The 54,219-nt window shown below is 41.2% G+C and overlaps 7 protein-coding genes across 8 annotated transcripts; 4 read left to right on the forward strand and 3 right to left on the reverse strand.

The window, feature by feature from the left end:
• Window positions 1-719: 719 nt before the first annotated feature.
• LOC119719359 (G-protein coupled receptor moody-like) lies at window positions 720-3,075 on the forward strand. Its single transcript, XM_038188788.1, has one exon. The coding sequence runs from the start codon at window positions 814-816 to the stop codon at window positions 1,984-1,986; it is 1,173 nt and encodes a 390-aa protein (XP_038044716.1). The 5' UTR covers window positions 720-813; the 3' UTR covers window positions 1,987-3,075.
• Window positions 3,076-3,253: 178 nt separating this feature from the next.
• On the forward strand, window positions 3,254-5,425 carry LOC119719360 (melatonin receptor type 1B-A-like). Its single transcript, XM_038188789.1, has one exon. The coding sequence runs from the start codon at window positions 4,140-4,142 to the stop codon at window positions 5,271-5,273; it is 1,134 nt and encodes a 377-aa protein (XP_038044717.1). The 5' UTR covers window positions 3,254-4,139; the 3' UTR covers window positions 5,274-5,425.
• A 1,614-nt stretch (window positions 5,426-7,039) lies between these two features.
• Window positions 7,040-10,250, forward strand: LOC119719361 (melatonin receptor type 1B-A-like). Its single transcript, XM_038188790.1, has one exon. The coding sequence runs from the start codon at window positions 7,860-7,862 to the stop codon at window positions 8,964-8,966; it is 1,107 nt and encodes a 368-aa protein (XP_038044718.1). The 5' UTR covers window positions 7,040-7,859; the 3' UTR covers window positions 8,967-10,250.
• Window positions 10,251-11,166: 916 nt separating this feature from the next.
• On the reverse strand, window positions 11,167-22,634 carry LOC119719362 (tRNA wybutosine-synthesizing protein 4-like). Its single transcript, XM_038188791.1, has 13 exons — window positions 22,494-22,634; window positions 21,994-22,194; window positions 21,324-21,516; window positions 20,832-20,985; window positions 20,526-20,624; window positions 19,896-19,986; window positions 19,536-19,643; window positions 18,976-19,060; window positions 18,251-18,505; window positions 16,989-17,632; window positions 16,031-16,215; window positions 12,636-12,768; window positions 11,167-11,968 (listed from the first exon to the last, which is right to left on the reverse strand). The coding sequence occupies exons 1-13, from the start codon at window positions 22,527-22,529 to the stop codon at window positions 11,834-11,836; spliced, it is 2,319 nt and encodes a 772-aa protein (XP_038044719.1). The 5' UTR covers window positions 22,530-22,634; the 3' UTR covers window positions 11,167-11,833.
• LOC119719364 (transmembrane protein 203-like) lies at window positions 22,633-24,219 on the reverse strand. Its single transcript, XM_038188792.1, has 2 exons — window positions 24,047-24,219; window positions 22,633-23,076 (listed from the first exon to the last, which is right to left on the reverse strand). Exon 2 carries the CDS (start codon window positions 23,073-23,075, stop codon window positions 22,671-22,673), a length of 405 nt encoding a protein of 134 aa, XP_038044720.1. The 5' UTR covers window position 23,076; window positions 24,047-24,219; the 3' UTR covers window positions 22,633-22,670.
• A 761-nt stretch (window positions 24,220-24,980) lies between these two features.
• Window positions 24,981-33,205, reverse strand: LOC119719365 (transformer-2 protein homolog alpha-like). Of its 2 annotated transcripts, XR_005269908.1 has the most exons (9): window positions 32,874-33,205; window positions 31,724-32,022; window positions 30,952-31,006; window positions 30,464-30,592; window positions 30,032-30,091; window positions 29,823-29,938; window positions 29,057-29,126; window positions 27,343-27,510; window positions 24,981-26,995 (listed from the first exon to the last, which is right to left on the reverse strand). XR_005269908.1 is itself a non-coding variant. In XM_038188793.1 (8 exons), exons 1-7 carry the CDS (start codon window positions 32,901-32,903, stop codon window positions 27,372-27,374), a joined length of 828 nt encoding a protein of 275 aa, XP_038044721.1. In that variant the 5' UTR covers window positions 32,904-33,203; the 3' UTR covers window positions 24,981-26,995; window positions 27,343-27,371. The 2 variants fall into 2 exon arrangements, 1 of the variants encoding a protein (XP_038044721.1); XM_038188793.1 differs by lacking the exon at window positions 29,057-29,126 and having other exon boundaries at window positions 32,874-33,203.
• Window positions 33,206-33,292: 87 nt separating this feature from the next.
• On the forward strand, window positions 33,293-43,633 carry LOC119719366 (little elongation complex subunit 2-like). The gene is made up of 15 exons (XM_038188794.1): window positions 33,293-33,477; window positions 34,352-34,524; window positions 34,654-34,842; window positions 35,176-35,305; window positions 35,488-35,607; window positions 35,883-36,020; window positions 36,456-36,590; window positions 37,044-37,203; window positions 37,443-39,397; window positions 39,740-39,869; window positions 40,409-40,493; window positions 40,725-40,775; window positions 41,500-41,586; window positions 41,944-42,116; window positions 42,412-43,633. The coding sequence occupies exons 2-15, from the start codon at window positions 34,361-34,363 to the stop codon at window positions 42,474-42,476; spliced, it is 3,582 nt and encodes a 1,193-aa protein (XP_038044722.1). The 5' UTR covers window positions 33,293-33,477; window positions 34,352-34,360; the 3' UTR covers window positions 42,477-43,633.
• The last annotated feature ends 10,586 nt before the right edge of the window (window positions 43,634-54,219 follow it).

Consider the following 54,219-nt stretch of genomic DNA (forward strand, 5'->3'; position numbering starts at 1 on the left):
GTAAGGTGGAATGGTGCTGGTTGATTTGGCATGCCCGTATGGGCGTCGCTGGGATTGTTTCTAGAGGGGGGCAAAGCACTCACCAGAAGCGAAGGGAGAAAGCACCGGTTGTGAACAAATCAATGTCCATGTTACTTTTTCCTTTTTGTTTCTCTCTCTCTTTCTTTGCTTTTCAAAGGGGGGGGGGGGCAATTAAGTGCCCCCCCCCTCCCCCGGCCCCTGCTACGCCCAAGCCGAACACGTTGAACAATATTTCTGCCCCGGTATCAGAGACATTTAAGTATAATTAAAGGACAATTAAGAAGAAGAGAATATTGGATAAAAAGAAAATAATGATTCCGCACTCTCTATCAACCTTTCTTGAGGTCCACGTCAAAACTTTCAATTGTAGTTTTGTAAAAAGCCTGGGATCGTACTTGGAAGTCGGAAAAAAAAACATCCGACCGACATCTCCCTTTAACTGCATTGAATATAATCACGACTTAAAATAAATAAACTAAGTCTAAAAATCACGTCAGTTGAATCATGCCACTCGACATAATCAATCATTTTGGCGCACCGAAAACGTGAAACCCGGAGGTATAAACCGGAAAAAAATAACCACGATTATGCACTTTTTAATCCAAGGTCAAACCGTCATGCCTACGCGCCGAATTGTAAACCACAGTACGAAATTTAACCCAGTGTCACTCACCGGCGGTTTTACAAGTTTCAAGGTAATTAAGGCCTGTACAGGATTTTGCAGTTTCCCGGTAGTACACATTTCAATGAAGTCAGACTGAATCATCATTTCACAAAGCAGCAGGGTGAGCCATGGACGACGAATCGTACTACTCCGATGGATTTCTCCGGGAAAGTGTTGTCGTGCACAACACCACGGAGATCCCGCCGGAGTTCGAATTCAGCGACTACAACCAGCGAGTGGTGGTGGCCGTCCTGTACCTGATCGCTTCCGTTCTGGGAATCATTGGCAACTCGCTGGTCATTTTCGCCGTGATTTTGTCTAGGAAGCTCCGTACTACCACCAACGCGTTCGTAGTGAATCTGAGCGTAGCGGACTTGTTGACGTCACTGGTGATCCCATGGGATGCCGTAGAATTGCTGGGTAAGGACGGCCAACCGATCAATGCGTGGATTTGCAGCGTAGTCGCCGTCTTGCAGTACACGACGGTGGGCTGCAGCATGTACACCCTAGCATCCGTAGGACTGAACCGCTTGCTGCTGATCACGCGTCCGGCCACCGTCTATCGAATCATTGACACGCCGCGGAAGATTACCGTGTGGCTGGTAGTCACGTGGCTGGTCCCTCTCCTTATCGTACTCGTACCGCCACTTATGGACATTGGTGGTGTCGGGTACAACCGAAAATACCACAACTGTGGGTCTAAGTCTTATCATCCGCGCTCAGACACCTATGATGTCATCATAGCAGGAGTCTTGTACCCCATCCCTCTCATCACAATCATCGTCTGCTACGCTCTCATCTGGAGACATCTCAATCGCCACGCTAAGAAGATGCTCAGCGCCCCTGAGGACCCTGGCCAAACATTAAACAACTGTTCCTCATCAGCCCCTGCCACATTGTCAGTCTCCGTGATCCGTTCACCGTCTGCTCCCCGACAGCTGAACCGGGCGCCTACCCGCAGCCAGGGTACCGTCATCAGCCGCTCCCGGATGAACCGCCGTCAGTACGAGATCACCAGGAACATGCTGTACGTGGTCTGTGCCTTCTTGCTCTGCCTTACTCCGTTTGCCATCTGCCTGTTCTACGACAACAGCGACCCGTTCCTACCCTACGCCTCTGCGATCCTGGTCTTCAACATTTGCGTGAATCCGCTCATCTACGCCACCAAACACCGCGACTTCAAGACTGTCTTCCGTTGCATCCTGCGCCGCAAGTGGGAGGACATCCCAGAACCCTCGGATGTGCTTAAGACTCTGAGACAAATGAAATGTCGAAGCTGCTGGACCAATATGCGAAAATAATGACTTCACTTCCAACAGACGAGCTTTGATACAACACCAAGACGAGCTGTGATGCAACACCAATGACATTTCAATTATTATTTTTTTCGAAACTAAGGCCTACCTGAACACGAAATTACATTGCATTCACATTACGTTGGTGAGGGGCAAGACATTATGCCACATCATTATTGAGTTAGTGATTATGCTGTCGGTTTACATAACAAGTTAAGCACAAAGGGACGGAGTGTACTTAAAAAAACCCAGAATTGCAGAATCCGTTTTTTTGTCTTACGACTTTTATACCTCTTAGTCTTCTTCGTATTTGTTTCAGTTAGTGGATCTGAAACTTGTAAACGCGATCAACGAATATACTTGTATTGTTTAGATTGTGCAAACCTAGGCTGTTCGGAAGTAATTAGCAATTTCAGAACAATAAAACATATCAATTGTTATTAAATTAGTGTCATAAACGAAGTGGCGGACACCAAGGTTTAATTTCAGAAGTCTCTAGGACTAAAGATAGAAATAATATAGGAATTAGACCCGAAAGGCCTTGCACAAAACCACGCGTCCCGCGCTCACGTAATTTCATGTTGGCCAACAATATTGGAATATGCCGTTTTAAGAATAAGTTGGCTCAAGTTGCAAGATGTGAGTTTTGAGATTTTAAGATTATAAAGAAATTTAGCAACGGAGCTGACTTTTGTACGCATACCGTTTATACATTTAACGACAGAACTCATAGTGGGCAGATAGGGGAAATATTTGGGGGAATTGTGCCTTTGATGATACAAGCATGGCATTTGGCGCACAGTGAGAGAATGCCGTAAGAAAGATATTTGGCTAAAGGGCCATCGCAGGTTTGTCCTTTGAAAAAATATACAGGTAGAATAACAAGACATTTTCAATTTTTTTCAAAATGGATTGCTTGTTATTCTGCGATGGCTCTATAGCCAGATATCTTTCTCATGACATATTCTGACTGTGTGCCAAATTCCATGCTTGTATCGTCATTCGTCAAAGCACAATCCCATCACCTATCTGCCGTACTATCATCTGTGCTTCTTGAAAATAGAGTTATTAAAACAAAACTTTACATTGAATGTTGAACAGTGTTTCATTGAGAGTTCGATAAAGTTAACTTATAGCTATAGTTGCCTCTACATTCAGTGTCTGGAGTGTTCATGGTAATATATAATTTCCACAATTAACATGCGGTGTGAATGACAAATCTTCTTGCTCGTGTACTGGCCTATTTTAGTATTAACCCTTCACGACTGTACGTAAAGTCTGGCAAATCCCGAGTAACACCGGACACAAAAGTGCAGACAAAAGCTGTATCGATGAAGCCTTCGGGTGGTACGTGTCATAAAACACGGAACAGTTTCCTCGCTCGATCGAGTACCGTTTACTTTTCTCAAACCTTTTTTGTTAGCGTTTTGATACCCATCGAAAAAAATCTGCCAAATATGGAGATTACCTTTGAAATACGGGTGTCGAAGGTGAGTCACGACCTGGAAAATACAGCGAAGTGAAGTGAATTATGCAACTATTTAGTATATAAGAATTCCTCCTGATTCATGCCACAAAGCTTCAGGAATTACCATAACAAAAGTTGACCAACAACCGTGATAGTGTAAGCATTATATTCAGCAAGGATAATGCCGCTTAAGCCTATGCACCGTGCGGCGAATGCCAAACACCTTACATGACTGCGTATGACTTATCGCAGATCGATAACTATACAGCAAACATATTGGCCTACTTATCAAATGCTATGAACTAAAGTTTGCTGCAGACGTCACTGCGATATTGTATTGAGTTCGGTAAATGTCAGGCCGAAATGCTAAAGATCATTTTTGGTACGGTGCTGCTCGTGCGCCCATTGGCCTACACATTTGGCATTGCTGGCGTTAACCGTACGACAAAGTGAGAACTGTATAGGCTTAAAAAGCTTGTTTCAGACGGACTCAAGGACTTTGTTAAACCATGGAGCTAAGCCCTAGTTATATCTGTGGCAACAGAGTTTCCAGTTTACGTAACTGATGTTTGATGTTGGACACCAGACTACGTTGGCATAAACATGTGGAGATTGTGACTTTTGGAATAGTATTACTGTTTTATGCACACCATAGTCCATAGGCTTACCACGTGAGCAAGGTACTTCAGCCATGGATGGAACAAAATCCTTGTACCATGATGAATACAGCGATGATTTTCTGGAAGGCGGAAACTCCACCGATGGCTCCCTCCCGTTCGAATTCAGCGACTACAACCAGCGAGTGTTGGTGGCCGTCCTGTACCTGATCGCTTCCGTTCTGGGAATCAGCGGCAACTCGCTGGTCATCATGGCCGTGATTTTGTCCAGGAAGCTCCGCACGACCACCAACGCGTTCGTGGTGAACCTGAGCGTAGCTGACCTTTTGACATCGGTGGTAATTATCTGGGATGCCGTTGAGTTGCTGGGTAAGGACGGCCAACCGATTAGCGACTGGATTTGTAGGGTGGTATCTGGCACCCAGACAATCACGACCGGCTGTAGCATCTACACATTGGCCTTAATCGGCCTACAACGCCTGCTACTGATCACACGACCAATGACTACCTATCGTGCCATCTACACACCGAATTTTAAGATCGTTTTGTGGTTGGTAGCGGCTTGGTCTGTCTCGCTGCTTGTAACCGTCCTTCCACTGCTCTTTGGCGTGGGTGGCGTAGGCTACAACCCAAAGTACCACCATTGCGGGTTCATGTCATCTCACCCCCTTTCAACTTATTACAACATCATCATAGCTGGGGCTCTGTACCCCATCCCTCTGATTATCATTGTAGTTTGCTACGTGCTCATCTGGTTGCACCTCAACCGTCATGCCAAGAGGATGGTCAGTCCCCCGGACAAATCCTGCGATTCCATCCACATGGAGCCCAGATCGGTGACTTCCACAACGAGAAGCCTAAGCGAACTTCACCGTGCAGCCAGCCAACCCCGTTTGGATCGCCGACAAAACGAGATCACGAAGAACATGTTCTACGTCGTCTGTGCTTTTATTCTCTGCCTGACCCCTTTCGCGATTTGTCTTTTCTATGAGTACAGCGATCCGGTCCTGCCGTATGCTACGGTTACGTTGGTCTTCAACGGCTGTGTGAACCCTCTGATCTACGCCACCAAACACCGTGACTTCAAGACAGTCTTCGGCTGCATCTTGCGTCGTCGGTGGAACAGCATCCCAGAACCCTCGGACTTTCTGAAAGCCATGAGACGGACTAATTGTTGCGGGGACAGTGATGAAAACTCATGGGTGTAAACCGACAACACTGCAGCCATCTTGCGGTGAAAAGTACAGGCGGCAGGATCCGCTCTCAAAACGAACAGCTAGTCCATGGGAAGATCAGATGTCGGTATCTGAGGCCGGCAAAACTTTAATGGTGGCACATTACTTGTTTTATTACCATAAGTTAAAAAAACAAATATGATAGCATTTCCTAGTGGGTATACCTTAATACATGTATATATTTTTAGGCATATACCCTTTTATTCGTTGAAGGGACCATTTAATGTATTTTATTAATGAAGTCCTTGTAAATGCTCCATTGTGTCCAATTTAAACTTATTTTCAATTTTCATTTTGCCTTTTTTTAAGAGCAATTTTGGTGTTTTTTTTGTTTTTATGCTGATGCAAATGTGCACATTCATGGGCAACCGTGTGATGTCATTTCAGGCAGGAAAGTCAATGTTACAACTATTTCAGTACAAACCAGAATTCTTGATATTTTGCTGTCGTAAATGTTTTTTTTCTTTGTTGATTCGTTGTTTTGTCTCAGTACACGACAGTAGGCCAATGAACAAAGTTTTCTCACAAAAGTCTTAGATGAGCAAATGTTTGGGTTCACAATTTGAGCAGAAAGCAGTGTCTTCCTGAAATGACATCACAGCAACAGTACCCTCATTATTTTGTCTGGAAAAGCAAAGAAATTTTTATATGTCAAAAGAAGTGCACTTTTCAATAAGATTAACCAACCTCGGGCAAACTCTTGTGTTGTCCATTATGTTTGTATGGCGCACTCAAAAGAAAACAAGGGTCACGAGAAGACATCAATTAATTGGCCTGATTCTGTCCATTATGCAATAAAGACGACACCAATACAATTACGTCATAAAAAATGAACCTAAAATATGACGTCACATGGCTTGACTGGATAAAATAATTATCACGCTATTTCAATCTTCATCTATGACACATGCCAACTTCATTTCCGTTTTCATTCACAACACATCCCTGTCTGTAAACAACCAAGTTGCAACCAAGTTGGACACAAGACCTTTGATGTGACGTGATCACTATGTCCATCTTCGCGGCACATCTTTGCAATAACGGTTTTTATTATTAAAACTTGGTGTAGACTTTGATCAAGATCTGAGCATTCAAAATTCCGAAGTGGCTGTTAGAAATATCGTGTGCAAAGTCCATGGGATATGGGTTCGAACAAAAGGAAGGAGAGGGAAAAAGATCAGAAAAAAGGCTTTAATTCCGCAGATGGCGGAAAAGCCTATGTAAACCAAAAGGATGAATAACCTCGACGTCCGTTTATACGATCCAAGAATGAAACAAGACACAATACACAGTACAAGGCAACTGCTTTGTTCCCCGTCTTCAGGGGCGGCGGACCGGAGGGGGGGGGGGGGACTTGCCCCCCAGATTTACCTAAGTGCCCCTCTTGCGGATATAAATGTGCCCCCTCGAGCATATACATGTATGTGGGACCCTCGAGATGAAAACAAAACTTGCCCTAGAATTTCGGATAATTTGTTTTCTGCAGTATTTCCCAAAATGGTATGGAGTTAGCCCCAAAACCCTTACAGTGGTACATGTAGTTTGCATGAAGGCCGGTTTGAAGAGCGCCCCTATTTTGGAAGGTGGTACCATCCCCCACCCCCACCCCAACTATTTGATTTGACGAAGGCCAAGTGTCCGGTGAACAAAAACGTGTCGACTTTTCAGCACGTATGTGCCAAAAAAACTCCCTTTTACCGTGCAAGTGCCCCTTTTTTTGGCGATGCCCCCCCCCCAGTTTGAAAACTGTGCCGCCGCCGCTGCTTGTCTTAATCCAATATTATTCATAGACAAACAAGTGAATTTGTTTTGCCGAAATAGCAACTATAATTGATCAAAACGCTGTCTTCGGTCCAAACTGGACACAAGTGCAAACAGTGCCCAACAAAACCCTCAAGAATGATAACAATATTAAACTGTTCGGTATACAGATGGCATCATGGCAGACAGGCTATTTTTAAACTGGAAACTAAAATCCAGACAAAGTTTCAAGGTTACAATGTCTACCTTGACTATGGCGAGGAATGTGTGATACAAGCCTCCGGCACAGTAGGCCTACATCATGCAGGCGGCAAGGGTCATGACGTCAGCCCGTAGCCTCACAAAAGGTTTACATAAATACAGTAGGCCTACACTTTCATTGTGGCAGCTACCGGCGCATTGTAGAAACACAAACACAGCAGCCAGCAAAAATAACCTGTATTTTTCCGGTTGTGTCAATTTCTAAACTTGCCAGAGGGGTAACTGAAGAAAACTTGATTACCTTCAGTGCTATTTGACGACTCACCGTATGAAACTTTCACAATAGACAATCGAAACCAGGAAATAAATGGAAATGTGTAAGTCTGCTGCTAGAAGTGCTTCTGTAATCAGAAGAAGCCAACGCAATGAATACTGTCCAGAATAGCTAGGAGATCACAGTTTCTGATTCAAGCTTGCATTCGGTTGCAAGAAAAGGTTTGCAGAGACTGCACATCCACAGAAGACGCACATTAAACTTAAAGGCGTATATAGGCCGAATTGTTTTGCCGCTCTTGTTGCACTCGGGCAACCGTATCCATGGATGACGAGTACGATGAAATCGAGTATAACTCGACAGATGACAGTGAAGAGGCGTTTGAATTCAGTGACTACACCCAGCGAGTCATAGTGGCTGTCTTGTACCTAATCATAGCCTTGCTAGGAATTGTTGGCAACACCCTGGTTATCCAGGCCGTCCTCTTGTCAAGGAAGCTCCGTACAGCCACCAATGCCTTCGTGGTGAGTCTTAGCGTCGCAGACCTGCTGACATGTCTGGTCGTCCCGTGGGATGCGGCAGCTATGCTCGGCATGGACGGACCACCTTTCGGCGAGTGGGTGTGTAGCGTGGTGGCCGTGGTCCAATCCACAACTATCGGCTGCAGCACCTACACGCTAGCTGCCATCGGTCTACAGCGCCTGTTGCTGATCACTCGTCCGGTTACAACCTACCAGGCCATCTACTCCCAGAGGAAGATAGCTGCTTGTATGGTAGTTACCTGGCTCATCCCGTTCCTACTTACCCTCCTGCCTCCCCTGTTCGGTGTGGGTGAGGTAGGCTACAACAGAAAGTATCACCACTGTGGCTTCAGCTCTTCGCATGAACGCTCAAACGACTACGATCTCATCATAGCTGGGGGTCTTTATCCACTCCCGCTCATCACCATTATCGTCTGCTACGCACTCATCTGGAGGCATCTCCGGCGCCATGCGGAGCGAGTCACCTCCAAAGCAGAGGAGCCAGCCGACTCCGCTACCATGAATCTATCCACGGTCTCTGAATCGGTAGCCACCCTGCGCCGGTCACCGACACGCCAGGGCTCCCTGGACCCAGCCCGGGTCAAACGAAGTCAGAACGAGATCACCAAGAACATGTTCTACATCGTCTGTGCCTTCTTGCTCTGCCTGACTCCGTTTGCCATCTGCCTGTTCTACGACGACAGCGACCCGTTCCTACCCTACGCCGCTGCGTTCCTGGTCTTCAACAGTTGCGTCAATCCGATCATCTATGCCACCAAACACCGCGACTTCAAGACTGTCTTCCGTTGCATCCTGCGCCGCAAGTGGGACAGCATCCCGGAGCCCTCGGATTTCCTCAAGGCCATGAGACGAAAAAAATGCTGTAACAGAGGCGGTTTGTACGCTTAATTAAAAAAAAATGCCAAAAGATACAAAGGAACTTTCTCTGTGGCGAGCCTGAACGTGCCCTTGATTTAAAGCAAATGTTACAGGGTTAGTTTGCTTGGGAAAAACCGTTTCACCATAGGCTCCATAACACGAACAGGCATTTTCAATGATCTTCGGTTTGTTTTAATACATCACTTAGTCACGAAAAACGGAGTTTTTTTTATAGCTTGGACTGACGTCCTTTTATACCTTAAAATAAAAAAAATACGGTCTCTCAATTTCGTTTGTGGCTGTCATTTTCAACAGACCAAATTTCGGTTTATTTCATTTGAAACCTTTGTCAGTCCTTCATCCACACAAAAGTGCTTGATTTAAAAACAAGAAGTGTACAATCACGTCACCGGCTTGACAAGCGATAACTTCGTAAGGGAATGTATAAATTGATTGCTTTTTTTTTTAAAGACTATACTTTTCATGATAACATTTAAAATACGAATGTACTCGCAGTTGGTGAAGGAAACATTTTAAACAGTATAGCATTTCTTTACATTATAATTTAACACCACTGATAACTACAGTCCATGTACATATCTTTCTAATGTAAACGGAATACATGTACAGTGGAATCCTAGCAAATATTTCAACCAAGTATGCAAAAGTATGCAAAAGCACTTTGATGTTACCTGACGAGATTTGCCAAATGTTCGAAACTAAAATGTAAATATATTTTAGGGTGGTGTATACTCTATATAGTAGGATAAGGACAGTACACATGTGATGGAAATTTTACCGAGTTGGGATCTTAACCGAACGGACGAGGTTTTCAAATTGCAGAAACTGCATTTAACAATTACAATTATCTTGACATTTCAACTCTAATCCAAGTATGTTGCCCAGTTTATATATACTGCATCAGTTATATGTTATCAGTGACGGTTGCGTACATCTGTGTCGACGTACGTATGAGACCAAATCCTGAATCGTCACATGACTTAAAATCCGTGTGTGCGTGATCTTGTCATCCTTTACAACTGAGGACTTGGGACAATGGGGGATTTGCGATAACAATAAACCGGGGACCTGAGAAAAGTCCTCGGGAGGTTTTCTTGTACAAACCTTATGTGGAGATGTTGAGAAAAAGTTGGAGTACAAACAATAGGAACAAAAGAAGGGAACAGTAGGGGGTCCTCATAAGTATAGGATAACATGATATGGGCCTTATTCACGAGTCGGCCATATTGAATTGAAAGTGAGGTAAAAATGTAATTTTTGTAACTTGCGAAGAGAAATGAAAGCAAGTTAATTCCTAATTCCAGTCTGCTTCAATGAATAGTTTTAAATTTGTAATTAAATATTCCGTAATGTTTAAAGCCAGATTAAAAAAAAAACCCAGTAAATTAAGGCTGCATTGTGCCAGCATAAATAGTCTGGCGCCATCCCCTTGAACAGTCAGCACTTAATGAAATACGTTCAGGGAACGCGACAAAAATGGCCAACTCGTGAATAAGGCCCATGACTGGGTGGGGGGGGGGGGGGGGTCAAAACACCGTTTGAAACTAGGTGGTGCTGTCCAGGAAATAATCTTGTATGGACACTTACTGTACATACTTGTACTAGTGCAGACATCTTACCACTCGACCACTGAGCTTGCCGGGGTCGACTGGCTGGTTCAAATCGGATATAGCAGCGGGCACTGCAAGGGTAAAAACCCAACATTTGCATCACTCGGACACAAATTCCATCTTATGAGTAGACTTTGGAGTGGCTTCGATGATCTCTTTTTATTACTCACATTTATTATTAAGCATAAAAATATGGGCTTCCCATCCACCATTCCCTCGGGATTTACGCCCGTGGGTATAATGCATGTACATGTAGCGGTTATAACTACCTTTAAAAATAATGGGTTCATTGTCACAATAAACACATTTTTATTTGCTGTATAGAACATGTATGTCTGGGGATAAGTAACTTCACATAATTTACTTAATTTGATTGAAGACAGCCATTTTGATGGGTCAACTGGTCTTATTTCTACAAATATATATATTTTTTTTACCCAAACAACACATACATGTAATAAAACTGGTGTAAGTAAAGAAATGGTTTTTGTTGTATTATACAAAAAAAGGGAATAAAAAACATTTAAATATCCACCACATCATGTGAAGAAACTCTTTAAGCCTGGCGCACAGAGAGCAATCTGCTTCGCCAAAAGCCATTCGTGGCCGGTGGCGTAAGCAGATAGCTCCCGTGTGCGGTCAGTTTTACCAAAGCTTTCGGTCATTCGTGACGTTGCGCCAAATATCTAACGTGTTTGATAATTCTAGGCACTTGTGCCCAAAGTTTTACCGTGTGCGGTGAACGAAAGCTATCTGCTCTCTATCTGTAGTACCTTTAAATTAAAGGGGCCCTCTGATCATAACAGTCATATCATTAAGGTGTGTACCAAATGAGAAGCAGATTCCGCCTCCTAAGGATTGCCGGAGACTGGTGCCTGTTATTAGCTTGCAGGATTGGTCAAGTTGAGGTAGCTCCTTTAAATTAAAGGGGCACTCCGGTCATAACAGGGCTGTCATTAAGGTGTGTACCAAATGAGAAGCAGTTGCCTCCTTCGCCAAGGATTGCCAGAGACTGGTGTCTGTTATTGACTATCAGGATTGGTCACGAAGAGAAAGGTCCTTTAAATTAAAGGGGGGCTCCGGTCATAACAGGGCTGTCATTAAGGTGTGTACCAAATGAGAAGCAGTTACCTCCTCCGCCAAGGATTGCCAGAGACTGGTGTCTGTTATTGACTATCAGGATTGGTCACGAAGAGAAAGCTTCTTTAAATTAAAGGGCACTCCGATCACTCTGATCATAACCTTTAAACTAAAGGGGACCTCCGATCATAAAAGGGCTGTCATTAAGGTGTGTACCAAATGAGAAGCAGTTGCCTCCTCCCCGAGAATTGCCAGGCTGGTTTCCGTTAGCAACTCGCTGGTGTGACCATGAACCATTAAGGGGCGATCAACAACACATGCCTACAAAAAAAGGTTCAGAGTTGAAACTCGATGTTATAGGGCCCTGGTGTAGAGCAAAGTTGATCAGTTGTGGAAAGCAACAAGCTCAGGCTAATCGTAAGCTGTTAAAAGCGCGAAAACACAATAAGCTTTGGCCCGGTTCCGGAATGTCTCACTTCATATGCAAAATAGATGCGCATCGATTGAGACAAAGAGGCGTGTTCCGAAAACTTTCAGCAAAGGTGCATTTACTGACGACAGCATTAAAAATGCCAGAGCTTGAAAGTTGTGTCTTGTTATTAAAGACATCAGGGAGATAATCTTGAATCTCTTTTCAGTTGAGATAAAAATTGCTCCTATACGGTGGTCTTGTAAGGATGTGGTCTCAATCAGGAAAAAAGGACTGCAAAATGATAGCTTTAGACGGAAGTAAACGTTGAGGAACTTTTTTATAAGGCGGGGGAGTTATAAAGGTGAATCTATATTTACTACATCCTGTGCAGTTCGCATTGCTTCATTTTTAGTGTGGCACATATTATTCAAGCAACATGCCTACTTTCATTTCAGCTCGGGGAAATTCTCAAATTTTCCACGCTGAGGAATATCTCTTGGAAAGAGAAAATGCCTAATTCTAAGGCAGGATGCGAATGTAGAAACCTCACAATTTTAACAATTACAATGTACTCACTGGTATGGAATGCAGACGGCATGTTAAAGCTTCCAGATCCACCACAGCTACGGTATAACCCCCTCCACCGAGGGGGTTGACTCCGCCCACAAGAAGGAGCCTGCTGTCAACTACATGGGCTGTATGTGAGTACCTGCAACAAACAAAACTCAACATTAACAAAAGTCAACATTAACAAAAGTCAACATTAACAAAAGTCAACATTAACAAAAGTCAACATTAACAAAAGTCAACATTAACAAAAGTCAACATTAACAAAAGTCAACATTAACAAAAGTCAACATTAACAAAAGTCAACATTAACAAAAGTCAACATTAACAAAAGTCAACATTAACAAAAGTCAACATTAGGGAATCAGGTTGGTGCAGTAGTACTTTCCTTATTTTTAATCCCAGCAACTCGGATTCAAATAATGAGGTATTTCTAGTCCCTACTTGATTCTGTAGCTTTCCCTGGAATATAATCCTGGGGTTTTCCTGTAACGTCTAAAAACGAACAATTTTAAAGGGTCCATAACATGAATTTTTCTTAGTCACATATTCTTTGCAACTTTCTACTCCTTGTAAATGTATGAAACTATCTGACATCCCTTTCTGGTTATATGATTTAAAAGTGCAATTCTTTACAAATTAAAAAATTTCCATGTTTTTCCGGACAACTGACGTCGATGTGATGTCATGTGAGGACACTGTTCAGTTTTGGGGTTTTCTGTTCAAATTGTGAACCAAAACTTTGCTCATTTAAAACATCTGTAAGAATTATTTGCTCACTGCATTACTGCCATGTACTGACACAACGACAAATCACCAAAGAACATTTACGACGGCAAAATATCCAAAATTCTGGCAACTTTTGGTGCTGAAATAAAGTAACATTGAGGTTTCTGCCTGAAATGACATCACACCAAAATACCCTTGAAAATGGCAGAAAAAAAAATGAAAGTCAGGTTCAATGGGATACAAAGGTGCATTTTGAATGACTGCATGAACAACCCTAAGGCCCTAGCATGATGTACTAGGAACCATACCCATCCTGGCAAATTCCAACACCATATGGGTAACTGCACACACGTATTTCTGACTTTGTTTCTGGAGGTGTGCCAACCCAATGTAAAAGACTGTCAGTTTAGGGGTACTGTACCCATCCTGACAGATTCCAACAAAACATGCTGTTGGGGTTTGATGGGTTGAGTTCTGTAAGGGTTAAAAAAATATTACACTACATGGGCCCTCTAAAAGTCTTTTGTCTAGGATTCTTCACAATTGTACTTTCAGGTGACAGTATACAAATTATTGTTCAAGAAACTGGAAGAAAAGAAGGAAAAAAGGTCAGTATGCCAGGTGTTCCATAGCAAGGACCAATGTACTTTTTTAGGTATGTACAAAGTTCACAGAAGTTACCCTTTTATAGAAACTTCTGACATTTAAATGCTTCACTAGTTAGCAATGTTCCCACCAATTGAAAGTGAAGCGAAATTGCAGACTTCCGGCATGGTTTGTTGACTTGTAATGAGACCCAGATATCCTGACTGATGCAGGGGCAGAGTCAAATAGCACATTATCAGTTTCATTTTCTGGCTTCCATTTCTCACGGCTCATTTTACAGCCAAGAAAATTATTCAAGTTCAAGCATCGAGGATTGAATGCATCATACACATGACATACTTCACAAGATTTACATGTAACAGGGAAACAGGTCATCATGATGGAACTTTCAGTATCAACCTTAAAAAGGAGTCTTACAATATCACGTCCCACAAAAAAAAATCCATACCTTGATCCTTAAGGATATAATGTCAATACTTTTGGGGAATAATACCCTAAAACTAATTTATCAACTTGAAATGCTCGTTTTCTAACATTGGTTAACAATTTTATAGCGAGCCATACCATTAAACCTCTTATGCAAACGTACATTCTGTGCCAAGTTGTCCTTGCAATTAAAATCAATCAAGTGACTATTTTCAACATTTAAGAGTTCACAGCCTATAAGAGCAGGATTGACTGTCTGTGACTGTTTTAAGTAACTTGATACACCAGTGCTTTGACTGGAGGTGATTGATAAGACCGCTGTGCCAAACAGACTCTGAGGCAGTTTGGCCTTGAGACTTTTGACCTGATGGATCTTGCTACACTGGGCAGGCTTGTCATTTTGTCAAGTACATGTACATGTACTTCCTTTTAGCTGCGTTCAGCTGGGTTTCTAGCCGAAATAACTTTCAAATTTGAAATCAGAGCACTCCAAAAGTATTTGCAATACAACTCCCCCCATAAGACATAATGAAATCAACAATTTTGAAAGACCAAACAGAAAGAAGTACATGTACATGTACTTCATTTTATTCAAAACTACATGTATGTTGTTTGTACTTAATATGTGAATGTATGTGGTAATCTCATTTATACACTAACATCAAATGCCACTACTTTATCATATCAGAATTACTAAACACCTACTCAACCAGAGTTGAGAGTAGACTATTTATTTGTTTAGAAATAAAATAAGGATACGAAACTAACACTTGCTGTTTGTTTTGACAGCTAGCAAGTAGACGATAGAGTTGAACCAATCCTGGCAATAGTTTATGACAGGTAGTTCATGCTGAAAATGCCTCTTACTTTGTGTATGTCTTTAACTATACATTCCTTGACATCAGCTACACATGTTGTAGCCTAGAAAAGCTTGATGTACTTGCGAGGTGGCAGTTTTGATGATGAAACAAAAGAACGCAAACTGAAATATCTTTTATTTCCAGTGATTCCCCCATTATTTTTACTTTCATATTATTTACTTCTAAACTGCAAGTTGAGATTGTGTTGATAATTGAAAATCATTTGTGATCAAATAAGTTGGCCAGACAAAAGGCAAAATTATTGAAACCCAACATAACCAGACCCAGGCCAACCCGACCCACCCTAACTAAAACAAATCCAACCCAACCCGAGCACCCAGTCCCAACCCATTACAACCCAGTCCAAACCCCAACACTCACCCCACCCAGCATCCAGCCCCAACACAACCCCACCAAACCCAACTCAACCCCACCCAATCAAACTAAACCAGCCCCAACCCAGCACCCAGTCCCAACCCAATACAACCCAACCCATCCCATCCAAACACAACCCCAACCAACCCCAACACCCAGCCCAACCCAACCCATCCCATCCCAACACAACCCCAACCAACCCCAACACCCAGCCCAACCCAACCCAATCAACACCAACTCAACCACACCACACCCAACACAACCCCACCCAGCCAAACTGACCCAGCCCCAACCCAAACAAACCCAACACAACCCATTCCGACCCCAACCAACCAAACCAAACCCAACACCCAGCCCACCGAACCCAACCAAACCCAACCTAATGCAAAATTTCCCATGAGTGCATACCTTGGTGGTAATGAAGGTGTAAGCTTGATTTCTTGACACCTCAGGGTTTCCAGATCAATGACATGAACAGAGGTCAAAGGTCGCATGTCAGTGCCCAGACCACCAGCAATGACCATCCTGGTATCCTGCCACACACATGTAGAGTGAGAGTGGGAAGCAGGTGGCTGGTCACCAGTTATCTCTAGCTGAAACAAAAGAATAAGCCAAAGCACTTATCGGGAAATGCAAAAACCTAAAATCAAAAGAAAAGAAGTTCACGAGCCAGGCATATCCAAGAGATATGAAGTTGAGCAACATACATGTATTCCCTTCTATTCTTGTTGACCAGTGGTTTAATGACGTACAGCGCACCTGCAATTATATTAACCCAAACGATCCCCAACCAGCCAAACTCCAACATCAGGGTTTGTTGGAATCTGTTAGGATGAGTATTGCACTAGTAAACTGACTGTGTTTTACATGGGATTAGGCATACCAGAAATAAACAGAGTCCAACTGTTTATGTGCACCGTTTACCATACGGTGGTGGGATTTGCAAGAGTGAGGAAGGTTCCTAGTGAATCACCCTAGGGAGTTCGGATTAAAGACACATCAGATCATTTGCTTTCTGTGGTTTTTTTTTTTTTTTTCGTTTGAAGCAACAAAATTACTCACAATCTGAATGAAATTTCCAAAAAAAAAAAAAAAATTCCAAAAAAAAAAGAAAAAAAACCTTTCCCAAAAAACCCCCAAACTTTCCACACAAAATAAAATTAAAAAAAACCCCCAAAACCCCCCCAAAAAACAACAAACTTTCCCCCCCAAAAAACCCTTTTTCAAAAAACTAAAATGTTGGCACTAACGGGCTTTCGTAGGCTCTAAATCTGATATGAGTGTGCTGTTTTACATGCCCATGTTAGTAAGGCCCAACCATGGACATCCTCATACTGACTCCACACTTCCTACTGAGCCAACTCACCCTTTGCCAGTCCAGTCCACCGACATCAAACGCCCAGCAGTCACTAAACACAGCGTCCTCTGCTCCCCTGCCTCCATATATCACAACACACTCCTTGCCCCTGACATTAGCACGTATCGCCGAGTGACGCCATCTTGGAACTGGACCATCAGAGTTTGGTGTTTCACTACACTGATAGCTAAATCCAGTTATATCACACACTCTATTTTCCCTCGACGAAGGATTTTTCTCTGAATATCTCAATTTTTCTGGATTGGAGGAGGGGTTGTCGTTCTCAGCCTGTGCAGTCCTTCCACGGCGCGCAACAAAATGCTGACAATTTTTCGCTGTCCTGTTTTGCAGCCTGACTAGACCCAAGCCACTCCCATCAGTTTCATTTGCATTAGTCTGTGCCCTCGAGTTGTTCCCACTAGGTAAGCAATTTGGTGACACACCTGTGGAGTCAGGGAGCAAAACTTGATTTCCATCCTCAGAAGTTGCTGACATTTGATCATCAGTTTTTCTTACAGCCGTGTCATGCTGTTTTGTGTCAAAGGTCAAGATCAGAGTGGAATTGTAGGGTCTTGTAGGAGAGCTCCGCCCACCAAAAAGAAGCCACCTGTTGCCCCCGGAGATGGCTGTCAAAGAGTGATGCATTCTGGGTCCTTTGAAATTCAAAAACGAATAATCATTAGAATATCAAGAAAAAATGAAAAGCAAAGAAACAAGTAGGTGGATGTACAGTTGTTGACTCGAACTTCCTTGGCATTTTGCCAAGAACCATTCTGATTCCTCAACAATCCACGACATTTGTAGTTCAAGCTAATGGTACATTCTTTGTCCTTGAAAGACATATGCAGGAAGTGAGCTGTCCAGTTGAAAAGTGGTCTCTTTGAGACAAACACAATGTTGTGACCGTTCTTGTCCAAATTATAAAATGTTTTGCAAGAAATCAGCCACTGATCTCATGAACCCAGACAAAGTTGCAAAATGTGGACCTCCTTTTGTACACTCAGGTACACTGATGTGATGAGACTTAACGTCAAAAATTCCACTGGCTTTTTGAGGTCAGTGAGTTTTTGTAACTCATCGCTTCACCGGTTATTGTCATATTGGCCAGCTGTTAGCTGGGTCACTGTAATTCGGCCTTTTAGATCATCATCCCTCAAGCCAGAAAGAGCCGAGCAGGAAAAATGGCATCCCTGGCTACTTCAAAGGCAAAGGGGATTGTATACTTAAGTAAAATGAAAAAAATATAATTAATATTAACAGTTTTAACTTGCCAAGTTCTTGGGTGCCATGACTTGCTGGAACCATGCCCCAACTTCCAGTTTTGAGATCTACGACGACCACGTCCCCCAGCCTGGTGTGCTTGCCCCCGTCTTCACCAAACCCTCCCACCACGATGGCCGTGTCTGCAGACAGTAGGCTGCTTGCATGACCGAAGCGTCTCAATGGTTTCTGCTGGGCCTCCGAGAGGGGAAAGGTTACAATCGACGAAAGCTCTGGGATGCACTGGGCGGTCAAAGGTTGATGACCTGTAAACCAAAATTACCAGCTATATGTGAAATGTTCTGTCAAAACCAGAGCCTTTTTCGCAGAGCTTGCTAAACCCAAAAATGATGTTGGGTGATTTTTTATTCTTCAATTTTCAGGGATTGTTTCACAACTCTGTGATTCTAAACAAGTCTAAACTCTATACTGTGAAAGTTGCCGACCATAATTTTGCCTTTAAATGTGATTTTTTTTTTATGACTTGGGAAGGTATATCGGTTCAAGAAATGCATAACCTAAAATTTTACCAGGCATTTTCTCTTTTTGTTTTGTTTTGCACCTACTAGAACTGGTATGAGGAAAAATATTTTAAACTTGCAAAATTCATGATTTTTTTGCATATTTTTCAAATGGAACAGTTTTGAAAATGCACCAGGACATTATAAGAGCTGGCACTCAGGAATGGTATAGCACTTATCATATTGTTATTTTCTCGACAGGCTGAATTTCTCACCTTCAGAGAGGAATTCTGCCATGTTACTGCATGTCCCGTTGCACCCAGCTATGACAGCATAGTGACTGCACTTCAAATGCCATTCCTGTAAAGCCAGGGCAAAACAGTACAAACTTATGATCACATGTGACCTGCAAACAATTGTCATGAAAGCTCTACACAATGGCATGGGTGGCTAGTGCATAAAGTGCTCTCCTCTCACCACTGTGGCCTGGGTTCGATTCCCAGCTCGGGCCATATGTGAGTACAGTTTTTCGTTGATTCTCTCTTCTGCCACGAGGGTTTTTCTCCAGGCTCTCCGGTTTTCCTCCATAGGCAAAAATCAACACTTTTGATCTCTGGCTGTGCTCCGTGGTCAGACATTGGCTTCTGAGGTCAGTGAGTTTTGTAACTCATCGCTTCACCGGTTATTGTCATCGTGGCCAGCTGTCAGCTGGGTCACTGTAATTCGGCCTTTTAGATCATCATCCCACAAGCCACTAGAACAAACACAAAACAACTGTAGTCACTATTGTCATTTTAACGACAGCTGATTTGGGGTAAAAATGTAGCACGAATACCTCAAACTCGTCAAAAGGTTCCAGCGACTCCACTCGCAGTTTCTCCTTCACTGGTAACCTGGTGTTGTAGTATGTATTCATGTCTATTGCACTGGCTCCCTGCCATCCCTGTGTTAATAATTATCAAAATGCAGTCAACGTTTGATGGTAGGTGACCTTGGTTAAGACTAGAAGCACATCTCTGTCAAGGTAAACATCTTATGAAGTGAATGAAAATATAACCACAATAATTGGTGACCGATGGGAATTTGACCGATTTTGACCGATGGGAATTTTGTCAGGAATATGGACAAGGCGGAAGAATGAACTGAACCTATGTTATGTGCCACGTTAAGGCAGTCAGTGTGTACATGTACATACCAGTGAGAGGAATCTTTGCTGTTGTGCTTCCGTGGTTGGGTACGTCTTAATGGCCTTCAAGGGAGAATTCAGCTTCTCAAAATGTTTCCTCCTGAAAAGAAGGAGAAAAGTCAAGATAAAGATATGCAAAGCTGAAATAAGAGCAAATGAAATAGTTTGTACAAAGTAACAAGTAACTATAAACCAACATCAGCTGACATTTGATGGAAAAAAAGTAAGGAAAAAAAGACAGAAAAAAAACCGCGTCACCGTGGGGCAAGCTCCGTACCAGAAACCGGAGACTTTTTTGGGGGGGGGGGGGGGGGGGGCATTAAACAAGTACGCTTGAAACAGGCTAGGGGCCGGGATGCAGATAGCTCTCGCCTTCAAAAGGCCATGAATGTGGGTCAGCAGCCAGACCACTAGCCGGTTTTAATCATACTTGTTTAAAACCGGACAAGCCCACATTTAGTTCCTTAATACAAACTGGTTAACAAGCAAGGGCAGATGTTTTGTATGTGAATGTTATTTTTTTGCCAGTTTTCAGTCCACATGCAAATTTCGTCATTATTAAGAAAATTAATGAGAAATGTTTGTTTCGAGAAGGGGCTTCACGCTGAGTAAGTATTTTGAAACAGTTATTGGACTTACATAACCAAACCAAAGGCATCACTAGGATGTATCTGTTCGTACGTCAGAAAGACGGCGTTGGGGAATGACGACGAGGCCCACTGGATCAGAGCATCAGAGCTGGAAATACAAAACAAGACTCGTTACCTAACCTTTGTCAGTAGGTATTGCGGTTCACCTACACGTTAAATTAAAAAAGACTATCCTTCACACTTTGATCTTATCCCACTGCACTGCACAAAATGACGATATTCTGATCTTTCAGCTCATTTTGTGGTGAGAGATAAACATTTGCGACATTTACTACGTCTTGGAAATGGTGCTTACCTACGAACTTCCATGTAGGTCAGCACACATTCAGACAGCAGTAAGGTCGGTAGGTGACAGTTGATGCCGGTTTGTTGCAAACACCTCTGTAGACCAGGAAGATTAGTAAGATCCAGGCCCAGTAAACGGTAGTCATGGGATATCAGGAAGATTCCTTGGAGAACAAAAACAAAAACAAAATGAGAAATTAAATTCATCAATCACAAGATTCAGAATTAAACATTCATCACCGAGTCAATAAAAAGTGTTCTTAGAAACTTTACGTTTTACTAGACATTATTGTATTTTATAATTCTGAAAATCTGCATCTACTTGCAAGCAAACCAGTATTGTTTGACACCTGGACTATTGTACAGTTAAAGACACAGACCTCCCTTAACATAAGTAAATCAATAGAATTTCGGAAATGTTCAAAAATCACCAAAACAGAGAACTTTTATCAACTTTTATCATTTAATCGACTTCACTATTGTATGTGCCTTTTCCACTCACCCTTTGCATATTCTTGAGCATCGTTGATGTCTTCACCGAGTTGTTGTCTCAACTGCGCTGTGGTCTTGATAATAGTCGCCTTCCGTCGGACGACATCAGGAAAGTCAACTTCATAAAATGTTGTATTTACAAGATGTCCACTGGCACGCAGCCTGAAGAACGCAGAGTCAAACCCTGCACCAAGGGATATGATCTACAAAGTGCACAAAATGAAAAGGATAAATAAAATAACTCATTATAAACCCTAACCACACCCAATCCTTCGAAATCCAACTGCATGTTTTGTTGGAATCTGTTGGAGTGAGTACTGCAAGAGTAAACTGATTCTGCTTTACATGGGGTAAGGCATACCCCTGCAATCAGAGTCCAACAGTTTGGGTGTTGCGTTACCATGGTGTTGGATTTTGCAAGAGTGAGGAAGGTTCTTAGTAAATCACTCAAGGGGTTAGGGTTAACACCCTGAAACATTTTTTTTCTTTCCATAAATCGGTTTTTCTTTCTGAAGAAAACATTCAAGGATAACAATAATCTTAAAACGAAAATATATTCTCAAGTCAATTTATCATGCGTCATGTTCAGATGGTGCATTTCAGCTATTTCAGACTAGTTTTCAGACCGCAAACGTTTCTCCCATGATTTTGAGACTTCTACATATAGGCTAGGGCCTTACCTGCTTCTTTCCCTGATGAACGGACAAGAACTGTTTCAAGACGTCATCAATCACCTGTGCCCTGATGTAGTAGCCTCTGTTGATGAGTGGAGCGCGGCGAGACGTCTTGGAGACAAACAATCTCAGGAAGTCATCGTTGAAGTAACCCTGCGATGCTGTGGAGCATTTACTGACGATACTGCTGTCATTGGTGCCTTGTACCTAGTAGGACAATGTAGCATCATTTTACTATCACTTCCACAGAATTTATCATGGGTTAACCCTAAATTCTTAGGCCCTTTTGGCTAGGAACAAGCCTCAATCCTCCAAAATCAAAGCGAAGCTGCATACCCCTTGAAGCCTGGTGTATATTTTATGAAAAGGTGGCATCAAGAGACTGCATTGCCAAATTTGCAATTAAAAAACGGGAGTCATCAAACTTTTAATTACAGACTTTTGTTCTGCAGTACTTGGGTCATCAGTAAACTATTAAAATAAAATAAACACAAATAGGTACTCACAGCAACGTCATTTCCTTGTTTGGATGATCTTGGCATGGTCAGGCACAAAAGTACCAATTGTCTCCCAGTTTATTACACCTGTGTTTATCCAAAAGTTAATCCCCAAATGGGGAATATTTGCAATGCTTCCTTCTCAATTCTTTCAAAGTTAAAATGTTTGAATTAAATAAATGCTGACTAGGACACCTGGCAGGCCCTGATCATGAGAACCTGAAACAGGACAAAGAGCGGCGACATGATGATCGAGCACGGGATGTCGGCTTCACCCTCCAGCCGCTTGCACAGAAGCATCTTGAAGACGAAGATCAGGGCCAGAAGCAGACCGCTCCAGAACAGCCGCAGGGCAGCCACCCGGAATCCCTGGTACAGGTACAGCCGGATGACCACGATGGAGACGAAGTAGCCGTTTAGGCTGTCACAGGTGAAGAGCGGGGCAAAGATCGTCCACCAGGTGACGGGCCAAACGTCTTGAAGCTTGAGGGTCAGGAAGACGGTGAAGAGCAGGAGGGAGACGGTGTGGACCCAGAGTTCAAAGACGGTCATCCCCAGCCATTGCACCGTCTCACTTAGTGTGAACAACATCCTGGGAAGAAAACAGCAGGCCAAGATGTTTGTCATGAAGCAAAGGTACATGTAGGGGAAAACGTAGTATTTTGATGACGTTACGTTTTACACCATATATGATACATGAATGATGGTCAGTGTTTTATGATGCACTCTTAGCAATCCACTCAAAATGTGTGTAGACCACTTCGAGTGAGTCATTAGTCAGCCCACATAGTGCGAGTGCGTTAAGCCGCTGGTAACTGCACAATTGACAAAACAGTCTCGATTTCAATTTCCTCATAGCTCAGAAGGAGCAAGTACGGTATTTGAGGAACATTTTATATGGGAGCTAATTTTGCGCATGGGGCGCATTTTAGTAGGACTGAATATACGCAGTGGCTATTGTTACGGCAGCCGTAACGCATTTCCCATTTTCTATCGTTACAGTACTAGTAGGCCTACTGCAACTTTTATAAAAACATGAGAAGAAAATATAAATTAGAAGGAAAAAAAGTGAATTTGAACGTTATGAAATTCGGACTTCATTTCCCTTTTAAAAAAAATCCTCCAAAGCCTCAGGTTAGAAAAGGAAAAAACTTCGAGTGCAAAACTGAGAAGTGAGATGCGAACCCGCAACCTCGCGGTGCAAAATCCTACCCACTATCGACTGAGCTGTCGCACTGCTCACCAAAACGTGGGGAAACAAATAATTCTATACCTGCGCGCGTATCAAAAAAGTATCGTAGAGGGCGCTAAACAACGAATGCCGTAACGGTAGCCACTTCGCTGAATATATGATTTGATTTTAAACAATTACGGAAAAAACAGTGAACGTGGCTATATAATGATATGCTTACGGGTCTGACAACAACTACACAACTGCTCAATATTTTTTTGTAAGCTAAGCCTACAAATAGTACAATATTAACTTGAAGTCAAGTAGTGAAGTACAAATTAACAAAATTTAATTCCCATTTCACCAGTTTCGTGAAAAGATTTTACTGCACCTGAAAACATGATTCAAGCCACAAACATGCGATGTGGAGTCCGCACCTGACAAAAGACATTAACTGCTACACAACGAAGCTCTTAACGACCAACTATTAATTATAAAAAACTAAAAAAACTCGCCGCGGAATGCCGACCCAGAAACTTGTTAGTGAATGTTACAACATTTCTGCCTGACCATTCCCGAGTTAAAATGCGCCCTCTATCATATCAGGCGATCTTTTTGTTGGAATCTTAAAATTAGACAAGAACTAGTCCCACACGCTCTAACCATTGATCTCCATATATGGAGATCAATGGCTCTAACTCACACAGGCGTACCTAGTAAAACATACGAACTTGTGGACATTCCTGTTTTCGTGAAGTTAAGAAAAACCGGAGAAAAAAATCGTATTATTCGCACTGTGAACACTCTTTCAACCCGACTGTTTTATCATTTCCTTTAGTGTTCCTTTTTATTTTGCAACAAATAACCCTTACCCCAAAATGCCTCTAAAACCCGTTTTTCAGAGAGGGGCAAACTTTGTGTGGACCTGCTGGCTTTAGTTTAGTTCACCTATGGTCCGCAGAAGGTTCACCAACCTGCATTGTGTGGACCTGTTTTATTGAAGTTCGGAATCACCGATAACTACGATGTGTATTTCCATGTTCAACAAACAAAGACAACCAAAGTCTTAGGTCTATATTATAAGCAGGCATGCAACTGGGAATTTAGGGGTTAAAAATCGAGGAAATTCCTAACCACACAAGGCTTTGTACAGTGTTTTTCAATTTGTAATGGCATTCATGAGAAGTAAAAAATGAGGAAATCAGCGGACCCGAGGAAAAGTTGCTACTGCAAGGGTACAATGACGCCAATTCATTGGGAATAAAGTGCCGCAATTAGCAGGATTGTCAGGGAGCATCATGGTATACATCAAAAAGTAAACACAGTAAATTTCTGTTTCCTTTATTGTCACATCATGAACAATCCAAACACATATCAGTGCAGCACAACAGGCATAATAACTACATCAATATTCGGTAAATACAGGTCAGCTAGTAGATTAATTTTTAAAAAACCAGCATTTTTTTTCTTCACATTTAACGACCATGCTCGAATACAATACTCTTATAGCGTGATCATCTGTAATAATAGCATTGAGGTATACATGTTCTTCAAACTCAATCAATTGGATGAAATATCAACTACAAAACTGTGATGTACATACAAATACTACCATACAGATACAATTCTACTTGCTAAAGTCATGCATATTACTGAACACAAAAGCAGAGAGGAACTATTTCTAAACAATGTAACAAGTTTGAACAAGCAATTATTTCTTATCTAACCAACTTGTACATTCTAATATTTCTCAAAGAGCATTTTTTTTCTGTGTACATATCGTTAGTATGGTGCATTTCAATCAATTAAAAACCACTTTAATTTAGAAAAACCTTCAGGTTACTTTCTCCAAAGAAATTAATAATACCTGTATATAAAATAGATGACGAAATAGAGTAAAATATTGTTTTAAACTAATCCAAACTAAGAAAAAAAAAATGGATATAAGAAGCAAACTAGAACACATTTTTTTTACGGCAACATTTTAACATACCCAGAAAGATTTGCAAAGGTTTACGTAGTGGAAGTACATGTTATAGGTTTTGATTTTTTTTACGGTTGACAAAAGAAAGATAAACCACATGTAGGCCAAAAAGAGATACTTTCCCAACAGTGCTAAAGCAAACCTTCCTACATGTATACTTCTTTGTTGTCTGAAAAGATGATTGAATAGTTTTAGTAAATGGTTCAAATGTATGTGGCTCATTCTATGGGCTTCTACATGCAAAACAATGAAAATAATGAACAGCCATCAAACAAAAGTAGGTGTGTTCTGATGTGCCTTTTAAATCACCAGTAAGAGGCTTCAAAAGTTCTTCAAACAAACACACAATTCAGACTAGTTTTGCTTCACAAAGGCAGGTATGAGCCAAAACATGTTTAACACGTAACTCAATGAACATTTTTCGCTATGCAACTTCATGGCTTAAAAAGAGTTTGTCTATATATGGGAAATTTTTTTAAATGTTTGAACAAAAAACATCATTTCAGTCATATTGACGCTGAACATTATTAAGAGGCTTTAATACATTAAAAAAAATTTAACTCTCTACAACTAAACTTTCAAAGTAGCCCTGTGCAAAACCCTTGCCAAAAAAAACTTGCCACACGCAAAATAAAAAAAGAGGTGCAGAATACAGACAAGAAAGTTGACGGAGAATATGTGACAAAGAGCATTTTCTGTCAATAAGCAGCAGTAAGTGAGCTTTACATGAATGCCAAATAACTACTTTATTTTCTGTTCAGATATCACTCACCAAATTTTCACTAAAAGTGATCACGAACAGGGCACTTGCTCAAAGTCATTTTTGTGGGATAACTACATGTATAGCCAGGCATGCAACTTATATTTAAGAAAAAAAGAGAACAATTTCAATTTTTACAAGACTTTATACAGTGTTTTTCCATTTTTAATGGCATAAGTGTGAAGTGAAAAACGAGGAAATCAGCAGATCCGAGGAAAAGTTGCTTGCCTGTATAGCACGGTTCTACGTTTTTTTTCTTTTGCGAGTGAATGTTTCTCTAAAAAAACACAGTTACAAATGAATGAATCTTCCTTTGAATTTTCTAAACTTTGATTTTTTTTTTTTTTTAAATCAGGTCCTCAACAACTGGTTATTACATTCCAAAATGTCTATTCCCCCAAACTGCGTTCCTCTGTGATTAGTTTAATGTATGATTCTTCAACTAAATCGCTATATACAAGGGTGTTACACGTGCACAAACAATAAAGTTAGTTTTACTGGTTGTATGCAGGGGAAAAAAAGACTGCTCTGAAGAACGAAGTGGCTAAGCAGTCATCCCGGCCACGCTGCAAACTCCTTATGACATGGAACTCCACCTGTAGTAGGAAATGGTAAAAGTTGAATGGTGAACCACATGATCTGAGTGCAAAGCTCCGCGAATAAAAACCCAGCTATGCTTGTGATTCTGGATGGTACCCTTCTGCATTTAGTTTGGTATCATTGGCCCAATTTTGACAAGAACAAGTTGCAAGGGAAATGTCCGTGCGCAACAAGAGGGGGCTTTTTTTCAATCTCTTCTGAGTGCCCTGTAGACAAGACACACCTCATGTGCGCAGTTGTATTTTACAATTATGTCCGAGGACAAGCTATTGTCTTTTCCTTTGTTCCTATAGTATAACACTCTTCGATAGATAGTATAGCACTCTTCAAAAACAAACATTACCTTCCTCTACACTCTGGTCCTTGATGACCTTATGACCTGGATCGTGACCTGGATCTGGTCCATGACTTCTTGCGTGACCTGTGCGCTGACCGTGAGCGGGAGCGTGAGAAGGACCGTCCCCTGGAGCGGTAGGGCGATAAATCACGGAAGTCCCTGCGCTTTTCCGGGCTGTCAAAATAAAGGAAAAAGTATCACATGTACCAGGTCCACCAATGACAACATGATTCATATTAGAGTCTGTACCGGCAAGCATTGACGCTTCTACTGGGAAATGTAACAGTCAGTGCAATATTAAATAATCTACAAAAACCACTGAGATTTTCTAATTTGAAGATCTATGAAGTGTTTATTTACCGTGCAATACAGAGTTTCACTGCACCATACCGGAGCATGTGCGGCTTTGAGTTGAGTGTGACAGAATGCAACTGCTTGCCCGGAGCTTACCACACAAAGGACTTGTAAAGGGTTTGAAGTTTATTCATACTCCACGGAAGATTACTTCAAATGGTTTTAAAATACTTGTGCCAACTGATATGGGCAAAAGTGGGAAAGAATGTTGCAACCTGAAGCTGCTAGAATTGATAGGATTGTCATCCGCATCTATCAGAGTCATGCAAAAACCAGGAATATTGCCCGATGCGAAAAACGATCTTTTGACCTCAATTATGTATTCTACACAGGAAATGAAACAACCTAATTCTGATTGTGACTATACTCATCCAAGTTCAAGACCAAGTGAACACTGAATTTAGTCATGAAAACCCTCATCTCCCTACTTGGCAGGAATCTTCCTGAACCCTCTGAAATCCACCACTTGACTTGACTGTAAGGGAACCAAAGGCATATACTTGAAACTTTCAAGAGACATCGAACAGTATGTTCAGTTACTATACCTAATCCTGCAATACCCTCACAAACCCCCTTGTGGATTGTGGAGGACATTGAAGAGCTACATGTAGGATTATTACAAGTATACTAAATGTGTGACTAAACAGAAATTCCAAGAAGAAGTAGGACAGATTCACAGAGAAAAGTAATTCCAAATTTCACGTTCTCGGAGGGGTAAAAAGAAAGTTGGAGAGGGATAAGGGCTTCTGCTCTGTCTTATAATACTTCAAGAAGTTTACAGAGCTATCAAAACACCAAGGAAAAGCCTGCATAAAGAAACTAAAAACAGTGCTGAACCTACACTGAAAACTGAATGAAGACAAGTTCATTGAATCCAGAGGAAGATGTTAAGAAATAAGAAATTTCAGGACAAACAACTTAAAAGTCTTACAAGAGAGTACAGGTGAGGTAAATGTAGATTCCGGATTTTATTGGGAAAAAAAAAATCGTGCCTAATTTAAAACTGCCAAAACCTAAGGGCGCAATCCACACTCTACTTTGGCTTACCAAACACAGTGCAAGCCACTTACCTGCCATGAATATTCATAATGTTCACATTAGTCACACAATCACAAAATATGAATATTCATCAACAGTGACTCTCAGAACTAGATCACCTGATACAGGTCTATTTATGGATGTATATTTGTATCGGTATTTGACAAATTTTGCTAGCTGCAGGGGCTCTGACACTTGATCAATGAGGAACTCTTGAGTGTTCATTACTCACGAGTAGTCAGTGAGTTTTTTTTTATTCTGGAATGATTGCATTCCAACTACCTGCATGGGTGGGCTTGGCCTCCTGATACAACCACCACAAACTTACTGTACACATTCTTCTCTTCTTTTCTTCAACTCTTCTGCGTCTTCTTCACAGAAATCAAATTTTCTTCATTCTATCAAAAGAAGTTTCCAAGTTCTGTTAGATTGTCTTCGGTTGTTCGCCTAGCTACAAGATGTGCTCCCTGTGGTTTCCCGTGAATTTATTGGAATTTTCCAGAAAAATAAAAAGCAACTACTACAAATGTAGTTTAGCTAAGCCTCGCTTTGCGTTTGTAACTTTTGAAATACATTTTGCCTACTAAATGCATTTTGCCTAAACACGCGCTCATTGCAAACTTTTCAAAAGGTCTTTTGAACTGGAACAGATCCAGCAAACCGCAATTATTTATTGCGCCTGATGGATTATATACAACACTCAGCCACATTTGAACTCAAGAATGTCATCACTGTACACTCAAGGGACAAGGCCGTTTTTGCCATAGCACTGCGGAAACTACAGTTCAATAACTGCAACATTGTTCCAGGATATGCTTGGATTTGACTTCCCACTTCTCATGTACTGAGTGAAACCCCAATTTCAACAATTCAGATTGGCAATACAAAGTAGAGGAAAACCAACTAACCACGGCCACAATATTTTTTTGTGATGGTTTTCTCTTCAAAATTCTGAACAGTCTCGTGCCGGGGGAGACTCATGGTTGCCTAGGCAATAAACTCACAGAGAGCACATCTTGTCCACGTTATCCAGATTACGATGCAGTTTCGACATGCTGGAGCATACACTTCTTGTGAATAAGTAAGAAACTTACAATGTTGGCTGGCCCATGTAGATGCCTGGTGTTGGGGTGTGAGCTCGCTTGGTGATGGAGAAATCCACACGGATACGCCGGCCGTCGATCTCCATCCCGTCCGTACGAACCTTAGCCTGAGGTCACACATTCACAAACGATTTATCGTTAAAGATTTGAAAAGAGCGGACATAATTTTATATTTTATAATTTTTAATTAATAAACTTACGTCTCTGGCATCCTCGACATTATGGAAGGTAACAAATGCAAAACCTCGGGATCTGCCAGTCTGCAAGAAAAACAAAAAGTACTCAATTATAAAAAAACAATTAAAAACAGCTTGAAATCTTGCGCTACAGAGTTCGGTTCAAACGTTTTCGTGAAGGAGTAGTTTGGAAAAGAGAAATACATCTTTCACCAATTTTGTATTGAAATAAAAGTTCAAATATATCAAATGACAAGGATCTATATGTCAGTTACATAAAACAAATATTGAGTGGCTTTAAATTGTGAAATGGGAGGAATATTAATGCTCGGTAAAATCTGGACTTTTCCAGTTCACGAGGCGAAGGAAAAGTCCAGATTTGACCTTGCGATAATATTCCTCCTAATTCACTCTGAGCCACTCAATATTCGTATATTATGCTACTAGTGGTGCTACCTTGTGGTCGTACACAACCTCACATCGGTCCAGCGGCCCATACACTGTGTACACCTCTCTCAAGTCAGTTTCTGTGGTATACAAACTCAGGCCAAACACTCCAATGCAATCGTTCTCAGTCGGGTTCTCCTAGAGAGAGAATGAAAATAAATTATTGAAGAAATCAAGTTGATGCACGTAATTCTCAACATTTGAGCCAAGCCAAGGAATTCCATTCCATCAACACGGCATAAAAAATTCAAATGGGACAATAAGTGGTGCTTTTAATGGCGGCACAATTGCCGACTTTTGCGCTTTGTAAAAAAAGGGTGCTGGTGAAAAAAGGGCACTCGTTACAAAATATTGGGTGGGAGGGGGTAGGTTAATATTCCCCCCCCCCCCCAGCTGGCTACGCCTCTGATCAAAGGGTTAGAAATTAAGGTTTTGGAAGACAAAAGGGAGGGACGTTCAAACTCATTCTGACTGTCACATGACATATGTTCCCTTACCCTGCTCCCAACATGGCGTCGCCTGTCAGACAACGGAGAAGTGCTGCGTTCACGTCTGTAAAAATACCACATAAAAGCACTCGTGAATGTGAATTGAAATATTGGGTTTTGTACTTCAACGATGTACCTTCATAAGCACTATTATGAGCTTGTGAGGAAAAGTTTTACTTGTGTGGAGCACAGACCCAAGAACACATCTGCGCTGCTCAAGTCTGCAGAAGGATGGAGGTCACGGGTTTGAGTCCCATCTACATCAAATCATCCATTGAAAGTACGGGACAGAGATTCGAGGTTTCATACAGAAACAAGGAGCTCCTTGGATCGCACGTGCCGCCTTACTCTGAGCAACTGTTAACATGCCTTTATGATGACCCACTCAAATTTTGTGCACTTTTAAACGATCTCAAATCACCCCTCGATGGCCTTTGACCTCCAACTTTTGAAGAGGCATCATGACCCCACACATAAGGATCAATCCATCCAAGTGATATCAAAATCCATATTATGCAGACCAAGAAACAATTGAAGCATATTAATAACCCAACATGACCTTTGCCCTCAACGTTCCAAAGACTAATTGTGTATTCCCACCCAAGGATCTAAGTTTCATCCAAATCCATCAAATCATGCACAACTAGTACGACTGAATATTCCAGTATAACTTTTACACCTATTGTGATTTGTTGTGCCTGGCAGGGTTATTGCTAATGAGGCTTTTGCATACATTTGTAAGCATGTTGATGAGGAATATCAAATGATGCCTCAAACCTACCGGTAGGATCGTCGTGGACTCCTATCCCGATATGACCTGCCCCTATAGCGATCCCTGGAGCGCGAGCGGTAGCCTCGAATGGGTGACCTGGAGTAGGATCGCCTGTTGTACCGGTCTCGGGAGCGCGATCGCGAGCGGTTACTGCGACGCGGTGACCTGGAGTATGAACTGCTGCGAGAGCGTGACCGGTAGTGGCCACGGGAGCGCGACCGGGACCGGGTGTGGTCAGACAAGGCAGGGGACCGCGACCGGGAACGTGACCTGGAACGTGTATGCCGGGACCGTTTGTGTTTGCTTCTCTGTGGGGAGGGAGGAAATGAACAGGAAAAAAACAAAAACAAAAACAACCTTAGATGTCACATACGAGGTTTGTTTTAGTGGGTTACATGTAGATGGTTATTCCTGCAAAATGATATAGAAACTAAAACACTTTTAATAATTTTAAGATTTTTTTTTTTGTCGAAGATTGCGCAAGGATCCAGTTGCGCAATCTTCGACAAAAAAATCTTCCAGATTGAGCGTACATTCTTAAGAATGCGCAACAAGAGAAGCGATCTTTTCGATGCCAAGAACCGGCTACACTTAGCGAGTCTAGCTGCATCTTCGTTCACTGATGAACTCTTGGGCCGTACTTAAATAATTATACTGTGGCAATGCAAATTCACTAGGGAAAAGATATAACAATGTAAGTGGAGATAATAAGAGACATACATGTAGTAATAGTTTGGTGGAAAGAATTCTGATAACAAAAACGTATAACGTGTTCCTGTGAGGGACTTGTAGCTTGTCTAGACTAAACAAAACACTTCCCAGACTAGTTCCCAGTCCTCCATTATTACAAAACTTCCCATGGGGGGACAGAAAAAAGCAATAATAACAGCTTTAATTGAATTTGAATATGATTATTTCCTCTTTACCAGTAATATGTTTAATTTAACAATGCCGTGCAGTGTTTGTTAAGATTGCGCAAATTCATAAATTGCGCAGGTAATATTCCCACGCAATCTTAAGAATGAGGGCATATTCCTCAGATTGCGTGCTCATTCTGAAGAATGCGCGCTCATTCTTGAGATTGCGCAAATTGCAAGAAAGCGCACATCCAGACTTGATCATGGAGGTCATGGAGGTAGGAATAGGAATGTTAAATTACCCGTTTCTTCTCCTCGACTTTGTCACTCATTTTTCTTTGCTGCCGCTGAATTTTGTTCCCGAAGTACGTGCAGTTACAAAAAAGTAGTTGATTTCTTGTGGTAAACTCCTGTAGGCTGTCAAAACACTCTTCAGAAACACAGAAAACAAGCGATCAAGAAAGCGTCCGCAGTTGCTTCGGCATAGCCTACATATATGGATGACGAAAGCGCAAAACCGATTGCAACCTCGTACACAGGGTCAGGAGAAAACAAAATGGTAACAACCAACGCTCAAGCGCCAAATCTATTTTTATAAAATCTACGTGACGTGCGCATTTGCTACGAGGTTGAAATCATGTTTCTGTTTTATTCCCAGACGTCAAACCTATACATAGACCCCATTTACGGCGGTTAAGTTTGGAGCCTGACTATTACTAATGATACACGTGCTGAAGCTAAAAATGCCGTCGACCGCGCGCGATTTAACATGCATGCATCATAACAGTTACGATCGATACTGCTCTCTCTATATGCTCTAGATCCGGCACCCGTACCTAGTATCGTGTATACCCGTACCTAGTTCACACTCACCTTGCACGTATACAAAAGTGCAACTTTTTTTTGGTAGCATTTGTCATAACGAAGTGGCTATCGTTACGGCAGCCGTTGTTTAGCGCCCTCTACGATACTTTTTTGATATACGCACGCAGGTATATAATTATTTGTTTCCCCACATTTTAGCGAGCAGTGCGACAGCTCAGTCGATAGAGGGTAGGATTTTGCACCACGAGGTTGAGGGTTCGCATCTCAGTTTTGCACTCGAATTTTTTTTCTTTTCTAACCTGAGGCTTTGGAGGATTTTTTTTAAAAGGGAAATAAAGTCCGAATTTCATAAAGTTCAAATTCACTTTTTTCCTTCTAATTTTATATTTTCTTATCATGTTATTATAAAAGTTGCTTATACTACCGTAACGATAGAAAATGGGAAAACGGCTGCCGTACCGATAGCCACTGCGTTGTCATAAATTGCATAAAGTTGTACACATTATCACTGTTTTTGTACTGTACTGATTAGTCGTAATTTGAGCAAGATGTGCGCAGTAAAAAAAGTATTAGAGGGGGACTTCCCTTTTTTGGTTGGGTGTATTATCCAGGCACAGTTATGTCGCTATCTCTCCCAAGGGAACCAGGCCCTACTTGAAATTGAATTGAGATGTTGAATTTTCAAAATTGGATGGTGTAGCTTACTAGCTTTCCAATAAAGGAAGGTATGATCAAGTGATCATGTAGATAAGTGCTCAATTTACATGTTCTTAAATGTCAAAATTTTGCAGAAATTTTAACTGGTTTAACTTCATTATCAGTGGTGAATTTACTTTCCAAGACAAACCCTCAGTTTTTGGATTTGATTCAATTTTAAATCCTAAGGTCCTGCCTGTGTGGACTTATCTGTTCAATTACTGAAAGTATTGAGCAAAGATTTAAAATTGTTTTGCAGATATGAGTGATGGCTGGCGATGCAAGTGAAGGATCTGTCTTGGAGGCAGATGAAGCCTTCTTCACCGAGGAGGCTTATGAGAATTTTACAATCCAACCCAAGTTTGATGCCAACCTGTTCATAGCCTACAATCCATCCATCAAAGGGTGCACCATCTCCCCGGTTAAGAAAAGGTCATTATAGAAAATCAACACTTTTTATCTCCGTGTGCAGCCTGATTAGCGAATTCCTTAACCTGTTAATTCCTCAGCGTCCATTGCAGGCCGTCAAATTTTATTTTGTGTATGTATTATCTACTGTAGAAAGTTATCGCAGGTCCCAAACACATCACAGGTCCCCAACAATGAGAACAATCAAGAGATTGAGGTTTTATCAGTGCAGCCTGCCAAGGAAGTGTCATCATGCAATGCTCCAAAGCAGGATGTCAATCAGAAGACGCCAAAAATTGTCTGGAATTTGAAGAGTCCCAAGGCAGGGTTTCCTTATCCAAGGTGAATGTACATGTATGACCATAGATGTGCATGAATGCCCAACATATACACCTGGCACAAAAAAGAAACTACAAGCAGTTTTTATAATCATCCTTGTTTGGACATTTCTTGGTGGAAAAACAATCTGAAATGTTTGGTCTCGGAAACTTTCAATTGATACCCAGAGATGCCACTTTTCGGGTTTTAACCGGAATTCCGTTTTTTTTGGGTTAAATCTCACATAATTCCGGTTTTTCCAGCTGTCATGTGCTTGGCTGGTTTTACTATTTATGAATTAGAAATAAACATGAGGGTGATAAAATTCATCATTTAGAAACCATTTCCCCACTATAGGCATTCCTGCATGACCCATGGCCAGCAACAGCGATACATTGAGCTCTCACAGAAGCATGGACACTGGCGTCCCAACCAGACCAGATACTCCATGACCCCTGAGGATATCACCGACAAACAACAGCTTAGGGTAAGGAACTCATCCCCAAACTCTACAAACTCAAAAAACAAATTTCAAGGACTATGCATTGCTCCAGATACTGGGATGGTAATATGCCAGTTCAGTATTTCAACTCTGCATGTGCACAAGGATATGGGTCGTGGTTCAAGTTTTGTTTTTATATTAATACCTCATTTTTTTTGTAATTTCAGAAATTGCAGATGTTGGTGCAGCAAGAGCAGCAGGATTTCATGAAGTTTGCGGAACACGTTGCCAGGTGCAGTCCCAAAGATTATGAACATCTGCCCCCAGCAGCACTGCAGTATGCCATGGTAAGTAGAGCAGAGCAAATTGTGGTACAATTGTTGAACTACTCAGTTTAATGCCAAACATCATACCTGTTTTAATGGCAAAATGAAATTCAGTGTGCAAAATGGAATTCAGAGGGTTGCAGACACCCCAAAATCTTTCATCAAACAAAATATAGGCCTACCAATTGAAAAGTTGCTAGAACTTAGGAGAAAAAAAAATGTTTTAAGAGCGCGGGGCATGTGTCTTTAAGACCATTCGTATGTACGTTGTGTTTTTTTTTTTATATATTTTTCAGAATCAGTGGCATTTACAGGAACAATATGTCAAGCAACTGCCTCAGTATTTCAGTGTATGCCAGACTATTGGCATCGTGCCAGCTGCCGTCTTTCCCACAGACCCTGTGCTGACATTCTCGACTCGTCTGCTGCAATTGGTAAGATACATTTGAGAATGGATATGCCATGCTGGTTAATTTTTATAATGAAGACAATGTTTTCTTTGGGTAGAGCATTTTACAAGGACTTCTTTCACCAACATTTTGTGAAAAAAGGTCATTGCCAGATTGTTTTTTATTTTTGGAAAAACCTCCATTCTTTGAAGTAGCCACCGTTCAACTAAACTGCTGAGTGTACATGTACTTTGTATTCAATTATCTGTCCATTGTTGTTTCCTGACTTTCCCCACACACCAATGAGTTCAGATGCCTCATTCTCAATCCTTTTTCACAAAAAAAATCTATTATAAGGGTTGCTTGGGAAAAATGCCAAAACTGAATGATTTTCAAGAACTTGAGACATTCCTTGCTTTTTCCAAGTTACGCAGTCCCTGCAATCAACAATGTTGCCTTGTATTTGTGCTCTGGTATCAGGGACAGCCACAGGTCGTGGAGCCGTCAACCCTTGATGGCAAGCTCAATCACAATCTGGTACCAGCGTTCAACAGATGCAGTCAGCACAAGCAAGCAACAGGCAGGGGAAGCAGCATCGGAATGGACACAGGCAAGGTAGAATTGTTTAACTTTCCATTTAGTAGTGATGTGGACAAGGTACCGTAGAACTACTGTGGAGCTTTCATATCATGCTGAAAATCCCTCTTTTAAGACTAAATCCAAAAAAGAGCTCATATTCTGAATGTTGTCCGAGCCCATGCCAGGATTTTATCTCTCTCTTAAACTTAGATTTAATCCCCTTGTCAAACTTTAATCCCCTGAGTTTATTACCGAATGAACACCAACCACCAGCAGAAAACAGTCACTGGCAAACATTTGTACTGGACTTTCATTTCAATGCTTTCTACTCGCAAGTTCTTCCAAAATGAGGAGTTTACCTCGCTTTCAGTTTCATTCAGCCAATTCGTGAATAAAGTCTATTGTGTTACAGTGCGCATTAAAGCCACCTAGGCAAAAGTATTGGTACAAAGTGTTGAAGAAATACTCGTGTATATTTTATTTTTCCAGGACCTTAGCACTGATGAGAATGCTGTGAGGTTAGCTGCCAGGTACCAGGCAAACATTGTCATAGCAATGGCTGCCTTGCCAACACTCGCCGATAACCATGCCCCTGACTATGACAAAAGCTGGCGCATTCCTGTGCAGATTCGTTCATCCAACATGTCAGGTAATGCTTCACAAACGCAATAATAATAATAATAATAATTTCATGATTAAGTGGCTTAATACCAAAGTCCAAAAGTGCTTCAGAATAATCACCTCTGTTCATCATGCCATAAGACCAGTTCACCCTTACAAAGCCTTGTGGTTGCGAAGGCTTTGCATCTAGCGTTGTTAAGCTGGGAGACACCGGTACCTTTTAAAATTTGTGTCCATCACAATTGGCCAACTTTGTTTGTATTTCAGACACTGACTCAACATTGAAGACTGTTTTCATCAGTGATCCACTGACAAATCCATGCTTTCCTCACGATGTCAGCCGGGCGTTCCACCAAGTGGCACTGCATGACCTGGTTACGGAAGGTTCACAGGTTCAGAAGTCACCAGACAATGCGGTCTTGACTGACCAGGATTTTGGGACATCCTCGCAAGATGATAACCAATATGATGACTATTTGGAGCATGATTTGACAAGTCTGGAGACTTTTGGGTCGCCTCCTATGAAGTCGCATCACAGGAAGTTGAAGGACGCTCAAATGAAGAACAAAACTGAAACAAAGGGTAGCCGTCCAAATCATTCTCAACAGTGGGACATAAATACTGCAAGTACTGGCTCAGCAAAGCCAACTGAAGGAAACTTGGTTTGCCTACCAAAACATGATCCTGATCAAAGCTTGCCAGAAGTAACAAATGAGTCTATTACCTTATCAGAGCTGACTCCAGAAATGAAACACAGCTTGGCACCACTAACTGAACAACTGTTTACTGAGGGGATGGAAGAATGTTTCAGAAGAGAAAGTGACGAAGAGGAAGTGAATGCTGCAAAAGAGCAGTTAACTGATCAAGCAAAGCAAAGTGGCTCACATGTTGTAACTCAGGGTAACCAGAGAGAAACATGCCAGAGATCTCGGTGTGAAAGTCGGGAGCTGGGATTGGCGAGTGACAGCAGTGAAGCAGAAGGGGAATTAGTCATTGCACTGTCCTCAGGCCCAGATTCCCCACTGAAAACTTCTAGCAACCAATCAGCTGTGACAAAAGGGATCACTGAAATGCAAGATGTTGGTAAACACAATACGGATAGTGAAGAAGAAGATCCAAGCATGACTGGTTTAGAAGATGATCAGCTTGACACTTCCGTCAAAAACACACCCAGAGCCAAAAGGCAAGAAGTACCTCAGGGTGTAGAACCCAAGGAAGCTCCCACCCCAAGGAGGAGCCGTAGACTCCAGAGGAATCAGCCCTCAGACATCAGCTGCAATGCTGCTCTGCCCCACTCATCGGAAAAGACACTTGAACTACCTCTACCTGACATGCAAGTACTTGAATCAGTCGCTGAAGACACAGTGGGTGGGGGAAAAAGCAAACCTGCCATCGCTCTTCAAGAGGTCATGGGAGAGGCTATACTAGACTCGCCCCTCTCCCCTCCCCCTCATGAGAAAGGCCTTGCTCCACCCAACCCTTCAACAGAAAAGAGAACACCGACACAAGAGCCTGAATCACTGCAGCTTAAAAAGCAGAAAATGACCAGCAGAAGTGTAGTAGATTCCTCATCTCCTGAGAGTAAGCAGGCACCTTGCTTGAGATACAATCTCAGATCAAAGTCTGCTGGATCTGGAAATCAAGACCACCATATGGCTGTTGGAGCAGAAACTCTTAGCAAAGAGCAAAAAGCTAGCGGGAGGTTGTGCTTTGATCACTATCTTCCTTCAACCAGGAAAATGTCACTAACTAATGAGGTTTGCTCCTCAGAATTCTCAACTGGTCAAGCAGTGCTTGATCTTCCTGTCTCGGAAGGGAATCAAACTGTACTCAGAAAACCAGCAAAAGACACAACCAAATCCAGCGAACAGGACAGCAGAAACCCCAAGAGAAGTCCTGCACTCAGAAGACCTACCCAGCCTGTGAAGCAAAGCCTGGCTACGTCTGGAGTGGAGTCTACAATTGATTCCATTCTCAAACTCCAGGAGCGGTTACACAGTGGCAAGGTGGTCAACCAGTCTCCTGCCCAGCCGCCAATCAGTGCTGCCGTTGGAACCATGAATGTGCAAGGGGATGGATATATGGAGAAGGCATCAGATTACAGCACACCATCGGAAGGAAATGCTGACTACAGCTTGTGGAGGTTTGGCCGACATTCACTGGTTGTCAGGAGTAATGTTGATGCAATCACTTTGAACCATGCAGATGGTTATCCAAACAAGGTCAGTAAAGGCTTTGTTTACTGCAAATTATGAATATTATAAGTCAGTAATCCAATCTCATGGTCAAAATTGGATTGTGTCATAGAGACATCGCAATAGAGGTGTCAAACTCCATGTCACACATTTCAAAGTACATGTAGTTACTTCTCATCCAGACATATTTTGCAGCACAAAAACTCTCTTGCTTGTTTTGTTCCAAGACAACCATTAACCTTGATTATGCAACAGTTTAATGGATAGATCACAAGTGATGATACATGGTTTTGAGGCATATGTCATTGCTACTTTGGTTGTTTTCAGCTGGGCCACTCCACTAGTTTGTCTGATGTTCACATTCCTCAGACTCAAGTTGTGACCATTGTACCCAAGATGGAGCACCAAGCCCACTTTGGCCATGAGCAGATCAGTGTTAGTGAACTCACTAAGTTGTGGATGAGTCTGTTGCTACAGCCAGGGTCAAAGGTCATACAAGGTAAATATTCAGAATAGGCATCAGTCATAGTTTTCTGACCAGATCAAAACCACTATCACTGGATGTAGTGATAATTAAAACCCAAACTTTCCTTGCTACAGGGAGAGTCAAAAAAGGGAACCCAAACCCCCAAAAATATATTTCATAATTAAAATGATGTGTAGCACCAAAAACAATGACTGGAAAGCCAATTTCATAAGCTACTTTTAGATGAAAACATTACTGAAACTGCTCAATTTGTTCAAAGAATGTCACCATCTAAAAGTAGCTTATGAAATTGGCTTTCCAGTCATTTTTATTTTTGGTGCTACATATTTTTTAAAGATGAAATATAATTTTGGGGGTTTGGGTTCCGCTTTTTTTGACTCACCCTGTAGGTTGTTTTTTCTGAATTTCATAAACAATAGGTTTTTTTCAGTGTTACTAATTGTTAGTGTTAGTGTTTTTCTAAATTTCATAAACAATAGTTTTTCCAGTGTTATTAATGTTTTTACAAATTATGCAGTTTGGATCTGAATTTTTCTTGTGACAATTTCCAGGTCGTGTCAATGCCATGACCTCTGACCTTATGAAGCTTGAACAGTTTGACATGAACAGCGCACTGTGGGAACAGCCATCCTTTCAGTAAGTGGACATGGCCAATGAATCGATAGCTACTAAGAACTCTCTTACTGGGAAATAAAAAGACTTTCTCTTTCTCTAATTTTTATTTGAAAATGTTTGGATATTTCTATATGTGCTTTGCTGTGAGAAGTAAAAAGAGCATCAAAATTTGATTTTTACATAAAACCCCCATTTTGGTTTCGCAAAACGTAAATATAGTTTCAGAAGTGTCTGGATTTTATTTCCCCACAGACCGTCTTGCTGTATGAAGATGATGTTTCAAATTCTTGACAAACTTACCACGTAAGAAAGCTTTTTACATTAAGAGGTTTCATTTAATACATTGTCTATATTTTGTGAATGGGATGATTAAGACATTGTTTTAACATGCAACCCAGTGTTGTAGTACTCGTACTTGGTACTCGCTGCTCGAGTACCATTTTAGAGTACTCATACTTGTACTCGAATGTCAAAGTTGTACTCGAACTGACAGCCAGTACTCGTACTAGGGCAGCAAAATACTTGAACTCGACATGTCGAACTTGTACTCGATCTCATACTGGAAGGGCGGGGGGTACAAGCAAAACAGCTTGCCAAGAGTGGGCCTGACAGGGCCTAGGCCAGTCTTGTAGTACTTGTACTCGTACTTGGAAGTACAAGTACTCGGACTTGTACTCGTACTCGGAAATACAAGTACTCGTACTCGGAAGTACAAGTACTTGGACTCGTACTCGTACTCGTACTCGTACTCGTACTCGGAAGTGCAAGTACTTGTACTCTGAAACGTGTACTTGCAGTACTCGGTTGGCAAAGTACTCGGACTTGAATTGTACTCGGCAGTCTAAGTACTCGGCAGTACTTAATACTCGGCAGTATTTGGTACTCGGCAGTATTTGGTACTCGGCAAAAGTACTCTACTACAACACTGCTGCAACCTCCATATTACAGGAGCAGCAGCAGCTTTAACAGAACTTGACCAATGTATGTTACTTCACTTACATGTATTCCTCATTGTATTGTCATGTAGTCTCCCTGAAGGACACTACTTGCTATGCCACTCTGCTGGTGACATGCACGCCTGTATCTTGCAGACAGCGACCTCTGGTAAAAAAAGGTAAAAGGAGCATTCCTGCTATAATTCTATGGCACCAGCTAAACAGTTAAAGACAAATAAATGTGAAATATTCAGACCACCCTGTTCATTATTAATATGTGTACAAAAACTCAGAGCCAAATTTAATTTTCAATTTAGTATGGACTTTGTGCATTGAGTAGTAGATGATGCTGGGATGCCCTCAGGTCTTGCACCTGTTGTCAGATTGTATGCCTTAACATGCTTTAGTTTTAGGAATAAAAACATCTTTTGCTGATGACAGCTCCCCAGGATGTGCTGGTACGTGTTTGCTTTACAGAATTGTAATTTGGAACCCTGCAATGTGTGTTTGTGATTAACTCGTTTTCATTTCTGTAGGTCACTCTTTGATTTGCATCAGAGCTACTCCCAAGGACCCATGATACAGTCTTGCCCACCTCAGCTGTTACCATGGTTACCCTTAGACACCAATATGATGCTGCCTGAGCAAATTGCTACCGGTCGTATTCCTGCCACTTTCCCGCCCAAAAACACCGGCACAAATGCTAGAGGTACCAAACACCTTTGTTTGAAATTGTTCAATAACTTGATTAGACTGGAGACTTGAACTCTTACATGAGAACAGGTAACAAAGTGGAGCAGATAATCGAGATCCTAGATTATTGTTTTCTCAGAATATACAGCATTCACTGAGCAGAAATTTTATCAGGTTAGTTGTTCAGCACCCTTCTTTAGATTTTGAGCACTTTTGTGCTTCAAACGAACATAATGCACTAATTACAAATGATGGACGCTACCTTTAAAGCCATGTTATAGCTTGATAACTTAAGTGATATTTTTTAACAGGTGGTGTTACCAAAGGAGCATCAAAGAAGAACAAGAAGAAAAAGAAGAAAGCTGGCAAGAAGTAAACTGGGCGTGTCTTTCCCTTCCAAAAGAGAGAGCCTGCTTCTGAAAGTTTGAGAAGTCCCTGTCTCCGAAAAGTCTACATATTTTGCTGTCACAATGCACAATGGGGACTTGTGTTGCATCCCGCCGGTGTTCCAATGAACGTTCCATACGGAACAAGAACGTTCCGACTTTTGAGACGTTGCCTTAGTTTTTGTTCAAATGGTGCCAGCAATTCAGTTTCCAATTTCAATTTGGATGCACTTTTATTAACACACATTTGTAACCGGCAGATTATGCTATATTGTTCTAACATTTTATGCCTAAAAGTTTGAGGGCAGTTGCTGTATGCTTTTAATGCTCAACACAGTCAAATGTGTGTAAGGTGAAAACTAAATAATTAAGAAAATAGTCCGTCTGTGAGCTTATATCCATTTCTCAATATTTTCATCATATATTTGATCTAAACTACTGTGCATCATATCACGTTACATCACAGTTTTGGAAATAAAAATGCATTGAATAAATTATTTCATCTTTACTAAAAAATCGCACAATTTTAGACTTATACATGTACATGTAAATGATTTGAATACTTTGCAAAAGAATGTTTTCATTTGTATGTTTGACTTTCAGACATTTAGCAATAAAATTTGTACACGCTAATATCCACACCACAACATGTCCATCGAAGTATTTCAACTTTTAAGGGTCAATGAAGTGAATGTTTCTGACGAGCATGTTGTTCAACTTTCTACTCCCCTTAACTGTATGAAAAATATTTTGCAACCCTTTTTGGTTAATTTTATTGAAGAGTGAACTTCCTTAAACATGCAAAATTGTCTATGCTTTTCCCAAGAATTGAGGGCTCTGCAGTGTGATGTCATTTCAAGAAGACAATGTTCAGTTAAGGGATTTTCTGTTCAAATTGTGAACCAAAATTTTGCTTATTGAATTTTGTTGTGAGAAAAGTTTGCTCACTGGCCCAATGCCATTTACTGACACAACAACGAGTCACTAAAGAACAGAAGATTTACGACAGCAAAATATCAAACATTCTGGCAATTAGGTGCTGAAATAGCTGTAACACTGAGATTTCTGCCTGAAATGACATTACATCTTTTGTTAATGAATGTGGAAATTTACGTCAGCATAAAAATAAAAAAGTCACCAAAATACCCTTGATAATGGCTAATGGATAAATGGGACATAAAGGTTCATTTTTGAATGATTTCATTAAATAAATATACACTGCATGGGCCCTTTAACAGTGTTTCAGCAAACACTTAAGTCTCGTAATATTCTAGTACATGTACATGTATGAGTATTAATAAAAGTATAAGCTACCGCAGTATCGCTAATACAATTCATACATCAATCAATTCAGTAACTGAAAATAACCAAGACAAGATACAAGCTACGTGCGGCATCCAAGCACACCACATAACCTACCACAATATTTTCATCAATATTCAATTTCACATCACACACAAAATAAATTAAAAAAAAAAATTTCTGGCCAAGATCAACAAAAGTTTATTCATTTTTAACGCTGAATTAAGAATTCAGTTTCATTGGACATTAGATACACCAGGAATAAAATTGAACGACTTCCTATCAAAATTGGTCAGGAAAACCTATTAAAAAAAAAGAAAAGTGTATCCTAAAAATAATCTTTATTTTTCAATCTTTTTTACTTAACATCAATCTTTTTTACTTATAAAATATAAGTATAGGCTACTGCAATGTTTGAAAAATACTAAATAAAAAAAAACATTCTTGTGCCCGTCTGTTCTTTTTTTGTTGATTTCCTGGGTATATTTTCCTCCAATGAGACTCTTCGTACTTGGAAATAATTTAAGTTGTATACATGTATAACACTGCAGCTAAATATTCCAGTCAGGATCCTGGGTAATGTGTCAATTTAATCAAGCTCAAATCATACCTGTTTAACCTGTCGATGGGGTTTCACATGTGTACTATGATGTTTATCAGAAAATCAGTTGGATCAAGGACTCAAGTTTGTTCAGTTGATCACATATATAATTGTGACTGCATATAAATGCTGTCTACATCAAATTACTAAGAAACATAATTATATAAATATATGTACGTTATACTGTAATCTAATAAAACCAACATCATGAAAATTCATAACTACATACACACACACATTGTGACTGTATGTCGCACAGATATGTATAGGCCTATTTGCCAATATATATGCAAGCATTTCGTCACCGTTTTCACGAAGAGCCACATGTCAAAAATTACCATTTTTTCGATTTTGATTTTTTTCAATATTTTGCTTTAAAACAATGTACTTAATAACCATTTTGACATGTTTTTGTAAGCAAAACATCATTAATTTCCAAGTTACATTAATGTTGCAAGGGGCCAAAATCTCTATAAATGAATTCTGCGTTTTCACGAAGAGCCACATACATTTTGGCCCTTTGAACGCGTACAAAACCCATTGCACAGAAATACGTAAAAGTAGGTCAAATGAGATTTGCGTTTTCACGAAGAGCCACATAATTATCTTTGTTACTTTTTCAGCTGCGCGCGCGTACTCACGCGCGCCTATGGAAATACACATTGAACAGAAAGGGCCAATATGTCGGAAACCTGAATTTGCGTTTTCACGAAGAGCCACATATCTTTACTAATTAATTTTCACTAATTAACTGCTGAATTAAGTCTTATTACTGGGTTCATGTAAAAATTCAGCTCACACAGAATAGTGTGATGGTTTCCTTACTTCACAAAGTTGTTGCAAAGTGGTATTTTTTGCTGTTTTAAAATATAAGAAACTTCCTTTGCGATTATCTCGAAAACACTTTTTCTTCAAAATCGACATATGTGGCTCGTGAAAACGGTGACGATTTGTATCTTTTGAACGTGTTAACTTACCATATATTTTAAAACATGCACCTAAAAATACCAACACTGTCTTACTTGTATACCGCCTTTCTAAGCAACGTCTGTATTCGATCTAAAACGCAACATCTCAAAAACAAAAGTTCGTTAAAATACCTACACATTTATCTTTGATATTACCACATTTTGAATTAGTTACTGGGTACTTGTACATCTACAATCCTGGCCAAATCTCGCTGGGCCCCCGACCCCCCAGCCCGCCCCCGTTCAATGTTGTCTCTCATTGCGCGGTGTGTGCTCCATCAGCTGGAGAGAACAACATGGAGCGGGGGAGTGGGTGACCGTGGCAGGCTCAGGAAGTGTGTCCCAACCATTTTTGGCCGGGATTGTAAGATATACTTTGTATAAACATTTGTTATCCTAAAACAATTGTATATGGACTCATGCAGAAACAGTATAGATAACACTTCGTCACCATTCACGAGAGCTCTTTAAACGGGAGTGACACACACGACTTAATTCTGAATTTGCATGAACCTGGGTGTCTCAAGGGCGGATCCGGGGGGGGGGGGGGGGGGGCAAAGGGGGCCATGCCCCCCCCCCCCCGCCCAAAAAACGAAACCAATTGGGTTTTTTTATGTGACGTCGAAATAAAGGCAGGCAATGAGTACACCACCATCTTTTCCTCAAAAAACATTGGCTAGAGTGGTCAGAAATTGCCTCAGATCGCACCACAGAGCATGGAGAATCCAAAAAAAAAATTTTTTGGCCCCCCAAAAAATTGTGTTCTGGATCCGCCCTTGGGTTGTCTTCACATGTGTTTCAGGTGCCATCGGAAATGCATTCATGAGGGCCTCTCAGAGGTCCTCCCCAACTCACACGTTTTAGCCGTTGAGGGGGTACTACGGTACTTGTGCAAAGAGTCAGTAGTCTTTATATTTCCACATCTTAGAGCAATAAATCAACATGTAACTTTACATACCAAACATCAAAATTACTAAGCAACTTGTAAACATCACTTGGTGTATTGCACATCTACATTTAAATCACATTTTACATCTTAAGTTAGTTTGTCTAATCCTAGCATTGCACTTTGTAGATCGCCAGTGTTGATTCAGTTTGGCCCAAATTTTGATAATGAGTATACATGACATGTGACTAAAGAAATTTTGTTGCCAATTTTATGTCAATTGTATGAAATTGTCTATGATGCACAACCTCTCATTCGAAAACTTTACCTGTATCATATTATCCCCACTACGTATCGTACAGTATGTAAAAAATATCTTTCTACTTGTTTTGTCTGAGCTCCATTTTATTTCCCTTCTCCGTGTAAATTTAACCAGCGTGATTTTCGCGTAAAACGGAGGCCCAGGCTTAAATGCACAATCATTCCATGCAAGACTTTCATGCAAGACGACCATTGCTGCACTCGCGATTAGTTTTCATATTGGCTCTGATTTTCTACGAGCGGCAAGTTTCTCAGGATTGGCACAAAGTACAAGTATCTGTTGAAGAAGAGTTTTCCATGTCACCAACTTGGTAATACTCCGGCGGCATTTTAAAGTTTCACTATTTCATACAAAATACGTAACACTGCAGACTAGACCATCGACAAGACGAATTTATAGGTTAACAAAGACGTCTAGGCTGTTGCAGGTTATTACAGAAATGTTTTCGTATGCGCGGACCTTTTCATTTGGCATTGAGGGCTGAGCTTTGATAACTGGCAGGGTATGTCACTCAAGATCAAAGTAGACACAGTTCTTGGACTTGATCAGAAATCGATCACCAACCTGGGAGATAGTGGCATTGTTGAGTTGGCACATCTTCCCTGACAGGTTGAAGGAGTGGCAGTCATCAGGATCCTTGTAGCAGGCAATGCAACACTGCATCGGGTGCAGGATGGGGATTTCCATGTAGGCGTGGTCAAGCAGACAGTAGGGTAGGGCCTTGTCATCATCTGGGTCAGTGGCAGCGAAGCAATGGACAGCTTTCGGACTATCCTGTTTGCGCTCACATGTGCCTAATTTAACGTCAGAACAGTCCTTTTCAATTAACTCCAAGGAATTAGCACTCATCGTAAGGCATTTGTGATTGTCAGCTGTTGCCAAGGATTTGAAGTTGCTGGTCATCACTAACGGTGCAAACGCCCTTATCAGTATCTGTGCAACCAAGCCAAATTTTCCCTCCATTTTCCTTAGTGTCGTGGAAATACTCTTGAGCCTGCACCTGTTTCCCGATAAACTGTTTTTCGTCCAGAGAGTTTGGTACAAACAGCTGAGCACAGAGACTGTGACAAGTCTCAAAGGCTTGGATCCAGGAAACTTTGATTGGACTGTCCACCTTGTAGCATGAGTGACCATAATGCACCCAGCCTGGTGGACAGGACCTTGGTATGGCTGCGGTGCCTAGTATGCCCATCATAACAAACAAGAAATCGAAAACCACACCCATTCCAATCCGAGGACATGCCTGAAGATATCGTTGATAGTACATTTTAAATCAGATGCATCCAATGAAGAGTATCCCTCTTGTGAAGAAGTTAAGGAACCGTGATATTACCAGACTACGGAGCCATGTACCAAGCTTTTGCACAGTGCAGTAGATCACTGGTATGATGGATGGACACTGGTTGCAGCCATATAAAGCTCAGCACGGAATTGCTGATGGTACTAGTAGCATTTAATAGTCACGTCAATGCCACAACTATATATAGAGAGCTGTTGCTTTAGTTTTATTCAGCTGGCCAGTGAATAATTTTGTTTCTATAACAACGCCAATTTAGACACCAATGCAGAAATACGGCTTGCCTTGAGATCAACAACCAACGATAACGTCTGTTCATTTAAAAAGGCAGTCATGCACGGCACAATTTGAATTTTGTCACGGTATGCAATTAGGACTAATGTTAACGGCCTTTGCTTGGTGCTGTTGAAGTCTTGGGTAAAATGCTGTCGTTTGTTTCGACAGTGATGCAGATAGCACTTGTGTTTTTAGAGCCCAAATCGGTGCGTTGGTGCCCTGAACATATAATATGAAATCCTAAACGGATATTGCGCCGTGTAATTTCAACTACAACTGCTGGGGACCTTTTTTTTTTTTAGCAAATGCTGTGTTGAGCTTGAAGGTCTTGATGGAAAGATGTAAACAAATTAGAAAAGATATTTATTTTAAAAGATAACAGATAGATTATTATTTTATTCTAAACTATCGCTATACTTTACTTAGCAATAGTATTATGCAATATCAATATAACAAATTAGACATCCAGGTTATTCAGTATTATCTCAAATATCCGAATGATTAACAAGTTGAAAAACACAATAAGTACAAATTAAAAATAGACTTACAGTGTGATTGACAGTTCTTGAACGGTCGCAAATTGCAGTCGGGGATAGGACTGATGCTTCTCATGAATTCAAAGACTGAGTTTTCCGCGGCCAAGATGCTGAAGGAAACATCAACAATCCATCTTTGTCCAAATTTGCAGATTTGTTCATATGGCGTTCGATTTTCATACTCAAATCGAGAAAGCCGCCTCGGTGTGTACCAAAGTATATATATTGAAAAGGGCAGCTAGTTCAACGCATACAGTTATCCTATTGTACAGTTGTTTTTCACTTGTCCTAAAAGTTTCACAAGCTGCAAATAAATTTAAAAAAAATCCAAGACTATTCACAAAACCATCATCAAGAAGAATTTATTACACCGACCGATGGTAACAAACGTAGATTCCAGTTATATTATTGCTTAGACCGCATCCATGCCTCTTGTATAATTTGGTAGCGAGTGTTGAACTGAGATAACGCAGCAGAAAATCTCACTCAAGTTCGTAGTAGGCACAGTCCTGGTTCTTGGTGAGAAATCGATCATCAACCTGGGAGATAGTGGCATGGTTGAGTTGGCACATCTTCCCTGACAGGTTGAAGGAGTGGCAGTCGGGATCCTTGTAGCAGGCAATGCAACACTGCATCGGGTGCAGGATTGGGATTTCCATGTAGGCGTGGTCAAGCAGACAGTAGGGTGGGGCCTTGGCATCATCTGGGTCAGTGGCAGCAAAGCAGTGGATAGCATTTTGACTCTGTTGCTGACGCTCACACATGGCCCGTCTATTCTGGGTACAGCTAAGTCGAATAAATTCGAGGGTCCTAATCTTCGTAGCCAGACATGTGTAATTTCCTGGTGCATCAAGAATCTCACTCAATCCATCATCAGTACCGTCGCAGAGTTCCTCATCCATCTGTTTTTCTTGGCAACCGAGCCATACAATTTTGATTACTCTATCCTGAGGCCCGGTAGATAACTGCTTTTTAGCCAGTTCTGCAATGAATCGTTTCTCATCCAGAGAGTTTGGCACTATCAAGTGAGCACCGAGACTTTGACATGTCTTGAAGGCCTCAACCCAAGAGAATTGTTCTTTACTGGGTGCTTTATAGCATGAGTCGCCATAACGCACCCAGCCTGGCGTACAGGACCTTGGGATGGCTGCAGTGCCTAGTATGCCCATCAAAACCAACAATTGCTCGAACAGCACACCTATTCCAATTGTAAGATGCATGCTTGAAGATAAATTGTTAACAGTAAATTTCAAACCAGATTAACTTGACTTTCACAAGTGAGGGTAAAACTTCTGAAATTGCCAGACTCGGGAACCAGCAACGAGTACTTCTGTTGTTGACACTGTACAGAAGATGACTGGAGTGCTGGATACTAGCTCATAACTTGATGCGTGCACAGCTCAGCATTGAAATCCTTGCAGCCGTGGTCAGAGTCATTGCTTCAAGTATAAAGTTCCTTTGGTTTTCTACACGTACAGTTAAACTACGAGTTAATTATCTGTGCTGTGTTCCCTCTGTTCGATATGTTTGTATAATATAAGTAACTAGGCCTATGCCAATTAACAGACACATGAGATACAGCCGGCCTTCACAATCAACAAAGCTTGTGGGTTAATTTGAAATTGAAGTAGTGGAGAGCAAATTGGAGGCTTGTTTTGATTTCATAAAGGAAAAAATGTTGAAGTTTGGGTTCATAGAAAAGGTTGTTTGTTGATGCTGAACTGGTAATTTGAAACGTTCGGTAGATGCAGTCGTTCAATTATCAAAATTGTGGGGCATCTGCTGTGTGGATAGTCTTGATGCAGATATGTGCAATGTGGGGAAAGATATTGCCAAAACTAGTTAATGCTTCCACTTGTAGCTGATGATCACCTGCCTTAACAATATTAACCCATTTCATGACACATTTAAACAATACAAACTTATGGAAATGGCCCCAAATGAATTGTCCATCTGTGTTCATGACTCATGAGGGACAATAGTTTACACAATACAAAACAATACAATACAGTTAGCCATTTATAAAGCGCAAGGAACACAACATTGTACAAGGCAATTTATGTAATAAATTACACAATGAACAATATAATGAGACTCAATATATATAGATCATCGGTAACAAAACGAACTACGTACTATAAAGCAATACAATAAATTAGACGCACTGGAGTGTTTTTAGAAGACCTTTGAAATTGCCCAAGGTTTTGGCTAATGACAGTTCTTGAGTGTGATTGTAATTGTCATCGCTAGTTGTCGTCAGAGATGGGACTGATTTTTTTTCCTAGTGGAAAGACTGATGCTGCTAGAAATATCAACATCAGTCTTCGTCCAAATTGGCAGATTTCAAAACTGTTCATCTGACGTGTGGTTTTCCTACTCAGAAAAGGTAACAGAGGCACAGACTTACAGCCGGTCTTTTAATAAACAACCAACAAAGATTGTTGGTTAATTTAAAATTGAAGTGCAGAACAAATTCGATGCTTGTTTTGATTTCATTAAAGAACAAAATGTAAAAGTCCTTGCTCGAGTTGCATTGTGATGACTTCTTGATCAGAAATTGTGCTGTATGTGATCAACAGTGAAGACCATACTAGTTGTTTGGATTCGTATCAAAGGCTGATGCATATATGGCCCTGGACGGGTAAATCTTCGGCAGTCTTTCAAATGAACTTCAAAACTTAGGGACATCTTTATTTCAATAAACAAATGGTGTGTTGATAGTCTTGATGCAGATGGTGTATGAAATTTTGGAAAAGATATTGCCTCATTCGCTATCCAAAGTGAAGACGGGCAAAAGCCAAAACGTGTTAGTCAATGAATGCACTTGTAATACTAACTACCTCTATCATTTTAAATGGCATTATGTGATAATTTACAATGATTTAACAGCAAGATTATTAGAAATTGTCTTACATGCTGAATAATACATAAACTTAAAATTGACTTACAGTGATTGACGGTTCTTGAATGATGTTGTCATCGCAAATTGTCGTCAGAGTTAACTAGTCGGTTTCAAACGCAAAGACTGCAGATGCTGCTGGAATATCAACAATCAGTCTACGTCTAAAATAATTTGGGGGTTTTCAAAATCATTCATACGACTTCTGTCCGCTCCGTTCACAAGTACCTCTTCACCGGCAAAGAAAGTACAGTTGGGGGCATGGGTGACCGACCGACGCCATCTTGCCTGACTGCAATTTTGCCGCGCCGACGCGCGCGGCCGTACCACTCATGCGTGCACGTAACAAATCCCCTGGTGTGCGTGCGTCACACACAAGGAACGGTGCGCGTCAACCAGCTACCAACCCATGGGACGTCGTTGCTAGGTAAAAGGGCGCCCTCCTTGTTGGCGCACGGAGCCCATATAGTTTTTCTCCTCAGCATGGCAAGCTGCTCTGGGGTTAAGGTTGCACAAATTGGATCTACTGAAGAAAAGTAGGCAGTCAATTCTGCACAAAGTTCTCCAATTTGTCTGGGTTTGTTTTTTTACTCGATCCTCAAAGTTTCACTATTTTCAAATAGAAATATAAGACTGTGCACAAAACCATCGACAAAAAAATGTGTAGGATTATTCCAACCACTGACTACAAAATGTCATTCAAGATTATTCCAACATATGTGATTGCATGCGCCCTTTTCCATTTCGGTACTGAACATTTTGCTGGGGTATGTGGCAGGGTATGTCACTCAAGCTCATAGTAGGCACAGTCCTGGTTCACGGTCAGAAATTGATCACCAACCTGGGAGATTGTGACATTGTTGAGTTGGCACATCTTCCCTGACAGGTTGAAGGAGTGGCAGTCAGGATCCTTGTAGCAGGCAATGCAGCACTGCATCGGGTGCAGGATTGGGATTTCCATGTAGGCGTGATCAAGCAGACAGTAGGGTGGGGCCTTGTCATCATCTGGGTCAGTGGTAGCAAAGCAGTGGACAGCTTTTTGGCTCTTCTCTTGTTGACGCTCACACATGGCCCATTTTGTGTCGGAACAGTCAAACTCAAAAAACTTCAAGGAATGAGCACTCATAGTAAGGCATTTGTGATTGCCTGCTGGGTCCAGTATTTTACGTTGCTGGTCATCACCAATGTAGCAAGCATCCTCATCTTCGTTTATGTCTGTACAACCAAGCCAAATTTTCCCTCCATGTTTGATATCAGAAGGCAATTTTGCTTTCGCCTGCTGTCCAATGAACTGTTTTTCATCCAGAGAGTCTGGCACAAACAGCTGAGCGCCGAGTTTCTGACAAATCGTGAAGGCTTGAATCCAAGAGAGTTTGTTCTGGTTGAATACTTTGTAGCATGAGCGACTGTAATGCATCCAGCCTGATGGACAGGACCTTGGGATGGCTGCAGTGCCTAGCATGCCCATCAGAACAAACAAGTGTCCCAGAAGAAGGCTCATTCCACTTGTAAGATGCATGCTTGAAGATAGTCTTGTAGTCAAATCTTGAGCCTTGATGTTGATGATTAGTCTCTAGGTAAGATGGATTGAGCAACTTCTCGACCCAGGGATTTGTTGACTCAGTACCATGTAGATCATAAGATCATGAATATTGTATAGTTTTACTCACAACTGTACAGATGATGATCAAATTGACAATATCAACTAGGAGCTGTAGCAGTATATCACGCCAAAGAATCATATATAGAAATGAAGCATTAAGGTTATATCAACCAGACTCACCGTTCCAAATGCTTGGACGAGTGTGAGACAGATGCAGGCAGCCTCTCGATGAATACTCATCATAATTTGACAAGAATAATTGACAAATTGATGGACATTTTGTTTTCTTTGGGGAGCGATGTGTTTTGCTGTCCCTGGTGCTTTATATTAAATCTTAGACAGCTATTGATTTCATTGAGGTCTCAGCTGCTAGCTGTCAAGAATTTTAATTTCAGTGCAATAAGGAATTCAGTTGGTGTGTTAAAGATTTGACACTTGTTTATAAAAGGAGCGGTGCTCTTTCATGCACAGCTGCCTAAGACTCGCGGATAATTGTGCTTGAGGGTTTAAAACAGGCAAAACTAACAGGAACGCCTTTTAATCTCATTCAAAAAGTGGGTTAGCTGACACTGAGAAGCAATACAAGCCAGCGGAATGTTTTGACAGCATGGGCTTTGACTGTTGAATTCTGTTACTCTTGGTAATTTTGAAGGGAGTAATAAAGTTCTTAATGTGAGAAGACTGTTCGTTACAGTGACATCTATAGAGGACTATGTGCTTGACGATCGAAGAAAAATGTAAAGGTTAAGAGTGATACATTATGTTTTGAGTTGTCTAACGAATTTCGTGTCGGGAGGACATTTCACACTTCCTCAATTTGTCCTTCTACTAACAGGAGGTGCAGGCTTTGAGTTTCATAATTCACCCAAACAGATTTTTTTAAAGCTCTTGGACGGCACTAAAAATAATATACTTGACGATAGTCTTGTATCTATGATTGGTAATTATACATTTAGCAACTTTTCGATTATAAGACCATGGAACCAGACATTTCAGAACTCAGAACTGCAGATTAATAAGTGGTGGTTCCAAGATTGCATGTT

The sequence above is a fragment of the Patiria miniata genome, unplaced genomic scaffold (assembly GCF_015706575.1).
Source record: "Patiria miniata isolate m_02_andy unplaced genomic scaffold, ASM1570657v1 HiC_scaffold_8, whole genome shotgun sequence".
Lineage (NCBI taxonomy): Eukaryota > Metazoa > Echinodermata > Asteroidea > Valvatida > Asterinidae > Patiria > Patiria miniata.

Bases quoted from the DNA above. Each gene is read 5' to 3' on its own strand.
- LOC119719360 (XM_038188789.1), top strand. From the start codon at position 4,140: ATGGATGGAACAAAATCCTTGTACCATGATGAATACAGCGATGATTTT.
- LOC119719365 (XM_038188793.1), bottom strand. From the start codon at position 32,903: ATGAGTGACAAAGTCGAGGAGAAGAAACGG. The intron at 32,023-32,873 runs GTAATTTAACAT...CCCTCCCCACAG, and splicing joins AAGTCGAGGAGAAGAAACGG to AGAAGCAAACACAAACGGTC. The intron at 27,511-29,822 runs GTAAGTTTCTTA...TTATTTTGACAG, and splicing joins TACATGGGCCAGCCAACATT to CCCGGAAAAGCGCAGGGACT.
- LOC119719364 (XM_038188792.1), bottom strand. From the start codon at position 23,075: ATGTTGTTCACACTAAGTGAGACGGTGCAATGGCTGGGGATGACCGTC.
- LOC119719366 (XM_038188794.1), top strand. From the start codon at position 34,361: ATGGCTGGCGATGCAAGTGAAGGATCTGTCTTGGAGGCAGATGAAGCC. The intron at 34,525-34,653 runs GTCATTATAGAA...TATCTACTGTAG, and splicing joins ATCTCCCCGGTTAAGAAAAG to AAAGTTATCGCAGGTCCCAA. The intron at 39,870-40,408 runs GTAAATATTCAG...GACAATTTCCAG, and splicing joins AGGGTCAAAGGTCATACAAG to GTCGTGTCAATGCCATGACC.
- LOC119719362 (XM_038188791.1), bottom strand. From the start codon at position 22,529: ATGCCAAGATCATCCAAACAAGGAAATGACGTTGCT. The intron at 21,517-21,993 runs GTAAGGCCCTAG...TGCACTTTGTAG, and splicing joins TTCATCAGGGAAAGAAGCAG to ATCATATCCCTTGGTGCAGG. The intron at 19,644-19,895 runs GTATGTACATGT...TTATTAACACAG, and splicing joins AGCAAAGATTCCTCTCACTG to GGATGGCAGGGAGCCAGTGC.
- LOC119719359 (XM_038188788.1), top strand. From the start codon at position 814: ATGGACGACGAATCGTACTACTCCGATGGATTTCTCCGGGAAAGTGTT.
- LOC119719361 (XM_038188790.1), top strand. From the start codon at position 7,860: ATGGATGACGAGTACGATGAAATCGAGTATAACTCGACAGATGACAGT.